Raw genomic sequence first — 72,089 nt, forward strand, 5'->3', positions numbered from 1 at the left:
ATAAATATATATTTTTTAAAACATGAATAACTAAACAATCATTCAACAACCAAATTCCCTATATGTAAAATAATGTAAATCCTAATTAATTTCATAATTATTGATTTCAAAATATTAAAACAAAACAAGGTGATAATTTTTTGTGGCAAAACCCTACACATGAGACTGGAATGTGAGCTTACATTTTTGTGATAAATAAACAGAATAGGGAGGACTAAAATTTAACCTCCAATAGATGAGAAAATGACTTAAAATAGAGCATCATCCTCTTATATTGAAGACTCCAATAGTAGGAAAGTTAGTATTATTTAACTTAAAAATATTTCTAAGTCTTATAAGATAACATATTTATTTTGAACATTCAATGATATAACACTATAAGCTTCATGATTAATATGTTGAATCGAAACTTGTTAACACCCAATCAAGCCTAGAACACGATCAACAATATTGCAAAGAGGTCATTTAACAATTTCCAACCTAGTCATCGTTTGAACATGAGCATAAAAATCAAACTCCATTTAAACATTAGAAAACCTAATAGAAAGGCAACCTCCAGTAGTTGGATGTCAGAAAATCTATGAGCAAGGTGTAAAGATAAAGCAAATAAAAGGTCTCATCTTTTAACTAATTAGAGTCACAAAATTTCTTTTTAAACCCACTCTTTAGTTTAATCTGTTGCTTTCTTTCATATTTTTTAGTTTAATCTTTTAGAGTTTTATTTTTTATCTTGTGTGTATGTTGAATTTCTTTTTTTTTCCCTCTTTTCATTTGAACTTTTCTTTCTACTATTTTCAATATGTTGCTAAATTTAAAGTTTCTTTCTTGATTTGCAATTTTTTTTGTTTGTTTGATTTTCTCTCTCTTTTTTTGTGGCATGAAAAAATCGTCTATCAAATATGAAACTTCACTTTTTTTTAAATTTTTCATGCGACCAAGAAATTTTTTAGGGGATTTAAAAGTTTTTCTTTGATTTTCAAGAAGAGATTACTTTTAAATTTAATGTGAACAAAAATATTTTTAAATTATTTGTTTAGGTGATGATGATGCAATTAGAGGAGTACTTGGGATCTAGTAATGTTTCTATGTGCAGGGGATCGTCACTAACCATAGAAGAATGGAGATTGTGATTCTTCAGCACTTTTAAAATTTGAAAATAAATAAAAATATAGTGAATTGATGAACCATCCGGTTGAACCGAAAAAACTAAGAATCGGTGGCTCAGCCGGGTCAGTCACTGCTCCAACTTTAAAAACACTGATTACTTTATATTCAATCCTTAGAGAATGCCAAAATAAGGTGATATTTAAATGAGACAAAAAAAGTGTTATAAAAGTTCTATGAATATATCACTAACTATTTGAATAAATAAAGCTTCAATTTTGCGACTAAACTAAAACTCAGCATTGAAGTGTCTAGATTCTAATCCATCATAATGGAAGAAGTTTGAAAAACATAGCTAATACCATGGTAACTTGAAAATAATTATTTTGATTAATATCGTAACTCGATAGTTTTAGTGAATCATTTGTTACTAGTACTACTAAATATTACACTTCTAATTGAAAAAATAACTATAAAAATAATATTTGAATAAAGCCAACATACTATAGAAAGAGAGAATCCATAAAATGTATAAATGTAAATAACATTTAGTTTAAATTAAGTTAGCCATCAATATGCAACTATAAAAGAAACGTGTTTAGTGGTTAACTTTTAATCAATGGATTTTGATACATACATTCTACATGATGTATTATTTTATAAATAAATGATTCATTACTTGATGTGTTACATTTCAAAGGTATGAAAAAACATAACAATTGTAGAAAGATTACTAATACTTGAAAAAATGTCAAATTAACAAAAAAAAATTGTCAAAAATGGCTTTGGAAATCAACTAATATCAAATAAATCCAATTGTTATATTCTATAGTTCTAAGAAACAATAATTAAAATAAGGGTTCTCAAATTAGCTCCTCCTCGATATTTATCCAAAAAAGATTTTTTATGTAAGAATAAATATTTCTCATTGATACCCTGAAGGATTCTAGACTTCTAGTCAAGTTAATCTAAAGAATAAGGTTTGGCAGCTAAATTTAACAATCAGCAAAAAAAGGTAAAAGAATAAAAAGGAAACCTATTTCAGCCAAGTGCTAGTTGCATGCGGTCTAAAAATAAATATTAACTAGGAGTAATTCTTTTTTGGAGAATATAGTGGCAAGTAAGTACTTTTACAATTAAGATATAATTACATAGTACAGTATTCCTCTATCTATAAATCGTGTCAGAGAATTTAATTACTTATTGTGTAAATTTAAATATATCTAACTTACTAGATATCCATTGACTAGTCAATTTGTTGCAAAAAAGAAAAATATCTTTTTATGATGTGGCTATTACAACTTAGAGTAGTATGGGAGTTGAATTGCAGCTGAATCATATAAATGATTTATTTTCTTATGCATGAATTTAAATACAAATAAACTGTTGAATATCTATTAGGTGGTCAATCTGTTGCAAAAAATCTTTTACGATTTAATTACTTACACCCTAGTATAAGTGTCGGAGTTAAATTATAGTTGAAACGTATAAATGATTCATTTTTATGTTCTATGTCTATTCCTTACGAAGGAGATATCAGGAAAAAAAAAATGGGGAAAGGTGGGAGAAGGGCTCTTATGTATATAAAAAGGATTCTCTGTTGTAAATAAATGATGGCAATTTGTGTCGGAAAAGTCGATAACCTATTATATGAATTTAAATGTATTTAAACTGTTGTATATCCATTGGCCAGTAAATCTATTGCAAAAAAATCTTTTATGATATAACTATTATACCCTACTGTAAGTACAAAAGTTGAATTACAGATGAAGTGTATAAATGATTCATTTGTTTATGCTTGAATTTAAGTATATTTAAACTATTGGATGTTCATTGGTTGGTCAATATATTGCAAAAGATTTTTTATGATATGGCTACTTATACCCCAATGTAAGTGTGAGAGTTGAATTGCAGCTAATGCGTACAAATGATTCATTTTCTTATACTCTATATATGTTTCTTGGAAAATGAGACATCAAAAAAAAAAATGGGAAGGGGGGAGGGGTTGTTAATGTGTTCTTGGTTTCATTTTATTGTACTCTACATCTGTTTCTTGGAAAGGGAGATGTCCTAGAGAAGAGGGGCAAGGGGACATCAGGAAAAAAAAAGGTGGGGGTGTTCCCGATTTCATATTTTTTTAATGATCTATTTATGTTTCTTAGGAAATGAGACATCATGCGTCATGTGGGTTGGATTTGCTATTGGTTATTTGATGGTGGCCGCTTTCCCTTTTCTTTTGATCATGCTACAAATATTAGTCTAGCTTTATATATATTTATTTTTTTTAACTTAAACAGGAGATACTACCAAGTGCAAGATAGATTTTATTGGCATTTTAACAAAAACACCTCAGTGTAAGTATTTTCAACCCCAATTCATTCCCTTTCTCTTGATTAAAGGAAGTTCAAGAAGTAACTTTAAACATGCTTCAACTCACAACTCATAATGAATATCCAAAACATAATCATGAACACTAGATTGCATTTGAAAAATGAAAAATATGCCTAAAGTCAATACATGATCTAAATTTGAGGTGAGAACGGGTCCAACACGTCAAAGTTTGCATTTTTGCATAACAAGAGAAAAGCCAAATTCTTTTTAAAGATTTACTCAATTGACAGACAAAACATTAAACCTTGAAGCAATAAAGGAGAAAAGAAATAGAAAAGTTAATAAATGTGGCCTCCCTTACAATTTGAAATACATTTTCCTTAACCGCACATATCTAATATGGGTCTTTTCTCACAGTACGTAATTTAACCCCCATCATATCATAAATTGAAACCATACCCCAATCCTATAACATTATTCATAGTCAAAATTTATTTTTAACATTTTTTCGTGCTCAAGAAACACGACTCAAATAATATAGTAAACAATTACTAACGCCGATTAATCACCTCTAAAATGAGTTTCAAAATTTCCCTTCTATTCAGATATGGTTTCAAAATTTCCATCCCTTTGATCAAACAATAAGATAGTACTAATCATCAAACCCATCTCAAAGGAGAAAGAACCATGGCTTGCAAGGTTAAAATCTCAATATTATGTCATGGTTTGGTAAAAAATTTTAACAAGGGTTGAAATGCGATAACTAGAGGTTAAATGTAGGGAGAGATGATTTGACTAGGCAAAAGGAGTTTACATTAGATATATGTTAACGTAGGCAATGCCAATAGTCCTTGAAACTAGCGGAGGAAAATTTCCTTGTCATAAAACCTAATTGATAAGCCATGTGCTTGATGGTGACAGAATAACAAATTAACGTAGGCAAAAAAATTATGTGTCTCAAGCATCTTTCGGTTTAAATTGTCCCTACTATATTCTCATACTTACTTTGTTCATAGGGTTCAATCAGGAAGAAAAGTATGTTCCCTTTGTTTATAATTATTATATGGAATGATTCTAGCATGGCATGTATGTTATTCTCCAATTTGATACTTATTAGAACTTTGTTAGGGTGACAACTTAAAAGAAATGAATAAAAAAAAACTTAAAAAAATATGAGGGGAGAGAAACTTTAATAAGCAGGTAGCTTCACAATCATCTTCTCCTCTTAAATGATGGGAAGCTTTTGTAACATTTTTTTATCAACTCTATAGCTAATTAACGGGGAAAGATGTGTGTTTTATGGCTCCACTACTAAATCATAAACCTTCTTGGAAGCTCAAAACTAACCATTTTAAATGATAGTATATTCAAAGAGGTTTTGTCTCTTTCTTTTGAACAAAAGACCCTAGCAGCCATTAAACTATTGTTTGCATCACCTTTTGACCATTAAACAATTTTTTGTCTTAAATTAGTTACTCAATTAGCTAATCAGCACATTTCTAGTCATTAAGTTGATTGTTGCTTTTAATCTATGAAATAAGCAGAACTCGCGCAATATAAGTGTCAAATGTGAGGGTAGATTTGTCCACCACTTTCTCGACCTGAATCCATTTATTTTTTTCCTCCAAATGTGAAAGCTTTTGTCAAACGAAAAATTGGGTCTCAATTTGGAGCTCTTATTGTCGCAGACAAAGAGCGAAGAAGATGAAGGAGAAATAAGCGATAAAAATTCTTTTGGATAAGCTTATTTATGATCAATATTCCAAATAACTTGCATTTATCAACAAGTTTTACAATTGAACCAATACTTTAGTTGAGGGAGGTCAAGTTTAGTCAATTAAGAAAGTTTTGAAGACGGACTCCTATTTCAATTGTAGTCAAGCATTTCTCTTAAGGCATAATATTCAGCTTGAATGAAAACTTGAACCTTTTGTTGATTTTTTTGGTGGATATTTGTTAGTATTTTTTTCTCATCTTTTATGTTAAATTTCAAGACAATGATTTTAAAGTCATACCACATCCATCGAGTAGTCACATATGGATTATTGAAATTTTAGAAGGAAGTAGGAGAAAAAGAGCAAATAAAAAAGAGAAAGGGAAAGGGAAACAAGGAGAGAAAAAAAAGTAAGTCTCGATTTTTTGTCCGAAAAAAAACTTTCACATTGGGATGATCCTTAAGGAAAGAAATAAGCGGGTACAGGTCAAGAAAGTGGTGGACAAATTTACCTTACGTCGTTCTGACACATGTATTGTGCAAGTTTACTTATTTCATAGATTAAAAGCAAAAATTGACTTAATGGCCATGGGTGTACTAATTAGTTAGTTGAATAACTGATTTGAGATAAAAAAAAAATTATTTAATGGTAAAAAAAGCATGCATGCAATAATTTAATCGCTATTAATATTTTTTTTCTATGTAAGATTGTTAATTTGTCAATGTGTCGTATTCGTATGAAATGATTCCAAAACCAAATACACATGTGTCTCATATTCAAGTGAAATTTATTTATTAAAGAGTTGTATCATACTTAAATATGTTTGACTAATATAACTTTTTATAAAAAAAATTGTAGGTGAAAGATTGTAAAGTTTTACGAGAGTAAAATATGTGCGTTTTGCAATGAAATATGTGACACTCTAAATCACTTTTTAGTGTTGATCTTTCATTGAATATTACCTATAAGTCTATAATGCATTATCTTCTCATTAACAATACGAAAAATAGTCCAATTCTTTTTTCTTTTATAGCAAAGAAAAAATTTAGAAAAAAATAAATGGGCAAAACCGTGCAAGAGAAGAAAAATACAATTGAGAATATATTCAAAATAAAAAAATAATAAATTTATAGAAAAAAAACATTAATAGTTACCTAGAAAAGAGTATCAGTAGGAGGAAAAGCAAATGAGTAATAACCAATTTATCAATTTGAGGAAGGAATAATGAAGACAAGAAATAGAAAGGTTTAAAAAAATCATATAAATTATAAATGTGAATCTATAGAAGTTAAACTCTAATATGGAAGATAATTTTCTATGTTATTTTGTTTGATATAAAGTTAATATATACCTATAATATAGTGCTATGCTGCCCAATAATCCAACTTTTTTATATGGTCAACTCTATTGATCCCTAAACAAGATTTTATTACTTTTTTATTTGGGTTTCAAAATATTGTTAAAAGGTAAGCATTGTACTCGTGCTTACTAAAATTATACACACAGAAGGGCATTTATCGTGCTAAATATATTTTGATCACCATGATTTAGTTTAAGTCATCTAATGGATAAATTTTATACCCTTACATGAAGCCTATTGTAAGCAAATGTTGCTTCTCAACTTGTAATTAGAGCTATTTGAAGAATGCTATTATTCTATTTCTAGGTCTATTAGAGCTTCTCAACGCACTATTATATTAGTTATTACTTTAATTTTTAGGCAGTGTCATCTATCCAAAATAATGCATAATGCGTTGATAAATTGGGACTGGTATAGCCTGACTAGGTTACAACTTAATCATTGGTGAAAAATAACGATAAATGTATAGGAAGTAATAAAGAGATATATCTAATAAAACATAATATAGGCTACCAAACACTTTTCACATATTGCACTGCATGCTGTTTTTTTTTAAAAAGTAACGATTATTAGTTTAGATTTTACATGGAATCAAATCAAGAGTACAAAAGTGATTTCCAAGCTTGATTTCTCGTTGAATTGTAGGCTAAGAATTGAAAAAAAAAAAAAAAAAGAAGTTGATTAGCAACATATTAATATTTATATGGCACAAGCACCTATCAGTTAAATAAAAAAAAGCATCAACTAGTCTATCGTCCATACTAACAAATAAAGGAACTTGCAAGCTTCCTTCATTAAAACCATCAGTAATGTATCAGTGTTTATGTGGCATAAATGAAAATTTTTGAAATATTTTAAAATTGGATGTGATACCATATTTTGTGTGACAGCTTTACAATCAGATTAGAAATCAATTGTTTCCAAATAGTATTTCCCCAATAGGTTTTACCTAGGCATTATAGCCAAACAAAAAAAAAATTGAAGAACTGAGTAGCTAAATCTTTAATATCGAAAAAAGAATCGAACCACAATCCATCCTCCTATCTAATACGAGGAATAAAATTTTTATTTCTTTATTGCTCAACAAACCACAACTCAAGCTCGATGGCTAGCAAACATGTATGAGCAACCCTCACTTTTCCCAACCAAGTTTTGCCTTTTTTATCCTCATGTCGGTTGTATAGGTTTTCTTGTCTGACCTTTTGTGTGATAGATACACATGAAACTAGAGCAATAAACAATGATTCGAACAGTGAATCTATCTTAGTTTTCCCTGAAATTTAGTCATATTTGGGGGCTCTCTTCTAACATAAGCGAAATTAGTTCTCAATAGTTAAGTTGTGATTGCATTTTGTATGTTACTTTTCCATATTTAAACTTTTTCTTTGTCAAAATTGATTTTGTCATACATATGAGTATTTTTCATATGGAAAGAAAGTAATTGTTTATATATTTTGAAATACATTTACAAGCAAAGTGTTAAATCTTTTTCAACTTAACCTTATAGATGAATGTAGTGCACTAATTAGTTGTTGATTATTAATAGCTTTATTTCTTACAACATTTCTTTTTCAAAATATATAATTATGGCAAAATGTCTCAATGGCTCTCAAACCATTATAAAATTTAACTTTTGATCTTCTAACTATTAATTGATAAGTTTTAGCTCTCCAATTAATTAAAATATATAATTATATTCCTTCCATCAACTGTCAACATGAGCCATTATGTTTTATAAAAATAGCATGACATGAGCCGCAGTAGCCCTTAAACTATTATAAAGTTCAACTTTTGACCCTCCAACTAATTAAAACACATAATTCTAACCCTTCCATCAATTTGAATCCTTATGTCAAATAGAAACATCCCCACGTGCGTGGTGAGGGCATAACCGAGGGGTGTTTTTGTTGTCCCGGGACATGTACCAGTGTAAAATTATTATATTCCATTGGACTCATAAACTAATTTACCAAATCTCCAATTGCTAAACTTGTCCAAAATTAGTTGAAAACCTAAAAATCAAAACCCTGAATAGAGAAATTCCAGCAAGGATAGGCAACTTGAATTAATTGAGTTGTTTTCAATTGGAATTTAACTCATTTTTCAATGTTGTTCCATATTTATTATGTTCATGTACTTCTCTTAATGACATAAATCTCGCATACAATTCATTTTCTGGGATATTCCAATAAGCCTTGGTTCATTTCAAAGTTTGAACTTTCTAAACCTCTCAAATAATCAATTCTCTGGTGAGATTTCTCCAAACTTTACATCACCATATCTAAACCTTCTTAATTTGTCAAACACTTGGTTAGGCATATCCCAAATTCTTTATCAATAGATGTTTCTATTCGATATAACAACTCAAGTTGACAAAAATGGGTAGAATTATAAGTTTTAATTAGTTGGAAGATTAGAACTTATCAGTTAATAATTTGTGGGTCAAAAGTTGAACTTTGTAATAGTTTAAGGGCCACTAGCATCTCATGAATCCTTTATCTTTATTAAACATAATGACTCAAGTGGACAAAAGGGTTAGGATTATATGTTTTAATTAGTTGGAGGGTTAAAACTTATCAGTTAATAGTTCAAGAGCCAAAAGTTGAATTTCGTAATAGTTGGAGGGTCACTGAGGCATTTTGCCCATATAATTATAGGCATCAATTAAACTTCAATTAATGCAATTTATTATACAAAGTAAGTAGTAATAATTATTGGTTATGTTTTTTTACTAATATCTTACTATAAAATAAGCAAAAGGCCAATGTTACTGTAGCAGCTCCTTTTGCTGACACATGGCACATTGGATGAATTTTGAGCCTTTTCTTTTGCTTTGTCTATGGACTTTACATTGTCTACTTTTCCCAAACTACCACGTTGCTGCTAGAAGGACAGGTTCTTAACACTTCTTCTACCATACTGAGCCATGTGGTTGACTCTGGGGAGGGAGTCTACCGGGGAGAAATTTTTTTCCGTTTATGGCCTCAGAATGTTGACTACTTCTGCGAACAGTATACCACTATTGAGGCCATTTGTGTCTTTTTATGTAAAATTACTACTTTATCTAGTGAGAAAAAATGGCTCTCAAACCAGTAGCTAACTATTTAGGGTTGTTTGTGACTTTTTGCCTACCATTCTTCTCCTATCTTTGGCTGTGTTTTTCATTCCTTTCCTTTGTACGCCAGACACAATCAAGAATAGCAGCTGAACTGCTTCTATGCATGGTCAGAAAAAGCAAAGAAGCAGGTAAGCTTCTTCCTTTCTCCGTATCTTTTTTTCACCAAATCCTTCTCATTCTCCACTGTAGAATACACATGGCTAACCTATCCTATCAGTGTTAATTATTGCCATGGAAACCACCAATTGTTTCATAGATTGAGTCTACTTTTTGGAACTTTTTCTCCTTGTTTACATTTTGGTTGCTTAACATCATAGGAAATAAATAAACTCTTAAATTTTTGTCAATTTCCAGTTCACTGTGTTTTGTTGGAGTAACAAAACAGAAAGGTTTATGTATTGTTGATAACAAGAGCCTAAGAGGCAAAATTGCTAAAATGATAACTAGAACCACTGTTGTCCAATTAATTTGTTTAATAATCTTATTTCATTATTTCAAGGATAGTCTTTATGAACTCATTATGATTCAAATTGAAATTCATATTCTTATGGTGAAGGCTTGAACTTAATAGTATCCTATAATAACACCCATTGCTTTAAAGACGTAGAACTTGCATGTTTAACCATGGCTTTGGTACATGTTGACTTAAGACTTTCGAGTTTCAATTTAGTTTTGCTAAAAATGTCAAATTTTGGTTGATTTTTTCTTAGAAACTTTTGGCTTAAGACCCAAAAATCTATCCATATTGAGATAGAATGTACCATTAGATGCCCATCATGCAAGGAAGAAATTGGAGTTGAAGCGAGGTAAATGTTATTATTTACTTTTCTAGTGCTAGAATTGGTAAATCATTTACAACAATTATAACTTCTAATTTGCTTTAGGTAATGGCAAAATATGATAGGTGTCGCTTGGGATTTGTGGTAAATGATGTAACAGGATCTTTACATGCTGCAATTTTCAGTCCATATGCTTAGAAATTGTTATCATATACCACTCTTCATCTAGCCAGCTGATGACCAAGTAAGTTCAACTCCATGAGCTATAACTTGATGAGTTGTTGCATAATGATGAGTGCAACTTGATAAATGCGCTTAAATGCTCTTAGAAGAACAATTGTAGGAAAGTATTGAAATATTATACTAAAAAGTCGTATTTTTCCTTAAAGAATTAATGAGGCTTTGTTCAACTTATTTGATCCATTTTATAGCTTTAAGTTTTGGTTATTGGATTAATTCTTTTGTATGACATTTTATCATAAGTTTACCCTTACAAATTCACGTATAGCTTTTGATCTTGACTCTTGAGATATCCTAAAGCCTTATAAGAGCATTCTTTTGGTCAGTTGGAAATAATTGAAAAAGATAAGCTGTCTCAGTTATGGCGTAGGCATAAGTGACTTATAAATTTCTATTATTTAGTTTTTGAATGAGGCTGCCATAAAAAAAAATGACTCTATATGCTTTAATAAGTTATTTGTATCTAACGTATCTGCTTATCTGTTAAAATTTTAGAATGCTGCCTTAGTTTTGGATTGTAAAAAGCTATATTGCTTCGCAGTTGGAAATTGCATAGTCAACATGTAATTGTTGATTAAATATTTCAAACAAATATTTCGAACAAAGTTCACTAATGAAATTAAGGATGCTACACATTTTGCTAAACTAGCCTCTCATGTTGAGGGGGTTACAATGGTTTTTTCATCCATGCTTTTAATCTGGAAAATCCAAGGACAAAAGGACAGCGAAGAACAACACTATCAAAGCATACGCTACTGAGGTTGGAGGTCAAATTTCGATAGCAATCCCAAATGAAGATCACAAAAGATGTTCCCAAATTTCATATCAATGCTCAAGATCCTTTATGATGGCGTTCTCATACAGAACTTGATGGAGTAAATGCATGTTAGCAATCTAATTAGTGGGCAGTCAGTATTTCAATTTATAGTTGTCTAGGATATAGCACTACTAAAAAGTTTATGACAGCCTGCTGAATTACTTGGCAGTGGGAAAGTAGAAAAGATGTTAATATTGAACCAGTGCTCAGTTTCTAAACTCTGTTATTTTACTCAAATGATGAATTTGTATGCTTAATTCTTCTTTCTCCCTTTTATTAATCTTCTAATTTCCTTTAAACAATTTTCTTCTTACAGATTCGGATGATTGCAGCTCTCAGCTCCATTAGTTTTTAGCATATATAATGGAACCAATCATTATAGCATTTTTTTTTTCCTTTTTGGCTTTGAATTCTTGAAAAAATTACTGTTGAGATTTTAAGTAGGATATAAATTATGTCAATATCTTTGAAACTACAAAATTGAAATACAATTCTAGAATTTTACCTAAATGAAAAATGTATTTATGAACTATATTATGATCTATTAATTTTTAATCCAAAATTCAAGAGATCATGATACACAGAAAATGGTACATTAAAAGTTATACAATTGAACTAACATTGCCACTTAATATATTCCAAGGAAAGAGACTCTTGTGCTTTCTTAAGAAAGCAACTCCAAGAGAAAAAACAATTAAAGGAACAGCTTTTACCATTATCACAAGCTATGAAGTTGAACAAGTCCCAGCTGGCCAGCAGACTTAAATGAACCTTCACAATGATTATGCATAAAATTAGTTTCCAACAATGTAATGCTTATGTGCTTCAGAACTGAACTACTTGTGTTTTAATTTAATTATCTTGTATCCATTTATCATTTGTGTTAATTCGACTTAGCTATTTTGATTTGCTACCTACATATGTTTTAATTCTATTATCTTGTATTTGTCTATCCTTTATGTTAATGTACTTCAATTTAATCTCTTTTACCTTGAAAAGCAAATCTATTGGTAAGTTATAAATCCAATTCATATATAGATGTCCCTCTATCAAACACGAAAAACTTCTGCAAAAATGCTAACCATTATTAATCCTACTATTTTTCAATTTCTCTGAGTATATTTGCTGAACAAATTATACATATAATTTTAAAACAAAAAAGTATATAAGTATATTATTAATTTGTACCTGAATTAAATTTGTTAAATGAAAAATGTAGACAATAATAAATCCAGTGCTAATGACAAAAAAATGTATATTTGAAAGCTATCATTCAAAGAGGAAAAAAAAAGCATCTTAATGAAAGGTAATAAAGACATATATATTTTTCTCATCAAATTTGCATGCTATACTTGGTGGTAATTTCAATTAGCATTAATGACTCATATTTTAACTAAATATTAATGTATTAATGACTCAAAAGAAAATTGACAAAAAAAATGACAAAGTTCATTTGTTCAAATTTAAATACTGATAATCCAATTTCTCTCCATTTCAGTAATATACATACTTTACGTATACTTTCACACATGACACTCTACTGACAAACATTCTATCAAATTTTGCTAACCTTTAACGTTTCAAGGTCAACACTTACTAGTGTTACTCTAAAATGAACTATAAACTAGCAAATCCAATTCCATGTTACTAAATCTTTTGATAGCTTGTTGAGTAGTATATCCACACTATGGTATGAATTTTCTTTAATGAAAATGATTATGTAGACTTCTTGTCCAAATTGTGGAAAACTTACTCTTATGAAATATATGCATTATGATTACACCCTATTTGACATAGATTATATATATCAGCATTTGACATGGAAGAAGCAATTTTTTCAAGGTGTCTATACTTATCTGTGGAACATAGAGTAAGATGTGGCACAATTGAAAAAATTCAGGGAACACTTTGTTCTTACTTCATACTACTTATGGGAAGCAAATCATTCTGCAAATGTTTTATCAAATATTGGCCTTTCCAATGGTGTTAACGCATTATATTCAAAGTTTCCATTGATTACCAATAGAAGTCTGCGAAAAAATTCGAGTTGATAGAATTGGTCTTCTTCTTTTATATGTAATATAGTTAGATTTTAATTCGGCCTAGGAGAGTAGTATCCCTTTTTTAATTACTTCCACCTGTAAAAGGTAAGGGTATGTCCTTATCTATTTCAGCTTATTTTTTATAAATTTTGGGGTGGCATTCTTCCCTTGTGTGTCGAGTTTATTGTTTAAAAAAAATACATGAAAGGTGCATTTAGATTTGTTGTAACTATTTTTTATGCATTGCAAATGTAGTCCATATAGGTAGTACTACTATTGCATCTTTGAGTAGCAAGATAAAAATAAAAAAATTTAAAACTTTGCCAAAAGGGCAAATAGGAATTAAATATTTGTAGGTAAGATTTAACTTTATACAACAATATAAAAATGGTGTTGTGGGTATTGTTCAATGCATTAGAAAATTGAAATTTCCTCCTAAAATTACACAAATGTTTCTAATTAATTAACACCGGGAATAAAAATTACTTCAAAACTACAAGAACACTGCTCTATAGTTAAAAAAAAATACAACTATATGTAAGACAAGAAAAATTTGTATGATTAGTTTATGCTAATATTCACAATTAGAATTGGTTTCCAATTTTTTGCACAATTGGTGTATATGTCTATAATACTATTACTGCATCTTTGAGTGTGAAGATAGGCATAAAAAAATTCCTCTTGATTTGCTTCCAATTTTGCCTTGCTTTGCTACTGTTATCTCCACTTCCATGCCTGTATCAAAATATATAAATATTTCCCAAATATACAACTTAAGTTTAATAACAAAAATAAGATTAGCTTATAATATTAGTTTACTTTCTTACACAAATTGAATGAATGTAATAGTTAGTCTTATCCTATTAAATTTTTAATAGTTTCTCTAGGATGATGTTTATTCATTTGGTAGTAATACTTGTATCAACACCATCAATTTCATTATATTTTTCTTCACTTTCTACTTTATTAAATCCCCACTATTTGTTAACTGAATGTCACTTCTTTTTCATTTATCCATGGTCCTTATCATAATGTGAGAATGCTTAACATTTTGGTACGTTAATAGTTCAAAAAAAAATATTTACTCATGATGCAACCCTAGAGCCATACAACATGATTAGGTTGATCACTTTTCTCTATCTCTCTAAATTACTTTGTTTATTTACTCTCCAAAATCGTAATGAATATCAAATGACTTATGTTATCAATTAGTATTAATGCTTGAAAACCTTGAACACATTTAAAATTTCATGATAAGGGTTTGTTGTTTTTCCTCAATTTATTGCTTTATCTTTAGTATTGTACACATTCGACCAATGTGTGCACATTTCTATTACTAATGTACATACACTAAGACGGATATGCATACATTTCAGTGTATGCTCCAGGACATTGAGACCTCTTATTATACATATCATTAATAACTGTTAGCGAAAAATCACAAAGAAGCACATTAATATCAATACACTTGAGAAATTTTCAAACTCAACTAGCTAAACCATTTATAAAATAGACTAGGGGTGAGCGCGGGAGTTGTAACCTATGTGGGGGATGTATTTTGTGAGTGAAAAATGTGATCAATAGCTTCTCATCTATAAAGCATATCGTACCAAATTTACAGGCAAATTAACAATTGCTATCGCCTACTTTAGTTCACACTCAATTAAGTCAATCTTCTAGAAAAAAAACAAACAATTTATAGATTACAAGTTTACAACCATATAGCTGATTATGCAATGAAAATTGTGGACCTATTCTTCCATAGTAAATCGATCATCATATTTATAGATTAAAAAAGCAAGCATATAGATGAAAAGAAAGAAAGAAAGAAAGAAAGAAATCAAATAGGAAAAAAAAATCAACCCTGTAGCTGAATTGACCAATAATTCTGCTGCAGAAGTTCATGAAAAATTTACATCCAACAGATGATGCATCACTGCAACCAACTTTAAAAAAAAAAATAAAACAACTAAAACATAAATTGTAACAATCATATTAGATACATATTTGAACTTTTTCTGCAGACCAAGAAGAGGTTGAAGAACTGAACAGAACTGACTTTTTACTTAAAAATCTGATGAAACTAAGACTCGAAAGATGGTACTGAAATAACATAAAGACTATATCAAGGATAGAGGTGCTGCTATAAAGTACCTCGATGAGAAAGCTTCTACAGGACAGTTCCCTTGCTTCTCAATCTACGAAACGTGGAAATTGCACAATCGAGTTTCAATTATAATTGGCCCGTCTAAATTGAACAATGAATTCCCTAGTTCATTTAGAACTTTGATATTCACACAAAAAGTATGTACCTGAAAAAACATAGAGACGAAAACCTTACTAGTTCAACCACCACCTTAGTAATATGAAGATTAAGCACCTCATGCAACCAGACTTTGTGTTAACGACCCCATTATTGTAGGTTCCAAAAAAAAAAACTGCTCAGCAAATGCTTCAAAAACTCAAGAGGATTTCCGTTTCAGTTTAGACATGATTTCCAATGGGTCCCTCATCTTCCATGCATTACTATTACATTAGAGAACCCATAATTGCTCACTCTAATCATCCAACTCTTTACAGCAACGCAATTCATTTTGTAAAATTTCAGAAGCAGAAAACCTTGCTGTTACACTTCCACTATCAAGCGGAGAATTAATCTTGTTATAAATGCATTCGTATTAGGCTAATCATGTCTTAGTTACTCAACATAACCCCTTGAACTCTTTGCACAAGCTCAGTGACTTGCATGACCATTAATGGCTGTTTGAACTGCACCACTAATGGCTACTTTGAAAAGTAAAGCTAAAACACCAACCCACTAAGGCTAAGATGGGTAAAGTATGCACCAATCCACATACCATGGTGGTATTGGACCCTTATTCAGTTGTAGACTCTTGATGCATTGACTAAATTGTCCCTTAAAATGTCAGATGAAAATCATCCAACAGTCAAACACTAACTCCTTTATATATATATATAGGATATATAGGATATTAGATGTCTACATCTATCTTATTCTTGTTTTTTTTTATTATGCTCTAATATGCATATCAGTATCAATACACTTAGGCATTTATCCTATAGATACAAACTACAATTCGAGCTAGTCATTTCAGCTGTAACTTGTTCTACCATAGGTTTAAGCTACAGTAGTATTATGAATTTATGAAAACTTACACCCTCCTTTGGAATTTCCATTTTCATTTTTTCTCTATTCCAAATTTTCCCAACCAAAAGTCTTTAAGGCGCTTTGCAAATTGAGTGAAAGTTCAGGGTGGCATACTGCAAACTGATATCAATTCAAGCATACCCTTACAGTTTGATGCACCTCATCGTGCCACGTATACCAGTCTGTTGTTCAGTTTTATAACCGTTCCTTACCAACTAGAGCTCCCCACTTCCTCGTGGCAACTCTGTAGACAAGAATAAAACAATGGCGTATAGCTTCAGATGTGCAGCAGTTTCTATTGCAAAACGCACAAATGCTTTTATAGTCTCAAGGAATATCCATAATGGGTTTCCTTCAAAAACTATTCTTAGATCAAGTTCAAGTCCATTTTCCCATAGACATACTGGTAGTAGTTCTAATCAAAATTTTGTCATCTGGGATAATTGAGTTTGAAATTCTAACATCCGGGTACTTGCTAAATTCAATTATAATGTGTTTTTTCAGGCTATAGACATTCAATTCGCGCAACACAGGGTAGTGGGGCTGCAAGAGTTTTGGACCATGTAGCTCCAAAGAAAGAAGATGTGGAGCAGTCATCAGAGAATTGGAAAATTAAAATGTTGTATGATGGGGAATGCCCACTTTGTATGAAAGAGGTATGCTTAGCTATGATTTTTTTTTTTTCGTTTATTCGAGCTTTTTGTTTGCTGTAATTGCTGTAATTTGAAATTTCAAAGAAACGGGTTTTTCTGGGATTGACGCTCGGTTGATGATATTGGACTGTTTCAAGGTTTGATAGGGATTTACATATATGGTTGTATTGAAATTGTCTAATTTTGATGAGTATGTTATCAGGTGAATATGCTGAGAGAGAGGAATAAGAGCTTTGGGACGATCAAGTTTGTGGATATAAGTTCTGATGATTATTCTCCAGAGAAGAATCAAGGCCTTGACTACAAAACAGTATGCCTATTAACAATTATCTATCACCATACTCCAGAACATTAGTATATCTTTTTCCTATGTAGCTAACGAATAGTATGATCATCAATTTATTTTTTGTCGTTTGTACTAATCAAATAAACAGTTCTCGGATGTGGGATAAAAACAGCTTTTCTTGACTTGATGGTTTTAATCGTCAAATTTCTTAGGTAATGGGAAGGATTCATGCGATACTATCTGATGGGACTGTTGTGACTGATGTTGAGGTACAGATTAAACTAGTCAATAATATATTTGATTGGTATATTGTAGTCTGCACAGGAAAATCTACATGGTAACAAGTCAGGCGCACAAAGATTTGATGCTGTTTCTTACCATTTTTTGAGTCTCTGTGATAAGAGTATCAAAGGCTTTTAAACTAGTTTATGATCCATTAGAATCCTTATTCGTGTTTATGGCTTCTTTCAGTAATGGGAAAACTGCGAACTTTGCCTGCAATCTTGTAACATGGATTATTGAACATTAAGAGAAATCTGATATCTAGTTGAAAGTACTTGTAGTGGAACCTTATTTAACTTTTGGATTTGTTAATTATTCTAAATAGCAGCCTTTGCTAATGTCTTTTGGATCTTGAATTGGTGCAGGCATTTAGAAAACTGTATGAAGCAGTTGGGCTTGGGTGGGTTTATGCCATTACGAAATATGAACCTGTGAGCCATTGTATCTCATGTTAATTTAAGGCTCTTAGGATAACATGTGGGAAAAGTTAACTTATTCTTTTTGGCCTATCTTGTAACTTTACTCATTTAAAAAGCAATATTTGAACAGATAGCTACAATTGCTGACGCTGTCTATGGTATTTGGGCCAAGTATCGTCTCCAAATTACAGGTTGTTCATGTGCTTTATTTCTTTACATTTCTATTGTCTTCTATACAAGAGCTTTGCTGAAATGTTTGTACAAAATCAAAAGTTTCACATTCAGGCTTTCTGTTTCAGTAGCTTCATTGCATGATGAAACTGCCACATTAGCTCTTTTAAGAAGTAAACTAGTAAGAGATGATTAAGAGGTCTTATACAGTTAAGCAGCCATATCATTTGTCGGGAATTCCATTGGGAGGACTAAGTTCATGGATCATATGATACTCACCTTAGTACCATTTCAGGAGCCAACGGATGTTACAAGGAAGCCCCTTATGTGCAAAAATCCCAATTCTCCCATGCCTTTCTTCAACTGGCAGCAGTTCCTCTCATATTGTCTGCAATTTTTTGAAAAGGCTCCACAGAGCAGCATACCTTTGTTAGACAACTCTAGATTTTGAGCCATCCCCAAGTAATATACAGTAGAATCTAGAGACGATAAGTAGCAAAAGACTGCTGCATAAAATGATCAACCAGCCTAGGAGATTCAGCTGAGATTAGACCAAGTTTGAGAAATTTTACAAGCTAAACATGTGGATAAAACTTATGTCCTTGTTAAAAATAATCATGTAAAAAGACTGTGATCAAGGGTTTAGAGAATATGTTGACCGAAAGGACACAATGGATGAACCTGCAAGCTATAAGTCATAACTGTCCTTGGTAGACCACCTTTTTCTTCTGCAACTAGACAAAAGATGAAAGCTTATCTGGATACGATGATTTAGCTAAGGCCAAACAATTTGATGAGTTCTTGGGGATTAGGATGGAAAGAAGATAGAGTAGATGAAATGTAATCTCTTAATTCTGGGACAAACCTTGTCCAAGATTGCCAAAACTAGATTCATCTTTGGTGACAGAAGAGAACTTAGCAAAGGTAGTCCCACCAAGTTTGAAGATATTCTCTCATGAAAAGTATTGTAGTATATGTTCAAGGGAGTGCAAGTTATCAAACAGAGGATAGAATCAACCCCAATCAAATTTCTCATAATTGATTGTGCATGTATACTTCGTACCAATTGGAGTATATGAGCCAGAGGCTTAGAATTTCTTTGATAACACAATTGGATACTATAAAGCACCATCAAGTGCAGCTGTACGTTAATTAAGCTTGATGTAAGAGGGACCAGTTGACCAGCGTAGGATAGTTTTGTTGTTGACCCCTCTCTTTGCTCTAGCAGATAATTTGTTGTGAGTTGGTTTATAGCTAACTGCTGAGAAACCAAAAAGTGAACAAAGTAATGTGAAGGATTCTCCTACCAGAAGAGTTGCTTACTACAAGTTGACATGGTAAAATTGCTCTGTCTTCACTGCAACAAAAGAGTTCACATTTCTGTATGCTTAGCTGAAGACCACATAACATTTTATCTATGACTTCTATAAATACATGGAGAGAATTATTGCCAGCTGCAGTTAAGATCTCAACTCATCAGGAAAAACATCATGATGAATTTGCAGACTAACTTGTTTTGGGCACAAATCAAGCCTTTTTTTTTCATTAATCTGGTAAAAAACAAATAAAAGACCCTTAAGCTGGTATAATCCAATAAGAAGACCTTCATAGACATATAAAGAAAATAAGAAATATAGTGTTGCCTTACCGTGAGCCCTTTGCATTTTTGGAGATTGTTCTGCATTTGAGAAAAGCATTTTGCTTACTACCAAAAAGGGAACAAATTCATGTGAAAGATTTTCCTAGAAGAGTTGCTTACCCCGTGTTTAAAAGTTTACTTGGTAATACTGCTCTATCTTCACTGCAACAACAGAGAACTTCACATTTCCATAAGCTTAGCTGAAGACTGGATAGCATTTCAAAATCAGGGATGGCTTCCTTGTATGGAAAGGATTATTAGCAGTTGCAAATTTCAAATCATTAGGAAGCATATCATGACAAATATTTAGACTCATCCGATTAGGGCAAAAATCAAGCCTTTTTCTTCTTTTAAGTTGGTAAACAAAACAAATAGTAGAACTATAAGCTGGAAAAGACCAATAAGAAGAACTTAATAGACAAATAGACAGGCTAAGGAGATACAATGTTGCCTAAGCACAAGCCCTTATGATCCCAGAGACTGTTCTTCCCTTTAAGAAAAGCATTTATTTGTTACCAATAAAAGCTGGAGATACCAACTTGGTTTCGCATGAGGATCTTAGAATAGTATCTATAGATTGTATTAAAGCCAGTAATACGCTGATAGTCCTTCAGTCCTGCAGTCTGTTCAACTATAAGCATAATAGTTAGGAATATACCGGACAGAGAGTCAAAGAGGACATAAGTTTCTCCTGATAGCAAAACTGAACTGCATCTATGAATTCTCTGTCAAGAAGTCCCAAGTTTGGTCAAATAATACTGAAGAAAACTATCAGATACTGATGCCTAAACGTATTTGAGAAGGGTTTTTTGGATGTCTTTAGCTGTAACCATCCTGCACCACTGGTGAAGCTTGATGAGTCAACCTGCTACTCAAAATATGCTGAAATTTTTCTGAGGCTGCCTATATACAGCTAATATTTACTGCAAAAGCTGGTTGTATTAATCAACGGCCATAACCAAGCAATTCAATTACCTGCATCGTTTACCAGTTATCAAATCCTTTGTGTGCCTGGTGTTGCTTTACCTTTCAATGAGAAACACTAGATCAGTTCCCAGGTTTCAACTAGAACTTTTGCCTTTAAAGAACATTTATCATCAAAAGATGTGTCAGACAGTTGTAATATCGGGTTCTTTTCAAGAGATTGAAGAGAAGCATGACAAGTCTTACATTGTAGCTGTTGTTCCACTCAATACCAAGACTCTGCACTCTAGAACTAATACTGCTATCATACTTTAATTTGGTATTTTGTCATATTAGCCAGTATTGCACTTTTCTCATTTCTGTTTCCTAAGTTTTGGCTTTCTGCAAAGGATATCTTAGCATTTTTGTCAAACCAGAATGAGGTCTCTTCCTTATAAGAAAATTATAAGAAACTTTAAATGCGTAATTTTTGTTCACAAGCCATAAGTTGTCAATCCATATATTAGAGAAATAGCATTGTGCAACCTCTGAAATTCAGTTTACTAAAAAGTAATCCTTTCTGTTAACAGGCCGACCTCCATTGGAAGAAGTTCTGGAAGCACGGAAGAATAAGGTTCTTTATAACTGCTTGAACTTTTTTCCCCCCATAAATTAATGTTTCCATTAAGTTATCAGATACCTTAGAATCAACCTTGGTACTTTATTCTGCCTAGTATGACACATCGCTTTTTTCCTTCGTATAATTCATTGCTTCAGATCACATTTCATGTTCTTACCACACTCAAAATATGGTTTGTAAAGGCATTGGTACTACATATTTTCCTCAAAGGATGAAATGACTTAAAAAGAATCTATCTGATAATTTGTCCTATCATTTTGCAGCTAGAGATGTACCTAGAAAATATTGCAAATTTCACCGGTTAGGATGCATACCTAAAGGAAGTGCATATTTGCTGAAATGTTTGATTGTGCCTTATTACATTATTCAAACTGGAGGAATCTAGAATTTCAGACTCATGCAGTGAACATTTGGTCAAAATACTCAAACAAACTTTGGAACCATGAGCGTTAGGCTTCACATATGCAAGTCAAAGAGTTGATCTTCATTATGCACAAATTTAGATGACAGTCTGCAGTCTGCATTCAGGGAGTCCGCGAGGATATTGCCCTTGTGAAACTGGTGGATTAAATGCTTTACACTTAAAAAGAAGTGACGTCATGGAAATAGGAAAAACTAGGCAGAAATACTTCAAAAGAATTGGTAATGAAGAATCAGTTCTGATCAATTATGCAAAAGACTCAAACCATTTTTCGAAGAAATATCAGAAAAATTCATGAGGCACAAGTGGAAGTGCTTCTTCCAATCTACTGTAAGAAACAACTTAGCATGGTAGAAAATGTCTTCCAGCAGAATTGCCCATTCCTGAGTTATAGATCAACCAACACATGATCAATAACTCCTTTAACGCCTTTGTCAACTCTCTTTGTTTCTGCCTTCAAGAGCCCTACAGCTGAGTAGCTGTTATTAGCTTTGTTGGCAACATTCAGTATCCTCATGTTAGCCAGGAGCGTAGCCTTTCCTGCTTTGGTATTCCCTTTGGTACATCACTATATTTTACTGAAAACCTGGAATAATTAAGAGGTACTATAGGGCTTCTAAATTAGCTATATAATCAGTATATCAGTGGAAAGACCCATCAGTCATTGAGGATTACTTAGGATTAGAGGGTGGTCCCCTTGTGTAAAAGAGGTGAGAATTGAAATCAACCCACGTTTTACTGGGAAGGACGAAACAATGGGAGAGAATCTACAGGGACATCACATTCTTTGGTCAGATCTTTTAATGCTTTCAAAATTGCACTTCACTTCTGTTTTTTTTTTTTTTAAATCTATATTAGAAAAGGCTTGAAAGCTTGCCCTGTAAATAGAGAAAGCATTGGAACCTAGTTTAGGAGTTCTTGCCCCAACCTACCAGGGGATCATCAATCAGATTGATCATTAATGCTTGAGCCTTTACGATGGCCTGAGCTTCTGTTGACTAAGGAATTGCAGTTTTGATGATTTGCACAATCTTCTCCACTGTTCGCAATTGCTACTTCATACATCTACTCCATTCCCCAAATGCCACTCTTTCTTATTTCTGGAAGCATTTGTATCAAATTTGGTCCATCGTTCTAGTGGACGCTGCCATATTTGTTTATTAGCTCCTCAATTTAAACACTTTGAAAATGTTTAATTCTATTCTTAACTGGAAATTGCGTAATAGTGAACCAAGTGATCTTTCTCACTGAATGACATATTGCATTCATCCAAGTATTGATTCTTCTTTTTACCCTATTGAATCCCATTCCTGGCTACAAAATTTTCTGATTTGACATTCCATCTGCCATACTGTGCAAAACCCATACGAGCTTATGTTTAGACCCAAGATTACAATAGGCTGTGGTATAATCACCTCATCATATACTTCAGGAATAGACTTTTGGCCGAATTCTCATTCTACTCTCTCAGTATTGGGTATGAAAAATCATATCCTGCACCTTGAATGACTGATAATCTCAGGTTTTATTGTCTTCTGCAGTTTGTGAGCAATATCCTCATCCATCTAATTATAAGATTGTAATTGAAATTTTTATCTACCATCTAATTGTCAAATATCTCTAGCAAAGAAAAGTTTCAGAAACCTGAACATTAAAACTAAGGAGAGATCAATGACAAATGGAGTAAAGCTGCGAACCAATTGCTATAACTGGACTAAAGAAATTATAAAAAATTGGACCAATTCTAGATTTGAGATCCTAGATTTAAGCTCGGGAATAAAGCAAACATAGAGAAAAGGAGTTTCCTGTGGAAGATACCCTCTTGCTTGCACTTGAGAGAAAATTCTCTCAGGCAGAAAAAAACTATGCGTTCAATCTTGGCTGTGCTGTAACAGAAAGAAATCCTGAAAATGAAAAGTACTTTGTTTTAACAGAAGAGTGTGTAATCAATAGTGAAACTGGTTGGGAAGAAGACTATGATCATTTTTTGTATGCATGTGTTCTTTTTTCAAGTTCATGTTAATATTTTTGCGTTTATTATTTCATCAAATCTTGGTGATATTTCAGTGAAACACACACCATGAGTTGGAATGAGGCTCCTGTTTAAATGTGAAATATACCATTTGCTATATAGTGCATCTGCTTACTATAGTTTTTGGATTTATATTGAAATGCCTGTTAAAATGCACAATCAGCTTGAGGCTGTGAGTTAAACCACCACATTTTTAACGGATTTTTTGCTAGAAAGGACAAAGTAGCAAAAGTACTCAATAGTATAAGTATAGGTTAAATGCTGTGATTTATAATTATGATATGTAATTGCTTGGTTGCTCAGTTTTAATATTTCTTTCTTCCAGAGGGACTTATGCAATGACAGCAAGACTTGTAAGACTTGAGTTTCCAGATTTAGGTGAGCTAATGCAGAAGACTGCATATTATGGATCATTCTGCACATAAGGATGAACCAAAATGTCCAAATTCTTATATCAACTACCACATTAGAAGGCATGGCTTGAGTTCCCGACATTGATTGTAACTAAACAACAGTATATTCGACATGTGTAGCTTAGATATTCATAGATTACAGGTACAAGTTTTGAATGTTTCCTGAGCCCTGAGAGAATTAAGAGGAGTGGCAGATCATGCACATTGATTGAAGTTTGTAAACAGAAAATTATGCGTTTAAGCATTCCAAGTTCTGATTGTAACTAAACAGCAGTATACTCAGCATGTGTAGCTTAGATATTCATATATTACAGGTACAATTTCTGAATGTCTCCTAAGCCCTGACAGAGTTAAGATGAACGGTGGATCATGTACATTGATTGAAGTTTGTAGGCAGAAAATTATGTGTTCTAGCATTTCAAGGTTAGCTAAGAGCAAGTAACTAAGGATGTCTGCTTTTTCCTTATAAATAGGTCACAGTGTATGCTTTAAAATATGATGCATTACAATATGGTATTGAAAGCTGTACACAGGGAATCGGGGGTTAGGCACTACTCAAGAAGATTAGCTTTTGGAAGTGGTGGAAGCAAAATTATTCAGTGAGCATATTGTTATTGGAAGACAAAAACGGTTAAGTTTGCTGTTTATTTAATAGAACTATTTGGACATCGAAGAAAGTTTTGTCGTTTAATGGTCAAAGGCGGAGTGCATATGTAAGTTGTCAGAAATGATGATGAAAAATGGTTGTAATATAAGGGGTCTGGCTATGATGACTCACCAGCAACCAAACAGCAAGAAGTTCAAAAACAACTCCCAGCGGAGCACTAGAAACTTCTGAAAGCTGGACAAGTGAAGATCAAGTGTTGAAGCCTGCAGCTGAAAATGGCAATGCCATGGCTGGGTTGATATTGTACTAAGAGACAACAAATGCATTGTGCAACTGCAGTTGTAGGTATATATATCATGAGATGCAATAAGTTTCGAACATTTGGAGAATTATTCCCCACGATTTACTCAATCAGATGCTTGATCTGGTTTCTGAATATCGGAACAAGGAATTTAAGAGAGATTCTGAGTGCTGGGCTTGTCAAACTAACACTATGCTCCATGTTTGCTTAATTCCTTCTTTTCCTTGTGTCCTTTTGTAGTTCTCCAACTTCTATTTTCTGCTAGCAGTAACACTAACATTTCTATTCTGAATGAGCTCTCTATGATCATCCAAAGTTTCAACTTTTGTTTTATCTGAATGAGCATATGCAATAGGATCATGAAAATTAATTTGCCTTCTAAAAATTGATCATCCATACCACTCCTGTATATTAAACATCAATGTCAGTCTTCTGCACATTGGATGAAACAGGACACTTCAATCCCCAAGAAACATATCAATACCTTGCTACCTACCTGTTGGTTGTGTACTTAATGATTCTTCACTATCAGGCTATATAACTTATCCACAAGAGAGTATTACCAGTTCATTATTTGGCATAATTAACTTCTCAACCAGCAGAGCTTGAGAACTGGAACTGAATCTGTCACCAGACATTGTTGTTCCATGTTGCTTAAGTGAATTTAACCAGTAAAAATCACAGTCGAGGAACGTTATTCCTTGTGAGAACTCTGGTCATCTGTATTTACAACACGTATGCATTTATACTGTTAGCCACCCTCTCTTCTCCTGACATCTCCAACAGAAATTGTGCAGAAATACACCAAAAAAAAAAAATTACAATTTTAGAAGAAAATGGCTCATTGGAACAAGGAAAACAATGTTTCATAAGAAATGTTACGTGATACCTTGACTCAGGATTCAATGAATCCACTGGATTCATGTTCCTACTACAAATATATTTTCTGACAATCTAAAAACATTTACAGAAATTTCTCTATGGCAATTTAATCAGATACTACTTTGACACTATCTGCAAAAGATCTTCATCTGCCAGCACCTACTACAATTTACTGTATAACTGTGAGAGATTTTCCTATGTAAAATTCCATTAACTATGCCTCTGCTTTTTCTGAGAATGGGTATCTTCTGGAGCCATATTCCTCTTCCTTACAGACACGATTGCCATTCTCCATCTCAACTGAGCACGGCTGGGGGAAAGAACTTGAGCATCAATCCTATGGCAGCCAATATCAGCAGTGCTTTGATCAGCCCGTGACTCAACATTGGGGTTCCCAAATTCAAGGGAATCATCGTGGTTCCAAATTAGAAACTGCTGATATTCATTGTCACTGTCCGCACATGCACTGTCCATGTTGTCCATTTGGAAAAGGCCTGCAACGCCATCAAAGAAACTTGTACCACCAATAGAATAGACAGGAGACATATGCCGTGATGAGGTACGTGATAATGCACGACAATTTCCACTGATCGTGTTACAAATGCCAAAATTGGAGCCAGTAGGACTTTCAATCCGGGAAGAAATAGAGGTGTTAACACCGCCAGAAAACTGAGAAGGGATATCAGCAAGAGATGCTTCATTATCTATTGACTGAACATCCTCCCAATGTTCAAATGCAGATACCACCATCTTGTGGGCTTCAACCTGTTAGTAGATGCAGAGCAGTTGCTTTAGATGCCACAAAAGGATGAAAAAGAAGGAAAATAAGGAAATATCAGAAGAACCTTTTCATCTTCAGCAAGGTCATGCACAGGAACAAATAATTGCTCACGGACTAGCCCCCGAAGGTGTCCCACAACATCAAAAACCACAGGAAATTTTCTCTCATGGCCAGAAGTATGGTACACGTACAGTTTTCCTCCAATCTCACATCTCCGAGCATGGTCCACTATGACTTTAAACTTCTCAGCACCAACATTGAGCCTCTGCAATCCAAACACATTTGATCTTCTTTAAAGGAGAATATGATGCTTTGAAATAAATTAGGGGTTGACTTGATATGAAAGAAAGGTTGTGTAGATGCAACTTTTTCCTTTTTATTAGGAAAGGTGGTTTCAATCTTGTGAATCCTTTGTTTAAGTTGATGAGAAGTAAGATAATTTGTAGAGATATTATCTTTCCCTGATAAAGCAAACATAATTTCTGAGAAAATGATATATAGATTGACTATTTGATGCCTCTAATACCTAGAGCATTTAGGGTAGCATATTTTTCAAGTCTGAATAAAGCAGCCTCCAAAAAATGTGAAGAAAACACATCTGACACTACGTACCAGCTATAAGAAACATGCATATGATTTTAGTTCAGCAACAACAAGCAAAACTCAATATGTTTCAAAAAGAGTAAGGACTCATCCTAATTAACCAAAGCTCTGGACGAAAAAATGAATCTAATCATTACTTGTTGGAGACTTCGAGGGTCCAAGTTGAGTGATATCAAAAATTCCTTCACTGAATAAATTTTTGCTTCCTGTAGACGCTTATGTAGCCGGCCTTCTTTGCCAATCTTTTGTAGTCGCCATACCTCGTCAGATAACATTGGCGGGTCATGCTTCTTATACACTGAACCAGAAATCAGTAAAGTTGCTTCAGTCTTAACCCTCAAACTTTCTGCAATTCCAAATGAAACTTTTCTATCTAAATCTCTTCCTTATAATCGAAAACTTCAAGTGAGCAAGAAAAGAAGCATGCATAAATTAGATGAAATATAATCTATTACTCTATACATTCTTTTCCCAAAAAAAAAAAAAACACTGCTGAAATGCATTTCCCACATTTCACACAGATGAAGGGAATACCAGAAAGCATGACAAGGTCATCCAAAGTTTCAGCTGAAGATTTGGATAAATAACTGATAGATGACTTAACTAGTTTCTTTTCTCCCTAAAAGAAGTACTGAAACACTTTTCTGTGTTTCAAAGAGAAAAGGGTCACCAGAAAGCATGACAAAGTCATCTCAAGTTTTACGCCCAACTTTGATCCATGGTATTAAATTGGACAGAATTCAATCTCAAGAATAAAATTTTGAGTTCTTGCATCAGCAATCAAATAAAAGTGTTAATGCCGGCCAATGTTTTTAGTGGCAAAGCAAACTTCTGAAACTTCCTATTTCTGCAAGTTGTATGAAAGGAGCAAGTTTAGCTTGAAAAGCATTCAAGAGCTTTAATCTCACATCAAGGGGCCATCCTCCATTGATAAAAGAAGTTAAGAAAGCATGGGTAAGAACTACATCCCTAGATGAAATCTGTGTCAATGTAAAGAAAGCTCAGGAAAGTTGGAGTGAGAAGATGACAGCTTATCTGAAATAACTTTTATACTGGTAGTTGTGATTTGAATCCATTAAAGAATAAGCATGACCCTTATCCCAAATAAAAGACAAGTTATCAAACCAATCGAATGTGACTTCTGTTTCAAGCAAATGATAAAATGAAATGTCTTAAAGTAATGTCATGCTATTTATCACTTACTCTTATCTGTTGCAAGTTGATATCAAGAATAAGATTGGATTTATATGTGCAGGATTAGTGAAATAAACATATTCTGATTTGAAGTTATTTCAGATAAGCTGTCATCTTCTCACTCCAACTTTCCTGAGCTTTCTTTACATTGACAGTTAAGTCATCCTATTCATGCTTCAACTTCAAATAACCTCTAGCACTGTATGACAGTTATGGAGACTCATAAGCATTGAAAGTTGAGAATTAGCACAAAGTACAAGACAGGAATCACTCACAAGTGCTGCGACAATCCATGACACGGAAAGATTCTGTTTTTGCATCTTTGACTTTAGTCCCATTCAGGTTTTCCACAACTCTTGCAACTAGATTGACCTCACAGCTTTTCGTCCATTTTGCTTTATTTTTGAACTTGACATCTTCTAAATCGACAATGCCTTCCTTCATTTTGAAGTAATTTCTAAAGAGAAGAGGCTTTCTTCCTTTCTTTTCACTAATCACACCCTCAGAATCTCCACAGTTATAGCTGTTGTCACCATGACAAGCACCTTCCTGAACAACCAATATCTCCACCCTTGCTGAGGCTTCTGGGCCAGAGTTAACAAGATTCCCATCAGAATCAACAAGAGCCAATTTAATGCTATCACCCCTTTCACCTTTGATTTGCTTTCCAGTGTAAACTGGACTGGAGATTCTGTCCAGGAACTGTAGCTCTAGACATCTTACTTGAGAGGTATGTGGGTCATCATGAGGCTTCCTGGAAATAGAGGTACAAGTGATGCAGCAGGACCAATTGAAGTTATATCATAACCGCTTTGACATTGATTGAAAAAAAAAATTTAAGCCAGTCTAGCATGCAGTTTCTCACCACTTCTCTCTTGTAAAAAATCTTTCTTGAGCCAGTTCTATTTCCTGTTTTACCTGGAAATGAATACCACTGAGTAAAAGGCCAACTTATAACATTAATTTACTGTTCTTATAAAAATCACAAATGACAACAAGAAGATGCAAGAGTAGCTTTCCTAGTGGAGTGTTCATCGACTCGGTTCATCTTTAGTATCTCTAAGTCAAAATATCTTGAGAAAGACATATCATATATTCAAACTTATCACACACCAGAAAAATGCATAATTCCGTGACTTCTTGAAGTTCGCTATTGAGGAAATATCTTACATGGAAAAATACCCAATCACATGAATTAACTGAAGCAAAACTGATACCAGATGCTTTGAACAGATTTTGGTTTTATTTAGTGCCAACATTTGCCTAGTTCTGGTGGACTACCCATCCATGTGAACTGTCAGAAGGAATTGCTAAATACCATAGCAGTAATTTTGCAAGATTTTCTGGGAACAATTGCAAGATAGAGTGAGCAAGATGTAATTCAATAAGTTTGTGCTGCTTGTGTTTGGACGTCTAAGTAATTAAAATTTGGAGCCAATACCTTTCAGGAGACATGAAAAACCCCCAACTGCTAAATCCCAAAACATTATATTTGGATGAATAGGCAGAAGAACAGACCCAGAAGATAAAAATTTAAGGGAAGGAAACTTTGAATTTTGAAATTAAAGACTATGAGTTTCACAAAATAACCGGTGGAAACATATTATGATTATCCCGGCCACAACTGAAGGACAAACCTAGCAAATTAGAGATAGTCGAGTTTATCAAATAAGGTCATGCTTTTATGTAAGGAATCACAAATATGTAATAAAAGGATAGAACTTATTCATGAGTCTGGTTATTAGTGGAAATGACACTAGGAATACTCATAACAAATGGTCAAGCAAAATTGCAAAGACCTTATAGCTGAAATCAAGAGATCCAGGAAAAACAGATCTCACCACCATTTTTAACTGTTTAAACAAATGCAGAGACACTTGCATAGAGTTGTATACTCTATTAGATTGAAACAATGGCGCTACATTCAGCAAATTAGAACATCCTCGAACTGCCAAAGTAATACGATTTAGAACGATAGACTGAAAAAGTTAACTGTCTTCTCGTGTGTTTCAAAATCCAGGAGTTTATGAATTTAGCAACATTCCAAGTTAGAACTACCTGGATCCAGGTTCATGCCCAACATCAAATCCTACAACAAACTCGACAGTTGCATGTCAGTCAATAGTTACTTTGCATTCGAAGACTTGAATGCAACATTTCAAGACATAAATCAATTCAATCAAATTACTATTCTCCTCAGCTGATATTTACTAGCAATATGTCCCTGTACGGAGTTATAGATTTCAACACCTCATTGCAGGTAACATTCCTCAATCAGAACCTATTCTATCATATTAACTGTTGTTCTCTTTCCAGGGTAGAGTACTTGTATCGGTGAAACAGCGAACTATATTCTACATAATCTGAAGTTGGCAGTCACCTTCGCATCAAGTAATTATGCTTAAACCACAAAAATTAAAGGAAGGATTTGACATAGTCGCCTCAACTAAACTTTCAAAATAAAAGGGCAGGAAAATATTCATCGGTGCCTTCGTCCAGGTACTGGCATCCAAGAAACACTTACAACTTCCATGATCTGACATACTAAAAGTTATGTCCATCAACCATAAAAAGATTGGGGAATTAATCGAAAACTGATATATGACTCTATTAGAGTTTATGATAATGAATTGTCATCTTCTGCTGCCAAAACAACACAATAAGACTAGTACATTACACCTAACAAATGTCAAATTTTCAATAATTAGTGTTTTATGTATGGTGAATTGTCACACTTCTAATGCTACATATAATTATCAACACTCTTTGCTTTGCAATGTATTCACAAGTACATTTGAACAATTGGAGGGAGGGGTGGGTTGTGTGGTATGGGGTGAGGGAATGTAAGTGAAAGATCCTAGGTTCGATACCTCCCACTTACACTAAAAAAAAAAAAAAAAATTACATTTGAACAGTAGAATTTTGAGTTACTCTGTACTCCAAATATAAGACAGCTAAATCCTGTGTCAATTGAGCTGGGCTAACCCATCTGGCTAACTAAAAATGGGTCTTAGTTTTGTCTTGAGGGGGATCATGTCCAATCTGAAGATGTCCCATGTTCCAATTTCACGTAATTGGTCCGAACTGACATAAAATTGCATACGAATCCTACTTCTATGATGGTTCGAGCTGATCAGGTTTAGGAAAGCCCAACCTAGAGAAACGAATCGACTGCACATTTTATTCAACTAACTGGAATTCAATATATTGTATGTTAATAAATCGATAAGACACAAAACTGAAAACTGATTAAAACAGAAAATTGAAAATTGATTAAAAAAATCTATACAGGGAACTGAGGAATTGCTGATTTACTTACTGTTTTCCGCACCAAATTCTCCATCATTGGCTCTAAAGAGCCCAAGAAAGACTCCACAATACGCTTGACAGTTGGAAACAACATAACAGCCAATTGTACCTCCACCCTGAAAAAAGATCCCACGAGTACAAAAGCAGAAAAGAAAACCAAAAACTAAGCAACAAATTCCATGAAGAATAAAACCCATGGGAGTTCTTGGTATATTTATTAATTTCTTTAAGTAGCTAGCTCCATGTTGAGAAAGAACCACACAATATAAGAAAGTAGCATAGCACCATGTTGAGAAAGAAAGAACCACACAATATATAAGAAAGAAAAAGAGTTGACTTCGCTTAATAAATCAACTTACATCTTCTTTATGGCAGATGCAAGGTTTGGGTCATCAAGTAAAGCGTTGGTCTGTTGTTGTGATCCTGCAAAGCAGAGATTGGTATATTCTTGCACCTCAGGAATGTCAGACATTTTTCTTGCTTGATTTGAGCTCTGGATATGCACAATTTTGAAGTACCTGGCAACGTAAAGAAGTCAGCCTTTTATAGTAGCAGTGCAGAGATCAGTTAAGTTGGGTAGGTGTATGCTAGGATTTTGTGATAATTCCAATGTATTCCATCAAGTTTCCAAAATTAAATTAGTGTCCCTTGTCTTAAATCTCTACACAAGCCAAGTTAATTGAGTGTATTGAAAATGATTAAACTTGAACTCTTTCTGAAAAATAGAATTGAACTTTATTTAACACTCAACTCAACTTGAATAAGCAATTTTGAGCTTATGCCCAAACAAGAGAATAATGCTGTTAATAAATTGAGAGTAATTGAAATTTAATAAATGTAATTAGTGTTGTTAGTGTTTATGGTGTCCAAAAATTTTGATTATTTATTAGTTATATTTGTCCCCAAGAAAGCCATAATTGTTTTTAATAGAATTCAACTTGTATTTCAACCCAAATTATCTTTATTAAACAAAAAAAAAAGAAACTTTCTATATTTTGAATATTTTATCACTAAATTCATTCTATCGACATTCATATAGCAATCATACAGTTATTTGCAACTTTTTAAATTTTTAAATGAGCATTTGAAAAAACCTTATGTAACAAAAAGTGAACATGGGCTAATCCAAAAATCTTTGTAATAAAATCTCCTCCTCCATTATTCAAAAAAAAAAAACTATCAACATGCAAATATAAATAAACTCCAGAGTCAAGAGCCTTTTGTTTTCACTAAATCTTAGCATGCCATTTCAATTCCACCATCCATATTTTTTTGTTTAATTACGCAAAATTGGGTGTTAGCATAATTTACCATTTTGTTTGCGTTTTCATCTGATGATTATTCTGGTAGGAGGAATTGGCCTGTTGGGCAGATGTCGAATGAGTTTTATTTATTCATTCTTGTTTGAGCCGATACAAAGCGTGTAAGTGGGGTCCTTTTTAAACCGCGTGTGGAATTTTAGGAGTCTGAAAGTAATAACCAATATCTGCAACACATTATCTTTGTTGAGTTTGTTGCAACTACCACAGCCGTAGGATTGCGTTGGTGAAAATCAATCTGACGGTGGTGCAGCACTTGGAAGATCCGACACAGATTCTGTGTTGGATTGTGTTGTGTTGTGTTGTAACGATTCAATTCATATCCAATACAAGGGAAAATCATTTGCAAAAGTGCGCTAAATGGAAAAATTCTCAAATTTGGTCCTTAAACTTCTACGCTAAAATCGATTTCGTCCTTCATGACTTTTTTAAAATTACTTTAATTCTCAAAATATTTTACTTTTTCTTATGTAAGACTTTTATAATAGCGCCACCACATTTTACACGTTCTATGCGATCAATTAAAGATAAATTTATCATATCAGGTCACATTCTCCATATTAAAGGTTTAGAACCGGCAAAAAACTTGTTCACTATGAGGACATTAAATAGGCCGTGTTCCTTCCATATAATTTTAATTTTTAATGCCAAAAAGCCTCACAAATTCTTCTTGCCGTCGAGTGTTTTGGAGAAAGAAACAAAGCCAGAAACTTCTTAAAATAGGGAAGCAAATCTACAGGTGCAGATGGTGATTAGCATGCCCAGTTGGAGTGAAGCCACCACCGGATCTAGAATCTTGATCCTAGATCCAAAAGTTATGAATAAAATCAGGATGTTATGATGTTTGCAAAGAGAAACCAATTGGAGCCAATCTTGTGACGGCGGAAAGAATTTTGTGACCGTGAAGAACCCTCCGATCTAGTGGCGGAGCCAGAAAAAATTTTTAGTGGGAGCAAAAGCAACTCTAAAATTTTTTACCTACTCTTTTTTTAAGTTTTTAAGGAAAAAAATATTCATCAATAAGTACAAATGATGCATATATTTCATGAAAAACATCAAAAGACAAACTCAAAATTATTAATGTAAAAAGACAAACTCAAAATTATTAATGTAATAATAGTTTTATTTCAAAAGCAAGCTAAACCATTTATAATTGCTTATGACGAGTTTTCATATTTTGATAACGATTTACAACCTTTTCATTTTGAACTTCACGAAGTATATTTTTCTCAATATAAGTAACTAAACAATTATTCATCCAAGTGTCTTCCATTCTATTTTGTAACCGATTCTTCACTATATTCACCATTGAAAAAACCCTTTCTACGATAGTTGTAACAACAGGTAAAATCAAAGACAACTTTAAAATCATATAAACCAATAGATACAAAAAACTCCATGGAGCACACTTGAAATTACATTAAATTTTTATAGGTATCATAGAAATTTAAGGGGGCAGTGAAGGCCTATAAACCAATCGATACACAAAACTCCAGGAGCACAGTTGAAATTACATCAAGTTTTTGTAGGTATCATAGAAATTGGCCCCCACTACCCCCAGTGTAAATCCGCCACTGCTCCGATCATAAAGTCTACATATCCCATACTTATTATTCTTTTTTCTATAGCATGAATTCACATTTTCTGAATGGGTTTTGCTAAATGATTATCTTATTTCATAGTTTGGTTATGGACAAATAGCAGAATTAATAAATCAAATATAAGAATTGAAGAATTCCGCATGGCAATTCTCCTAAAAAAGTAAAAAGAAAAAGAAAAAAAGAAAAAAAGGGAAAGGAATTGAAAAGTTTGGTTTGGTGACTTGTGATCACCAGAAAAAGCAAACTTAAGAAAAATATGACAGTCAAGTTGGCGGTTGAAGCTGACAAAATTTTCCTGCCCTATGGAACTGCACCATGAGTGAGAAAACCCCCAAATTTTGAAATTTTCAATTTTTTTTATTAAATTACAAAAAGAAGCTGTGTGGCAAGTTTTGGATCATTCGATCTATAGATAAGGCTGTAAACCAAGTTTACTCAAACATTTATCAAAACTTCTCAAATTTAATCCGAAAATGTGATCCAACTTAACAAATTTAACCCCTAGCTAGTCACGCAAAATAGGTAAAATATGGTGGTACTACCACAAAAGTCCTAGACTGGAAAGAGAAAAATAGTTTGAGCACTAAATTGGTTAAAGAAATCATGAAGAACGAAGTTGGTTTTAGTGTAAAAGTTTAGGAATCAAATTGACGAATTTTCTATGCTATTTATCTTAGAAAGAAAAGTGACCACAAGGTCCTTCATAATTCAAAAATATTCGTTTCTAGTCTTTCACATTTAAAATGGTGTAAAGTGGTTTCTCACGTATATCAAGTGTACCGATTTAGTTTAAAAAATCATTTTTGGCCAATTTTTAGACTAAAAAATGCTCTCTATTTACATGTCCATACTTTCAGAGGCAAAACGGAAAAAAGTAGCTTCTCCCTCCAAAAAGGAAATGGTCCTAGTACATGACAATCATCCACCAATTGATGGAGGGGGGTTTGCATTTTGGTGCTGTCATTACTAGTGTTTTTGGGCCTTAAAGGATGATGAAATAGGTTTGAGTTTGAGCTAGAATATTGATTTGAGTGATAGGGCGATTCAATTAAAACTTCAAATTGATGAAACTTGTCATGTGCTAGGCATGTGTTATAATTTTGGAGGGGGATATTACTTCCTCCCCCCCCCCCCCCCCCGCGGTCCTTGAATGTATGGGCACCTGAATAAGGAGCATTTTTGAAGTAAAAAACTTGGGTGTGAATGAGTTTAGGAACCAAATTAGCACACTTAATACATGTGAGGGACTATTTTACACTGGTTGTAATATGAGGGACTGAAATGAATTTCTCTTGAAGTGTGAGGGACCATTTTCATTTTGGTCATTTTTCCTTCCTAAAAAATACAATATCAAGATTAGCTAAAAAGGGGCAATTTCTTATTTAATCCTTTAACTTTTTCTAGTGAAACAACTTTAGCCCCTAAATTTTTATTTTTCAGCCAATCTAAGTGTGCGAGTTCGAAAATTTATTCATATATTTCACATTTTATTTAAAAAATCGAAAGTATTGCATATATCACATCATTCATTGATTTATGTGTTTAATTGTCTCCTTTAAATTTTAAGTGCATAGGGATACTTTAGATTATTGTCTGCAAATCTTTATAAAAATTATACTATTTAAAACAAATTAATGGAGCAATAGTGTGACTACTAGAATTATTTTGGCCATAGTAGAATAATGTTTGGAGACAAAAACATACAATTGACAAATGTCCAACTTTTGCCAAATGTTAAAATTTTTATTAAATGACCAAATGGCCATGGGAACCAGCCTAAACTACTATGCAACCAGCTTGTCTTTGTGTTGTCTTGAAATCGGGAGACCAAGCTTCATTTTCTTCTTCAATCCAAGACAAAGAAAAAGAGAGAGAGCCGACAGAGCAAGACAAAAGAGAGAAAACTAGGAGAGGTGAATGGATTCCTTTTCTTCCCATTCTAAACCCGAGAGAGAGAGAGAGGAGAAAATTCTAAAACTATTATGAAAAAAAAAAATTTCTATTTGAGGGGTTGTTTGTGTTGGAAATTCTAAGAATAGGTAGTTCGCATTTGCCAAATGTGATTTATTATTGAATTTCTGATTTTGCAAAAATCTAAAAAAAAAAAAAATTTGCTCCAGACCTCGCATTTGACAAATGCGAGGTCAGGCAAACATATGCGAGAATGAGTGACTATTGGATCTCTCAGGCAGATCTTTCTATTGGATTTACTATATGGATTTACTTATCAAAACGCGACTATTGGATCTCTCAGGCACTCAATGAATGTCTAAACAATTATTTTTTAAAAAATAAAATTTTACCAAAGATTGCTTTTAGTAAATGAGAGATCTGCAAAACAAATATTATGCGAAATTTAATTCTCTACGAGCTCGTGTTTACTACTCTAGGAAAACAAATTTTTTTTTAAATTTAATTTTGTAGAAGCTCGCTAGAAGAAAATAAATATTATTTTACTTTAACTTTTTTAGGAGCTCGCATTTAGTAAATGATAATATGCGAAGTGGTCAAAAGAGCAAAATGATCGCAATTACAATAAATATTTAAAAAATATTTATTTTCTCTGACGGAACAAATATTTTTCATATCAGGATAGCTGTAACATAAAAAAAAAAAATTTTTACAGCTCACGTTTAGCCAAATGACTTCCACAAAAGTTCCTTTCAAAGTTCCACTCTTTTGAGCAAATAGCAAATTTGCGAGGTCTCCTGACCTCGCATTTGTGAAATGCGAAGTCACTAACCTAGCATTTTTTTTTTTTGTTGGATTTTGTGGGTCTAAATATTCAGAGTGACTTCGCAAAGCTCGCATTTGCTGAATGCGAAGACCCTTTGAACAGAATTTCATACTAAAAATGTCCCCTTTGTAGAAATTTTTTGAAATTCATACTAAAAATGCCCCCTTTGTAGAAATTTTTTGAAATTCATCATAAATTTAGAATTTTCTCGTGAAACTTTGGTGTCTTGCTTCATTGTCCAACCGAGTGAATTAGAGAGTGAAAGAGGAGAGGAAAGCTGTCCATTCATCCAGCTTGAACCGAGGGGAAACAAGAAAGGTGGGTCAACTTTCCAGCTTGTTTTGTAGCAAAAAAAATCAGGTAATATGACTAAGAAACTTCAATCTTTCCATAAACCTTAGAGAAATTTGGATGCACGTTTGGTTTGAGGTCTGATGGAGGTAAAAATTTGTGATAGGAACCTGTTTAATGCTGGAAATTTTTCCAGCTCGCACCGAGCTAAGGAAGCTTGTTTCTTTCCAGCTTTTGGTTTATATTATGTTGCAAGTTGCTAGAAAATATTTTACTCTTTTGGTGAATGAATCTTGGTGAAAATATGGAATGCATGTAAACTTCATGATTGCTGAAATTTCTAGGATTGAGGCTGAGAGTTGAGCTATCCATTTTCGGTTTCTAGTTGCAATTTTTGGTTGAGTTTTCTGGAAAATGCATGATTATTACTTCACTCTATGTTATAAGCATGTTGGTAGGTGATTTAAGGATTGAAAGTAAGTGAGAAAGGTGCTGCTTTGGATGAGAAAATGGAAGAAAGTTTGCTGAAATTTCCTCTTTGAACCGTGGGAGGAGAGCTGTGTTTTCCAGCTTGTAACTTCCATTTTTATTGAAATTTTTCTAGGAGATTCACGGCTCTATGGTCACATTATGATATATTGTGTGATTTATGCCTGAATCAAGAAAGAAAGTTGAGATTTTGGTTAGAAATCAACATGCATGCAACCTATTTTGGGATGAAGCTTCCAACTTTGAACCATAGCTAAATTTCAGCCTTTATTTCAAAATTTGTTGCTATTTTACTGCAAATTCTTGTAATATACCTTGGTTAGATTTATATCAAGTTTGGTGTGATAAATCTACAAACTATAATGAACAAATGACGAATGGTATTGCTGGATTTTCCTGCTTGAAATCCGAGAGTACGTAGCTGCCATTTTCTTTAACTTTAACTCTAAAATGTTGGTTGCAAACTTGTACCTTTTAGCTCATTAAACTTCTAATGCTTTAATCATGACATGCATGAATAAATTCACTGGTTTTGGGAGAAAAATTTGAAGTAAATTTGGTAAGAAAATTCTGTCAAGAGGAGCCGAGAGTGAGGGGAAGGTTTCCAACCTTATTTCCAAGAATATGGTTACAATGCTTTATACATATTAACCTACATGTTTGATAACCTTTTGAACTAGAGTTTTATGTGGTATTCCACTTGATTTGACTAAGATAATTTAGTAGCTTTGGAAAGAAAGTTATTAGTGTCTAAAGCTGGAAAAATTCTGCTCAACTTGCTGCATGCGGTCCGAAGGAGTCAAACTGCAATGCTTTGGTTGTTTCCTCTCAAAACCTGTTTAGTTATGTCTATATGCATCACACACACACCCTAGTTCTCTTATCTTGTCATGCATGCAGTAGTTGACCTGAATCAGAGGAGGATAAGTGTAAAATATGAAGAAAAACCCTGCTGAATTCCTGTTTTGTTGTTGCATGAGGGCAGATGGGATGAAGCTGAGAATTATCAGCTTTATCTCCAAAAATTTTGTTAGTTTTTGGTTAAAACTTACTTCATAGATTATCCATTTCCTAAATCTAGTCATGCATGTGATATTTGAGGAGTTGAAAGCAAGAAGAGGTCGACTTTTAAAGCAATCTCAATGCTGGAATTTCGGGACAGCAAATCAAGAGGAAAAGCTGCAATTTTTCAGTTCTTGTTCTTCAGAAATTTTGTTAAATCCTGACTAAAAGCACTTTACATATCTCTTATCTCTTTTATCTTGACTCCATATACCTTCTAACACTTTAATCTTAGCATGCATGTGGTATTCTACTTAATTTAAACAAGAAAATTTGGTGATTTTATAAGAAAAGTAAGGATTAAATTTCTGGAATTTTTCCACAGCTTATGACCAAACCTTGAAGTTAATCATTTTGCAGCTTGTAGCCTTGAATCTTGATAGATTTTGGTATATTCTTGCTATACACATGTTTTACTATATATGTCTTGGTTTGCATGTTGAATTCTTGGATTAAAAGTGAGATAAATGCGTGACAATCATAGGAGTAGTAAGCTGATTTGTTTTACCAAAACTTAAGTGTAGTTTAAACATTCTTGACAAAAATCGGTGCCTGGAAATCAGCATGCATGTAGGAACTTTCCTAAGATTTATACTAAATGAATAGTTAAATAATTACGATAATTATAATTGTCTCATGAGGCAACAGGCTGCAAGAAGGGAACGTCGAAGCTAAGGTGCAAATTGTTCTCTTAGGGTGAGTGTTTCTTGTGTGTATTCATGATTAATGTTAAAGTATGGTTGTGGCTTGCTTTGGTGAACTGATGGATTGCTAAGTGTAATTATTTGAGTTTTCAATTTAAATTGCTATTATTATTCACCAATAAAAAGCAAGTGTGTATTTTATCACACTCGACCAACTTACTTTTGGAACTATCAATTGTTTAACTGCTATTGTTAACTGTGCATGAATGTTTTGTGCCCAAACTCCAACTATGGTCAGCCTATTTGAGCCACCAACAGGCCGATAGTTCTTGGATATTGTTTATTGGTATACTCGAGTATAACCTACTGAGCTAATCATTGAACACTGAAAGGAAAATGTTGGGTACTCTTTACTTGGGAAATGACACTAATTCACTAAACAGGAGTAAGTGCTATGTCTGCAAATAGACAGGAGCCACCTCTACAGCCTATATCAATACCATATCCTTTTACATTGAACGTGTTACTTGTTTTAGAATGTTAATTGTTATATATATCATGCTTTATGATTGAGTTGCTATTGCTATGATCCTTTTGGATAGTTGGGTTTACTTGGAACCTCAATGGGATTTGCTCAACCCTTTAGTTTGTTTTCTCTGCAGGAAGAAAAGACGGGAGTGGGAAACAGCCAAGAGTTAAGCCGAGACCTGAATTTATTCTTGGAAGATCCTTTTGTACTCGAATGTTGTGGTTATCCTGACATGTATCTTCAAGGGAACTTATATATGTTAAATGGTTTGGACTGAGGCATCTTTGCTTTTTTTTTTTTGGGGCTGTACTTAAGTATGATGGATTGTTAATGGCTTTAGTTAATGTGATATTATTTTTCAAGTTAAGGAGTGAGTGAGTCTTAACGAAAACCAGACAGATGGTCTGCTAAATCATAAGGTTCACCCTAGGGTGAGATGAGGCTGTCACACTAAGCCCTTTAAACAAAGTCTAGCTGAATATACAATTTTTCCTAGCATCAGCACAATGCCAATTGAAAAGCAGCCATGTCCCCAGCTCATGCTAATCATCTTTGCCACTTGATAGTCATTCAACAATTGGATTAGTTTTGATAAATAACTGACATAAACGAAATGGAAGCACGGCAATAGTTGGCCTACTAAATCACGAGCTTGGATCAATTGTACGATATATCAATAATGTCAAAAACGATATGCGCACAACAAAGATAAAAATGCGTAACATATTTTCGTTAGCCTCGAACTGCATGTTTACTAAGGCTATACACATACCGAGATGTAATATGCAATAAATCAATAGTAGAAACTGAACGTGCACACCAATATGGACGTATATATGCTTAGATGAATTGTATGATATATCAATAATGCAAACCACATGTGTGCTCACGAGAAAAGGAAAAGTATATATGTTTTTAATTAGTATTCTGTCCATTTCATCCTTAGTAACCTATATATCAACATAGATTATCAGAACAAAATGTATATTTATTTATTGAGGAGGGTAAAGTACATCTTTTTTTTTTTACTTTAGTTTAAGAGGGCCAAGTGTGATAATAGATGAGGGCAAAATTGGAAGAAACTTTTTTCACTATTGTAAGACCATTAGTAACTTAACCACCATTTGGTTAGGGGACCAAAGTGTACATTTGTTCAAAGGGGGCAAAGCATGCTTATCCCCTAGTACAGGGGGCAAAGTGTTATTAACCAAAAAAATAAAGAATGTCACTTAGTGCATTGCCAATTATAATCCATAGTGCATGGAAGTAAGGTACTTTTGCATGATCACATCTAATTCTTATACACGAATCTATGATTCCTGTTGAAGCATATACTCGAGGGTGGGTTCAGGGCAGAGCAGACTCCCCATTCATTAGATAGAGAAGATCACCAAGATTTCGTGATCTGCTGCCGAACTTATTCCAATTCCAAGAGCTCGGATCGAATCGGTAAAACTTATTGAATTGTTCATTCAACGAGCATTCTCAATATTATGCCCTGAAGAGGACTCGAACCTCCACGCTCTCCTATCATGTCTAATTCTGATACACTTCTCCCTTAAATATACTTAATCCCTCATGACATTTCCATTGCACATGTAAATGTAGCATGTCTTTTCATCAAACCAACAGTTTTCTCCATTTTCTGTTTCCATACCACCTCATACATTGTTAGAGAAAGGGGTTATATATAACTTTAGGGATCAAAGAGGATCAATTTAAAGGCACGTAGCAACTTCTAATTTCCACAGGATTCACTTGAGAAATCCAAATCTCCAGAGGTGCTTCGCAACTTTGTTTAGAAGTAGATATTTATATTTTCTTGATAAATCTTTTCTTAGAAAACTTCCTTATTTGCATTTAAGTTCCTCAATTTTATTTGTATCATGAATTAAGCTATAAATACTTATCTTAAATTCTAACTTCAATTCCTTTTAATCCATGGATAAATTTCTTAATCTATGTAATCCATTAGATTTCCTTGCATTGATAGATCTATGTTGCTCCAAGTGGTGACAATTAACCCTACTAAATTTTTCAAAATTTTATGTAGATATATAGTTGTTTGGATCTTTGCCCTATTTAAAAAAATTATAGTGGGGTCAATGTCAAATAATCAAAATGTTGAGGTAGGACTCAATAATTCAATAAATAATTAAAAGTCAACTTAGATAAATGATTTTCTACCAAGTCAAAATGCCTCTTAACTTTCTCCATTTTTCTTAAGTTTCATTAAGTAAAACATAATTTTTAGGGGGAGTAAAATTGAAATAAAGACAAAAAAAAGTCAAGCGTAGTTAAAAGAAAATACTACTTATACAAAACATCAAAAACTCTCAAAGAATAAAAAGGGTCAAAAACTTTAGAAACAACAAGCCTAAAAAGAGAAAGCAACAAGTTGGAAATTATCAAGATTTAATAAAGGATTTAAGATAAAACTAAGATAGCCTAAAACAACTTACTAGGAGAAAGAAGAAAACAATCTAAACTCTCGTATGGGTTCAAAATTTGTTTCAAAAATTTAAACTTTGAGGTTAGTAGAAGTTAAAACTCAAAGCTTATATATGTTTTTAACTTTTTAACAATAAACTTAGAGGGTTTTAGTAATACTTGTTGCTTTATTGCTTACTTGAATATCATATTATTTTAATTAATTTTATGTGATGATTAATTATGTATTTTATAATTAGGGTTTAAGAATTTTACAAGTGATTGATAGTCAATGTGATTTCTTTGTTCTTTTTTATTTAACTGAAACTCTTCAGTGATAATCTAAGGGGATGCTTGTTTCACATATTAGAATCGAAAATGGAAATGGAATCATAGACTCTGGTTTTGGAATTAAACTTTTCATTCCAATATCTAGCTTGGTTCACACATTGGAATTAGTATCATTCCAATTCCTGATGCTTGGTTTGATGAGTGTTTTGGAATTAAATGCAATTAAATTCCAAATTTACCCCTGATATAACAATTCTTATAAAACAAAGGGATAATTGCAGAAACCTCCCTTGAGGTTTCTAACACTTGCACTGACACTCCGTTGAGGTTTCAAAACAAACAAATTCATTCTAAATTTTGGTTTGGGGTAATTTCATAAACCAAATCGCGGTCACTTTCTGTAAAGTATCATTTTCCCATAAAAGACCAGCTCTTTATGGCTTTCCTCCATTATAAGAATAGAGTACCCATTTTCCTATAAACAAATTTATTTATCGAATAAAATAAAAATAAACCCGTTTTCCAATAAAACACCAGCTCTTTATGACTTTCCTCCATTATACGAACAGAGTATCCTTTCAAAATACAAATGGGAAACTGCAAAAAACATAAACAAGGAGAGCCTCCAAGGAGTCAGGGGGTCTGCACAGTTGAGTCCTTGGATTTGTTCTCTTCTGAAGATGGCCGATTCTCCGAGTCAGATTGCCGGACCTCTTCAATCATCCTAACTACTTCATCCATGTTTGGTCGTATGTCTGGCACCTTGGCAACACATGCCATGGCTATTTGCAGCATCTGCACCATTTCTTCTTCAATATTTTGAAACCTCATCAACTCGACATCAAAAACTTCAGCTGTCCATTCCTTCCTGACAACTGATTGGACCCACATTGGGAGATCAACCATGTCATCCCGTCCTGGAGACTGAATTGGTTGTTTTCCAGTTAGCATCTCCGCCATTTTTTCAAATCGCAAATTCTACCTTAGTATTAATTATAGGAGAAATTTGGCTGGAGGGTTTTCTTCAATTTTTCTTAGAGATCTTTCTCGTGGAGATCTTGTTGACCAATTTGCCCACTGAAGATATTTGCTCACTATTAATCTATTTAGATCCACTTTAAATCTTTTTTTTTTCAAGAGATTTTGGATTACAGATGAAGACTATATGATGAAGAAGAAGAGATAGGAAAATTGATGAAGAAGAAGAACAGAAAGAGTGGCGTGTGATGGAGAGAAAGAGAGGGTAAAAGAGTTTTGTATGTGATGGGTAGGTCCGTCATAAATGTTGTCCGAGAGAATAAGTTGAGGGTTTTGTCCAAAATCTCCCAATTTGTTCGAGAATGGGATAAGTCCCATTTTTAGAAATAACTCCAAAAATTGCATTCTAATAGGCTTAACCCAAGCAACAAATAAGGGATTTATTCCATTCTGTGATTCCCAAACCCTTTAACCAAGCAGCCCCTAAGTGTTATGAATGAATGTCTTTGCAATATGTGTCAGTGGAGTTATAAAGCTAATATTTGATATTATAATATGCACAAAGAAATATAAATATGTTTGATTTGGATGGCCATTCATTAAGAATGGCTTTTTAAGTTGATTTGAGGTCAACCCAAGGAAGACAAGGTTGTCTGTTTAGAGTCTCAGACTACAAAAGACAGCAAACTATTTTTTAATTATAATTTTAGTATAGATTAGAGGACCATAGAAGAGAGCAATTAATGTATACATTAGCAGGTGCATTTTGGATAAGTATTTTTTATACTTGTAAATTTTGCCTTTCTATTAATAAATTTGTATTTTATAATATGCTATGTATAAATTTCTTAAAAGAAAACCCATAGAAGATCAAGTTACTGGTGGTTCGCAAAATATTCCAAAAAATCAAGAGCTCCAATTGATTTGGATGATCTTATATCATATCTTGGATTATGTATTCAAGTTTTTTAGTATGACCCAAATAATTGAGATAAAGTATAAAAAGCATATTTATTGAAATGGCCTTATCAACCTTGTTATAATAACTTTCCATACAAAAAATTGAAATTTAGCACTTCAGTTTTGTCCTACTTTGTTTAATAAATATGAGAATTGGTTGGAAATTTGTTGGCATATAGCATAAATAAGGATGTTGTGTTTTGCTTATGTTGTTATTATTTTCACATGACATTAGGAAAAAAAAAGGGGAGGAGATTCGTTTACTGTAGGAGGCTTTAGTATTTGGAATAAAAAAGATAGATTGGCTATACATATTGGACTTCCAAATAGTGGCCATGGTAATGTTTGGCAAAAATGTGTATCATTGTTGAAACAAGATTAACACATTGAGATTGTTTTTTGTAACAATCTGATCAAGTTTGAAGTGTTTTAGGACAAGATTGATTGTTTTAATGGATTGCATCCTATTTCTTTTGTCTCAGAATTAGCATTTCATAGTCATGATAAACCAAGAGTTCATCTCTTCAACATAATTCTCTCGAACTATTGAATTTTCTTGCTTATCAAAATGAAGAGATAAAAAAATATGGTTTTATGAAATGTTCCAGAAAATAATCAATTGACCTCTTCAGATATTCAGGAAGACAGTGTGAATGCCATTGCTACTGAGATTACTAATGCTATTATAAACGAGTTTGGAAATGAATTATTTACAATTATTGTTGATGAGTCATGTGAAATTTCCCAAAAAGAACAACTTGATATTGCATTGCATTATGTGACTAAGACTGAGATAGTTGTTGAGCGTTTTCTTGGAATTATTCATGTTACGAATATTGTTACTTCGACACTTAAGGACATCAATAGAATCATTGTTTTCTAAATTTGGTTTGAGTGTGGAGGACAAAATTATCATGGTGCGAGTAGAATGTGGGTGAGTTTAACTGCTTCAAAAGTTTGTTTTTAAAAGAGAATCCTTTTACTTTCTATGTCTATTGTTTTGCTTCTTCTTTTTTCCGGAAACGATAGAAATATTTATTTCTACTAAGAGAGAAAATTACAATATATGAGCAAGGGCTCAAACTTGTCCTTTAAAAAGTGTACTAAGACACTGAGGATCAAAGAACTCCTCATCAAAATAGATGTGCATTGCTTGCTTAATCAGTTTATAACTGAGTGTATTAGTACTACCATTACCAGGCTGGCTATCAAAGGAGCATGTCCTAAACATTGAGCTTAGATCATTTATGTACTCTAGGTGGGCTGCTATACGCATGTTGCTTGCGACTTGGCAGATTATCATATTTAAAATCTGCTTACATGATGTCTGAATCTGGATGTTCTGCCAGCCTCGTTCCTTTAGGTTACAAAGCGCCAATTGTATAGCCACCAAATTGTCCAAGACAGCTGATCCGGTGCTTCTTTCCTTCAGCATCCACGCTGCACCAATTTGGTTCAGTGCATTTGTTGCTGTGATGCCAATTCCCATATTCTGTCCTTCAATGTGTTGCCCCACATTTATACGAATGATCAGCATGTTTCCCTCTGGTTCCCCCCTGTCCTCTTGTTCGTTTGCTGTTTCTGTTTTTGAGATGCTCATACGTTGCTCTGCCTGTTGGCATTTATGATACTCCTCCTAGTCGTCTACTGCCTTTCTAACTACTTCCATTGGATGTCTATCTTTTCCTTCAAATTCTGCTTCATTTTTGGCTTTCTAGATGTGCCAAAGGATGTCCACTATTAATGCTATGTGTTCCATTCCATCCTTTCTAGCCTTTACTTCCATTAGCATACTCCACCACTTTCTGAAGTCGCTTGTGTATTCATTAAGTCCATCCCACTGTAATGGAGCCATATTCCATATCATCTTTGCTTTGCTGCATTGGAAGAAAATGTGCTCAACTGTCTCATTGGTTTCTCCACATTGCTTACAGATTATGTCTCCCTTTCCTGTTCTCCTAACTATAGCTTCTCTTCCCAGTAAAACTTGATGCAAGCTCTTCCATAAAAACAGCTTGTGCTTGTGTTTTATTCTCATTTTCCATAGCTGTTTCCAGATTGTGTCGCTTCCCCCTGTCCAACTTGTTTCTCCCAATCTGCTCACTTGTGCTTTAGACTACTTATCCTCCTTTGTCAATGCTTCATAAGCAGACCTGACCGCGTATTGTCCATTTTTGCTATGACTCCAAAAGTAGCAATCAGGTCTACTTGTCAAACTTATAGGCGTTTTGAGTATATTTCCAGCTTCATGTGAGCTAAAGGTCCTAAAAATGAGTGGTGATTTCCATCTAAAGCCAGATATTAGCTCACTAACTTTTGTGACCTTACAATCCGGGGGTTTTGGGGATTCTACCTTGCCTTCCTTGCCTTCCAGTAGCCAAGCATCTTCCCAAATTTTGGTGCTCTTTCCATTTCCAATTTTTTTCCTAGCTCCACGCTGCACCACATCTCTTGCTCCCATCAAACTCTTCCATATCCATGATGCATTACCTTTTACTTCACAGCTCAGTGGTGATGTCTTGGGGTAGTACTTAGCTCTCAACACTTTACTAAGCAAAAGATTCAGGCATGTGAGAATCCTCCAAATCTGCTTGCCTAGCAAAGCTTTATTAAAGCCTTGGAGATCTTTAAAACCCAGTCCACCGGTGTTCTTTTCAGTTGACATCATTTTCCATGAACACCAATGTATTTTCCTCCTCCCATTATCCTCCCCCCACCAGAATCTTGCCATCAGAGCGTTGATTTCTTTGCATAACTTTACTGGAAGCTTAAAACATGACATTGCATAAGTTGGCATTGCCATGGTTACTGCTTTCAGCAACACCTCCTTTCCTGCTTGACTTAGCTGTTTGTTGCACCAGTTCAAGATTATTTTTTTACATTTTTCTCTGATGAAACCAAAGATTACAATCAAGTTCAACTTACAATTATTGCTGTTGTAGACAATAACATTCCAATCACTTCTCCTTTCAACTTGATTTCTTTGTTATCGAAAGTTGTCAGAGGATCATGCAAAAGACATGATGTGTTGCAAGAAAAAAGAAGAGATAAGATGAAACAAGCACTTGAAAATGGGGAAATCATTAGTGGATGTGATTTGAATAAAAAAATTAGTTTTAAAAGGTTAGGTGATACTCTTTCGAGTTCATATTATGGTGTGCTAATGTAGTCAATTGTCAATTCACACTATATTGGATATCTTAGAATATATTGTGGATGATGTTTTCAACTTTTAGAACAAAAAGTTGAACATGATAGTGTTTTAGATAGTGTGCAAATATTTAATTTTGCATTTACTTTGCATTTATAAAAACTTCGTTAGAGATAATAAATGAGCAATCACTAGCATTGCAGAGAAAAAGATCAAAATGTTTTGAATGCAATGATTCTGATTAAATTCCTAAATAGTGATTATAGTTGATGAGAGATTATGGATGGAATGTGTTGTTAGATGAGATAATTTCATTTTGCAGCAAATATGGTACTGAAGTTTTCAATAGAGGTGAGACATATGCTATCAAATAAAGGTCAATGCATGAAAGTTCAAATATTACACACTTACACTACTAGAAAGTAGATATGTTTTGTTGTATAATATATTTACAACTTTAGGAGTTGAATGAGTATTTTATTGAGTTAAATGTTGAATTATTTATTTGTATGGAATGTCTTGCTCCAAATAATGGTTTCTCATTTTTAATAAGGGAAAGTTGATTCACTTTGCAGAACTTTATCCACACTCCAAGAAAAAAATACCTTTATTAGAATCTAGTGGTACTTTTCTTAAAGTGCAGGAAAAGTGTAGTTTTAATGGCACTTCATCTCTATCATCTATTTTAGTACACAAAATTAAGTAGTTTTAGAAGAAAATTAGTATTAGCTAATAATTGACTTGTATTAGGGTATTTATAACAGCACTTATCTATAGCCACAATCTCTCCTTAAAAAAAAACACTCCCTGAATTGCAGAAAAATTCGGTGTTAAGTTTTAAGTTAGGTTAAAAAAATTAAAAATTTGTCAAAATTTGAAAATTTGACTTGGTTCACTCTCTTACTCTCTCCTATATCTTTCCTCCAAAACCAGACCTTTTCAGCATCCTCTTGCGACCGGATTTTCCTTCATACTTTTTTTCCCAAATCACCCATGTCTATTTTTAATCAACTTCTCATACTTCTTGCAAATCAATCAAGTAATAACTTCTAGTGTTTTTCTTTAATTACACATCATGTGAAGAAGTTTGAGTTTTTTTTTTTGTAGATATTTGAGTGGATTATGTCCATTTATGAAAAGTTTAAATCTTGTCATCAAAATCTCTATATCTTTTTACTATTACCTTTATTTTATTCTACATTGTATAAATATTCTCATTAGCTCCTAATTTATTTTTATTTCTAAGAATTATCAGCCCTAACTCAATTATTACTCAAAAACTTTGATTATTCATGATTAAGCATATCAATTTGAAATTAAGTCAAGATAATAACTCAGTATAATCATCTTAGTAGTAGAAAATCGTATGGGATAGATATATGCTTTAGGTAGCCTAAAAACTACTAAGTAAGAAATTGGTGTTTACTGGAATCATTTGAAGAATTTTTTTCACATTTTATTTGCATCTAATTAGCATTATTTATTCTAACTAGTTTTTATTTGTTTTGCATATGTGTTTTTGAAAGTTTTATTTAGCTATTCTAATTTTCTATATCTCATTGCTACTTTGTTCCTACGCTCCATCTGGGTTTCTATTGTTTTGGTGTTGTGCATTATGTATTACCTTTGATTTGTAGGAAAAATATTTTATGGCACCATATTTTCATGTTTATCAATGACATTTGTTTGTTATGTATTCTAACACAATGATAAATTTAAGTAGTTTTTTCTAAACTCTTCTTGGATAGTTATTCACTTAATTATACATAAAATTTTGACAAGATTAAATACCCTATGTATAGTTATTAATATTAGTTTAGGAGTTGGGTTGAATCAATTGATACTTGTTAATTTGACAACCTAGTAAAAATTATACTTTACCTATATGCATTAAAAGAAGATGCCTCAACATATAATCTCTATTATTCAATTTTTGAACTTGTTAAGTAATTCATCCATTACAATAAAATATCTAGGTTTATGTCTGGTAGGCGTTTCTTCTTTATGGTTTGAGATTAATTTGTGATGTTAACGTTATACTTATTTTTACAATTTTAAACTTATCAACTCAAAAAGCAATTTAGTTTTGGTAGAAGTGGAGAAATAAGATGTGGCCTGTGGAAATTTTGTACTATAATGATGTACTTTTTTTTTTTTCCTAAAGCGGGGAGGGACGCCACCCCTTTTTATTAATAGAGACCAAAAACAAAATTACAAAGATATTAATTGCGGGCAACTCTACTACGAATAATGGGCGTCTGCAACCTATCTAAGCTCAAGGCCCCCGTTGCCACCTTTGGAAAATCTGACTGTGATGCATAGAAGACAATACCCTCTGCCCGTGCCCCTACCTTGGCTAAAGTATCTGCCACCTGATTCGCCTCACGATAGCAATGCCCCACTGTCCACTCTAAGCCTTGGATAGCAACTAGCGCATCAACCTCTGACCGAATTAGCCACGGACACCTCATCTTATGTAGTAGTATGTTGACTAACACGAGAGAGTCCACCTCCACCTGAATCCTCGAGAATCCCCTAAGGAGACATTGTTGCATACCAAATATCAAAGCCTTGATCTCCGCTTGTGTACCTGTCAGCTCACCAAGCAGGATAGAAAAACCAAACAGCATCGCACCGGTCGAATCCCTGAGCACACCACCCCCACCACTAGGGCCCGGATTGCCTAACGAACAACCATCCGTATTTAATTTGAACTCCCCCTGGGCCAGAAACTCCCAGCGGACAAGTCTATGGGAATATCGAGGCCTCCAGTCAGAGATACTGGAGTAGAATGCCACCCAGGAGCCAAGCCCAACAGTCTCCCCCACATACCTCCCGCCAAAAAGCCCCACCACATCTGCCAGGATACGATCCCCGACGGTCTGATTACGCAGGCGCTGTCCTTCAAAGGTTGCAAGATTTCGTGCTAGCCAGATATGCCAGCAGATTATACTAGACAGCACTGTGTGTAAAGAATCCAGACGAGAGCTCCGTTTTGGATGACCCCACCAGCCAGCCAGTCGTGATCGCACCCCTACACCTCTATATATCACACCCACGCCCCTCCCAAAGAATGTCCATAGGAACTGAGCTAATTCTCCTTCCGCGAAGATATGCTCCAGTGACTCAGACTGCGAGGCCGAACAACAAAAGCACTTAGACGGGCCATGCACATGCAACCTCTCCATCGAAGATGCCAACGGCAACCGATCCCGTAGCACTCGCACCATGAAGAAAGATATCTGCGTTGGCGTCAAAGGATGCCATACCCTGTCAAACATGAATGAAGAAGGTGTCTGCCGGCTGAACAGCACGTAGGAGGAAGCTATCGAGAACTCTCCGGACTCCGTCAGCGCCCACACTGCACAGTCGTCCCGGACCCCGTGGGGGCCAACTTGGCTACGATCTCTGAAACTATGTCATCCGGGACCCAACGTCGCAGCAAGGGCAAATTCCACCATCCATTCAATACAAAGTCGGCTACTAAATGATCTGAAACACTCTGTAGATGCTGGCACATAGTGTACCCCAGCCAATTGTCAAACCAGAAATTACACTGACCAGATCGGACCAGCCACCAAAGATTTTGCTCTGCAAAGCTCACGTATTTGAAGCATGCGACGCCACACATATGAACTGCCCTGCCACACTGCCACCATGCATGGATGACTCCGACGACAGTACTTTGCCCGCAAAAATGTCGACCATAAACAATCACTTGTACGGAACTGCCACCATAATTTGAGTGAGAACGCTAATTGGACCCCCCAACAACGAACGAACACCTATCCCTCCCTGAGTCGAGTCAGCACACAACTCTTCCCACCTGATCCAGTGATACCGGAGGCCACCCTCCCACTCCCCCCAAAGGAAATTTGCCATGGCACGTTCAACCATAACAAGGACTCCTTTCGGGGGACATGAAGCCGCAAGCATATGAATCGGGATCGCTGAGAGAACATGCTTAATAAGTATAAACCGGCCCCCATTGGACAGAAATCTATTTCTCCACGACAAAATTTTACTAGTGACTGATTGCACCAGCTCCATGAAAAATACATTCTTCCGTCGCCCCACAAAAAGCAGACAACCCAGGTAGCGCACTGGAAATGACTTAAGACCAAACCCCGTTACCCGTCGAATCCTCGCCACACACTGATTAGGCAATTTGCCATGAACCAAAAAACCACACTTGTGAGTATTAATCTCCTAACCCGACACAGCTTCATAACCCCTAATCGTCTGCATGACTATGATGATGTACTTTTCTTTTCATACAGATATTCTTGTCTTGTGAAGCAAGTGCCTTCTAAAAATGGATAAATTTATTGATTTTTTTTTTTTGCATTCATTGTAAAATATATTAGGTTGCTTGTTTTATGAAGTAGAAAATGGTATGATCATCATCATATTTACATTTAACTTAACTGGTCTATAGATGTAAACATGTATCTTGTATATCTTTTTATTCTATGATTTTATTTTGCAATTATATCCTAAATTTTATTAAAGTAATTAAACCGTCTATGTGAGGCCCACAAAATATAAAATTGGTGTCAAGGTTTATTAAAACTCCTCATCATTTAAAAGGAGAAGATAATTGTGAAATTATATCCTATCCTTCTCTTCACATTCGTTAAGTTTTTCTTTTTTTAATTCATTTAAAAATTACAAATTTTGATGTTCTGGATCCATGCTCGTCTCAGATTTATATGATGACATGGCTTTAAGCACATTGTTCATTTCTTAAATATTATCTAGGGTTCATGATTATGTTTTGGACATTCATTGTGAATTGTGACGTTAAACATGTTTAATATTGCTTCTCACCCTTCACTTGGTCTCAGAGAGAAAATGAATAAATTAGAATTGAAAATACTTAGACTAGGTTTTTTTTTCATATGTCATAGAACTCTTTCTTGCATTTATTAATATCTTATGTTTAAGTTGAAAAATAAATATTTCATTTTTAAAGTTGGATAATGAAAAAAAAAACTAAACTAATATTCACAGCATAACTAAAAGAAAAGGAAAAAGATCACCCTCAAATAATAAACTAGCAATAACACCCAACTCTTCCAATGAGGTGTCCATTCCCAAAAGAAAAGTTGAAACCAAAAGAAAAGGGTCACGAATAAAATATTATTGACCACAGTGAAATAATAAATTTCATTGTCGAAACCTTTCGTTTATTTATCCCAAGAAATCTACGAAGCATTAATTGAAAACTAGAAGGCATAAACAACATCTTGCACAGTGGAAAAATAGAATATATGCCCAATTATGTATAATCTACATAGATATCATTTTAGTAATTATGAAATAAGTATTAATATGATGTTTTTAACATATTGCTGGATTCCATTATGACATAAAGTTATAATGCTTAAGTCTAAAAATGAATAAAACCAAAGAATTTCAAATGAACTAAAGAAATAAAGTAAAATTAAATTATGTTCAATCTTTTAGACTGTGTTTGGATCGATTGATTTGAATTTGAGAGGGACGGGTTTCATAGCCAAGGATGTCAAATCCTTCAAAATTGAATGACATTGTTTCAACAAGAAAAATGTTGACAAAAGGATTTCAAATTCATTCATAAAATCCATTGTTTGGATTAATGTTAACTAAGAATTTGAAATCTTTATTTTATTAAACAAAAAAAAAATCATATTTTGAATTTATTTTTTGCATCAATGATTGGTTATATGGACCATTTCTGAAGTTATTCATTTGGTTAGAGCCTTCGTTATCATTAGTTAGATCAAATTAATTTTTACATATTTTTATTAAAATTAACTAGTTAGTTTAATATTAGAGGAAAAATCCCCTCATTTAACTTTTTCTCTAAAAAGAGTAAATCATCCCAGTCCTCGTAGAGATGATCCTATTTTTCATTGTACTCTAACTTTAATTTATTATGGAATAGGAAATTTAATTTGATTGACTGATGATTTGCCAATCAGTTAGCTTGGCAAGGCATTGCTGCTTCTCTACTTGAGATTCAAGGTGAAAAAGAAAAAAATAAGAAGAAGAAGACGACGACGGCGGCGGCGACGACGATGATGATGAGAATGATGAAACTAATGGCAGATCTCATTTTCACTTTTTGTGTTAATGTTCACTTGGCAACTAAGGAGCAGATTGGCAATTAAGATGAGAGTATGAGTGCATTGTACCATAACGTACAACTTTTTCTGGTATAAAATTTTTTGAAATTATATTTTGAACTTTAAATTTACTATCTATGTAGATTAAAAACGGTATCTAACAATTGAGAAGACAACCATAATAAACAAATTTTTCATAATGATTGTTTTGCCCCTTTTATTATGTTATTTTAAAGTTGCATTTTGTTATTGTTAACTTCTGTAAAATTTGTTTTGCCAGGTCAAGGCTTTAAGCAATTCTTTTTATCTTCTTGGACTTTCCTTCATTTTGCAACTCTAATTGCGATTCTTTCTTGTTTCTTACTTCATAAGTACTAAGCTTTTTAAATATATATTCCACATAAATTAAACTCTTTTCTAAAATGTATCAGATCACGACTTCTACAAAATGAGTCTTGTGAGTGAACTATAATCTCTTTGTAGTGTAATTTGCTCGATAAAATTATTTAGTTTACCCTAAAAATATTAATTTGTAATATGTATATAAAAATAAAAAATATATCTCATGTTCCTAATCCATCTCGCATATAAGTGGGTTCTAACCCGTTTTTGATCCAATCATATAACACAGTTCAAGTTTCCTATTTTTTAAATTGAATCGAATCAGATATCGCGAATTTTTGAAGGAATAAGTAGTTGAGACTGGAGGGATTGTAGATTGTACTGTAGGCATGTGTTTTTAGCGGTAAATTTTTTTCTAGAAGCAAAATTTTTCTGTATAAGTACAGCAAAGATAGAATGGCGGTTGAAGGGGTGCTAATGTTGTAGTCAACAAGCAAATGGTGAATAAAGAGATGAAACACATCTTTAAAATGGTCAATTATTAGTAGTGAGGCCCACAAAGTATAAATTGGTATCAAGGTTTATTAAAACTCCTCACCATTTAAGAGGAGAAAATAATTGTGAAATTACATCCTTCTTTGCCTAGATTGTCCTCTTATCACTTTGGGATGTTGGAAATACATTGTTCGTCTCCTTTACCTTCCTTATCATCTCTGGTATAGCCTAGACTATGAAATAATCTGCATAGCCAATGGTGTTTCTTTAATTCAAATTGTCTAGACATTTACGATGAATACATATCTTTGTGATAGTTTCAATAGCAAATCTCAGTCACTTGATTGATTTTAGTGACGATAAATCTAGGTTTATGTTTCTATTCTGCACGTGTTTGCCTTTTATCATAATAAGCACAGCACAAGATACAAGGTGGAGTTAAACTCTATGGTACAACATTAAATACCATTGAAAAGATATTTATATGTATCATCATTAACCATTAGCATAACAATAAAAAGAAACAAATATTACCAAGAAAAAACAAAGTAAAAATACAATACTTGAAAACTTCATATTCGAGTTCTTCCAAAAAATCATCCAACTCTAAACAAAAGGTAGTTAAGCCTATTTTCTATAAGAATGATATTCTCAGGTTTGGGTTGTACATGATCAGGCCCAATTTTGTGGTGCTCCATAGTAAGAAAACCAGCAGCAAATCTCTAAAATTAAGGCAATTTCCAATAACATTACTGAATCTCTAACAAACAAAAAATAAAACTAAAGTAACACCACCCTTAACTAATTATAACTTGGTAGTCATATGCAAGAAACAACCCATCTTTATTCCAAAATTTGCCCTGATTATCACAAAAATGACAAAAGTACCAGTTATAGTACTAGACCACTAAAAAATGGTCGAATGAAGAATCATCTTTGGGCTGAGAAACTACATTAACTATTGGACAAATTTGCCCATGTTTGACTAAAAACTTATAGTAGCTTTCATAAATCTTTGCAGCAATCTTTGGATTTGAAACTGGTATGTAATCACTATGTACACTCTTATCAAGTATAATAGTGGAACCAAATCTCACCCCCACCAAACATGGATTAGAGTTTAAGGGGCTGATTACACTATGCTGCTGGTTTTGTTATGACACTTTTTCATAAGGGCTCCTAACCACTGTGGCAGCTCTATTTCATTGAATCACTTTTTTTAAATTCATTTAAAAATACAAACTTTGACATGCTGGATCCACACTCATTTAAGTTGGATAATGAATTAGACTTTTTTTCTCATATTGCGACAGCATTGCGGCCCTTCCTTTGGTCTCAAAGATAAAATGAATGAATTAAAATTGAAAAATATTTAGACTGTGTTTTATTCATATGTCATAGAACTATCTTAAATTTATTAGTATCTCATGTTTAATTTAAAAAAATAAAAATATCTCATTTCGTTAAGTTGGATAATGAAAAACATAAATTAGACTAATATTCACAACATAACTAAAAGAAAAGGAAAAAGATCACCTTCAAATAGTAAGCAATCAACAGGCAATGCATTTACATTTTGATGAGGAATTCTTCGATCCTCAGTGTCTCAGTACACTTTTGTAAAGAAAAACTTGAGCCTTTGCTCAAATAGTGTAATTTCTCTATTAGTAGAAATAAAAACTTCTATCGTTTCCGGAAAAAAAAAATAGTAAACAATCAACAACACCCAACTAATCCACCGATGTGTCCCTTCCCAAGAAACGGATACATAAGAAAGCGTCCCTTCCCAAGAAAGTTGAAACAAAGAGAAAAGGATCACGAATAATACATTATTGTATTGACCACAGTAAAATAATCAATTTTATTGCCGAAAGCCTTTCATTTATTTATCCTAAGAAATAAATAGTATAGTACGAAATCTACAAAGGGTTAATTGAAAACTAGGAGGGATAAATAGTACCTTGTACAGTGAAAACATAGACTGTATGCCCAATTATGTGTAATCTACATAGATATCATTTCAGTAATTATGATCTAAGTATTAATCTAATGTTTTTAACATATTGTTGGATTCCATTAAGACATAAAATTATAATGCTTAAGTCTAGAAATGAATAAAATCAAAGGATTTCAATTGAATTAAAGAAATAAAGTAAAATTGAATTATACTCATTCTTTTAGGTTGTGTTGGACCGATTGATTTGAATTTGGGACAGAATTCGAGAGGGATGGATTTTGACGTGCGCGGGGTATACATATAATATTAAGCTCATCCCAATCAAGTTTTACATTTATAAATTCCTAAATACCCCACACGCGATTTATCGCAAGTATACGAATCGTGAGCGAGTATAGGGTATTAAGGGTCGATCCCACAGGGAAGAATGCAATTACCGATGTTTTCAAACTCCTTTATTATTTAGACTACCACAAATATAAAATTTAAGAAAATAACACTAGAAAACTCCTAGAGATATGGAATTCCTTACTACTCTTGCAAATGAGATTATCGGTTAAGTGAATGCTATTATCTTGATTAGTTATGGCGTAATTTCCTAATGTATGTGAAACCTACTTTCGTAGTGAATCAACTATACTTGTAATTAAGTCATACCTACTCTCGTGGTTATGAAATTAACTACAAGTTCATTTCTTCTATGAAATTACATGAAACAAGTCACTTAAGCCGCATAGGTGTACCTCTACTTTCGTGAGTGTACTCCCTAGGCTTATCACTTCTTTGAACTAGTGTTAAATTCCAATTTTCATTGCAAACTTAACACCTTATGATTATCATAATTAATGGCCAGTTAATCATGATTAGATAACCAAAAGTGATAAATAATGTACTCAAAATAATATCACCAAATAGCCAAGTAAACCTCACAAACAAAATATAGCAAGTTCAACCATAACTCTAGGCATAAACTTTAACTAAACATAATAAAAACACAAAGCCAACTTGTATTATAATTAAACATGAAATCCAATACAAGAGAGAAAGTAATAGAAGAGATATCACCCTTGTCACATGAGATCGACCTCTTCATCTTTGCTCCTCCAATCTTCATCCAAATCTAACTACAAATACAAGATAGATAAACTATTCTACCTATACTATACTAATGAACCAAGGAAACTCTAGTGAAAACTACATTTCTGGTGAGTTTCTCTAGCCTTCTCCCAAGTTATTTTGAATCCTGTAAGTCCATGGCTATATATAGATGAATGCAATCAGGAAATGAGGCTTGAAACATCCCTTTTACAGCTGCTAATTGGTTGTCATACGTTCATCCATAGCTGTAAATTGTTGAAGGAGAAAACAGGTTGTACCAGCAGCTATTTCTGACCAGAATCTGGCTACTTCAACTGCTATTTTCTCTATGATGACGGCTGAATTAGCTCTTGTACAAAACATAGAAGTTGTAGTCCATTGAAATAGCTGTCCAATGCCTCAAGAATCATCCAATTTGGAGCTGTCTAGACCGAGATATGATAAAAATACCACTGACTGGTCAATTCCGCGTTTTCAGCTCTCAGCAGCAGACTTTTACTTCTGTATTTTGACATTTTGACCAGGAAAACAGCCGAATTGGACTTTGATGTCTTCATACCAAATGTAGATCTGTCTCTTAGCTTCGAAAATGGTTCAAGAAGCATCTCAATCCAATGTATGTAACCCAAGATATAGCCAAAATACCAATAGATGCCAAAGCTGACTTTTCTTGATTCAAATTGCATTTTTCCTTTTACACTTCATATTTTATTTTCACCACTTTAATCCATCTTCAATCATCCAAATATCTTCTCAATGCACTTCATTTGATGATTGAATCATTAAACCTACAAAATATGAAGTTTTTACCATAAAAATCAATAGAAATGCAATTTTCACACTTTAACCATAAAATGCATATTTTTACTAGAATCTTAGTTAATTATTTATAAAACTAAATAAAACACACCAAAACTAATTAATAAAGCACACTAAAAATACGTAAAATATACTCTTATCAGATTTCATAACCAAGAATGTCAAATTCTTTGAAATTGAATTTCATTGTTTCAACAAGAAAAATATTTGATAGAAGGATTTCAAACTCATTCGTAAAATCCATTGTTTGGATTAATGTTAACTAAGAATTTGAAATCCTTATTTCATTAAACAAAAAAAGTGATGTTTTGAGTTTATTTTTTGCATCAATGACTGATTGTTTGAAGCATTTCTGAAGTTATTCCTTTGGTTAGAAACTTTGTTATCACTATTTAGATTATATTAATTTTTTATATTTTATTAAAATTATTTAGTTAGTTTAATTTTTGAGAAAAAATCCCCTCATTTAATTGTTTCTCTAAAAAAATAAATCATCCCAATCTCCATGAAGACGATCCTATTTTTCACTGTATTCTAATTTTTATTTATTGTGAAATAGGAAGTTTAATTTGATTGACTGACGACTTGCCAATCAATTAGCTCGACAAGGCATTGCTACATCGCTACTTGAGATTTAAGGTGAAGAAGAAAAAAAAAATAAGAAGATGGTGATGACGAAGATGATGATGATGATGATGATGATAATAATAATGGAAAAAATAGCGAGCCTCATTTTACTTTTTTTTTTTTCTTAAAATAGCTGCATTTTATTTATTCTGTGTTAAACAAATATAAATAAGGAGTACTACTCCCTTACATTAGATCATTCCAACCGGCGAAGAGCCGCAACTCCTAACCTATCTAAATGAAATGCTCCTCTCGCAATTTGGGGTAAGGCTGAAGCTGCCAAGTAGATCTCCTCCCGGCCATGCCGACACCCTTCACTGGCCAATATATCTGCCACCTGGTTAGTCTGGCGATAACAGTGGCGAACTCGTGGAAAATGATGCAACAAACCAAACAACTGATAAACCTCCTTATAAATACTCCAAGGGCAACGAGATGTCCGATTTAAAACCTGCACTAACACCAAGGAATCCAGCTCAACATCAAATGAATCAAAACCCCGCTGGAGGCATAACCTGACCCCAAATAGTAGAGCCCTGGCCTCAGCTTGCATACTCGAAGCTATCCCAAAATTACACGAAAACGCCAGGACCAGCCTACCACTAGCCTCTCGAAGCACCCCCCCACCCCCACTCTCCCCAGGGTTACCCTTGGAACACCCGTCTGTGTTGAGCTTGAGGCCCCCATGAGAGGGCCGTACCCATTTAACCAGCATGTAAGACCTGGCTGCATTCCAACTAGAAACCTCCAGATAAAATTCTACCCAAGATATTGACGAGACCCTGCACTCCGGAAACTGTACCCTAAACAACTGTAAAAGATCGACAACAATACCATGACATAGCTGGACCCCCTCGATCTTCTGACCATCATATTTCATGCCATTCCTAGCCTTCCATATGTGCCAGCAAATCAACAAGGGCGTAACAAGATGAATAAACTTCAGAAACTTATTTCCTCGCTTCCCCTGCCACCAGGCCGCCATACATACGCGAAAAGCAAGCCCAGTCCAGGCAACTCCAACCGAATCCCCAAAGAAGTGCCACACTTGTCGCGCCATATCCCCAGTAGCAAACACATGCTCCGCAGTTTCGACCTCAGGTGAAGAACAACACACACATCGCGACGGTCCATGAATCCCCAACTTCCATAAGGTCCCGTCTAAGGGGAGACGATCCCGCAGCAGGCGTAACAGGAAGAATGAAATTCTCAATGGCACACCTCGATGCCAAATACGTTTGAATAGCAGCGAGGGGGAGGACTGACATCGGACCAAGTTGAAAGCTGACTTTATTGTGAAACATCCCGAATGCTCTGGTCTCCAAACCATGAGGTCAGGCAACTGCCCGGCAGGTGGGTCAACTCGAACAATCTCAGAGACTATCTCCGAAGGCACCCATTGTGCAATACTTCTGACATCCCAGGTAGCCTGTTGCACAAAATCCACAACCTTATGGTCGGAGACGCTCTCCAGCCGGTCTGACAAACCTCCTGAACCAAGCCAATTGTCGAACCAAAAATTAGAACTCCCGGAACGAACAATCCATCCGATATGCCTCTCAGCAATATTCCGCACCTTCACCATCCGTGTCCACACCTCTGAACCTTTGCCATCAAACACCAGATTCGGGTGCACCGCCCAACAGAACTTAGCTTGCATGAACTCAGCCCACAAGGATGTTTTTGCTCGAAAATTCCACCACAACTTGATAGAGAAAGCTTTGTAGACATCCTCCAATTGGCGCAGGCCAACCCCCCCTGCTTCTTGTGACACACACAGGTCCTGCCAGCGAATCCAATGATACTTGGGACCCCCCTCTGAAGTTCCCCAAAGGAAATTAGCAAACATGCCCTCAAGCTCTTGGAAAATAGCTTTGGGAGGAGAAGCCGCCATTAACAGATGAATCGGCATAGATGATAGGACATGTTTCAACAACACTATCTTCCCTCCTTGAGACAACATCTTGTTCTGCCAGGACTGAATACGAAGAAGGACTGCTTGACACAAACCCCCAAAATACTCTTTCTTCCGGCGCCCGCAATAAAGGGGGAACCCTAGATATTTAATCGGGAAAGGCTTATACATGAAACCAGTTAACCTCTGAAAGGCCATCTTCCTGGATAGGCCTACCTTTGGGTGCACCAAGAAACAACTTTTCCCCGCATTGATCCGTTGCCCAGAAACAGCCTCATAGATTGTCAAAATCCGCTTCACTAACTTTAAGGATCTCGCAGTCGCACTGGAGAAAACAAGCACATCATCCGCATATCCTAAGTGAGTCACTCGAGAGCAACCCCTTGGAACGGAAAACCCCTGAAACCCTCGGAAACACGGCAAACTATTCAGCGACCTCGACAACACCTCGGCTCCAATGATAAACAAAGCAGGGGAGAGCGGATCCCCTTGACGTAACCCCCGGGCTGACTTAAAGAAGCCAAACAAAGCCCCATTGACAACCACTGAAAACCAGACATTTGAAATGAGCCGCCAAACCATATCAATCCACTGCTCTCCAAACCCAAAAGCCCTAAGCACATTGATCAAAAAAGGCCATACTACCCGGTCATAAGCTTTCATCATGTCCAACTTCAATGCCACATTCCCTCCCCTTACCTTGCTACCCATATTAGACATTAATTCCTGAGCTAGCAGATAATTATCCGAAATTAACCGCCCCCGAACGAAACCACTTTGATTCGTAGAAATTATCTTGGGAAGGATAGGTGCAAGTCGAGCCGCTAGAATCTTAGACAAAATCTTGTTCACAAAGTTACCCAAACTGATCGGGCGAAACTCAGAAAAACACTTTGGACGTGCTACCTTGGCCAATAGAGTTATGGAGGTAGCAGTAACCCGTCGTGGAAGCTCCTCACCACAGAAAAAGCTTTGCACCGCCCTATACACATCTCTGCCAATTATATCCCAGGAAGAGGTAAAGAATTTCCCAGTGAACCCATCCGGCCCGGCGGCACTATCCCCGTCCATCGCAAAGACCACGTCCCGCACTTCCTCAAAGGATGGAATATTCTGCAACTGCTCATTTTCATCCTCCGCCAATAACTTTGAGATGACCCCAAGTACCTCTGAGTTTGCTGGAGCCTCCTCCATCGAAAAAAGAGAGGAGAAATACTTAATTGCTTCAGCCCCAATACGCGCATCCTCAGTCACCCACAAATAGCCTCATTTTACTTATTGTGTCAATGGTCACTTGGTAATTAAGAAACATTTTGGTAATTAAGATGAGAGTATAAGTGTATTGTAGCATAATGTACAACTTTTCTTGTATAATTTTTTTTTAAAATTATATTTTGAACTTTCAAATTACTATATATGTTTAAAACGGTATCTAACAATAGAGAAGACAGTCATAATAAACAAATTTTTCATAATGATTGTTTTGCCCCATTTAGTATGTTATTTTAGAGTTGCATTTTATTATTATTATCTTCTATAAAATTCATTTGGCTTAGTTAAGGCCATAAACCATTCTTTTATCTTCTTGGACTTTTCTTCATTTTGTTACTCTAATTGCAATTCCTTCTTGTTTCTTACTTCATAAGCAATACGCTTTTTAAATATATATTCTACATAAGTTAAACTCTTTTCTAAAGTGCAGAAAATCATGATCTCTACAAATGAATCTTGTGAGTAAACTACAGTCTCTCATATTTGTAGTGTAATTTGCTTGCTAAAAATATTTAGTTTACACTAAAAATATTAATTTGTAATATGTATATAAAAATAAAAAATATAACTCATGTTCTTAATCTGCCTCGCATATAAGCGGATTCTAACTCTCTTTTGATCCAATCATATAGCACGATTCAAGTTTCCTATATTTTTTAATTAAATCGAATTAGATATCTCGAATTTTTAAAGAATAAGTAGTCGAGATTGGGGGGGATTGCAAATTGTACTATATGCATATTTTTTTAGCAATAAAATTTTTCTAGAAGCAAAACTTTTCCGTACAAGTAAAGCAAAGATAGAGTGATGGTTGAGAGGGTGCTACTTTTGCAATCAACAAGCAAATGGTGAAGAAAGAGAAGAAACCTATCATTTAAAATTGTCAGTTATTAGTAGTAAGGCACACAAAATATAAAATTGGTGTCAAAATTTATTAAAACTCCTCATCATTTAGGAGGAGAAGATAATTGTGAAACTACATCCGATCCTTTCTTCTCACATTCTTTAAGTATTCCTTCTTTTTTTTTTGAATTCATTTGAAAATACAAACTTTGATGTGTTGATCCATGCTCATCTCAGATGCATATGACGACTTGACTTTAGGCATATTTTTTATTTTGTAAATATTATTTAGGGTTCATGATTATGTTTTGGATGTTCATTGTTAATTGTGACTTGAAGCATGCTTAATATTGCTTTTCGCCCTCCTTTTGGTCTCAAAGAGAAAATGAATGAATTAGAACTGGAAAATACTTAGATCAGGTTTTTTTTCATATGTCATAGAATTCTGTCTTGCATTTATTATTATCTCATTTTTAAGTTAAAAAATAAAGGTATCATTTTTAAAGTTGGATAATGAAAAAAATAAGCTAGACTAATATTCACCGCATAACTAAACGAAAAGAAAAAGATCACCCTCAAATAAGAAATTAGCAATAACACCCAACTCTTCTACCGATGTGTTTATTCCCAAAAAACGGTTACACAAGAAAGCATCCCTTCCCAAGAAAGTTCAAACCAAAAGAAAAGTATCACGAATAAAATATTATTGACCATAGTGAAATAATAAATTTCATTGTCAAAACCTTTTGATAAGTATATATTTTACGTATTTTAAGTGTATTTTATTAGTGAGTTTTGGTGTGTTTTATCTAGTTTTATAACTAATTAACTAAGGTTTTGGTAAAAATCTATTTTTTGTGGTTTAAGTGACAAAAATTGCATTTCTATAGATTTTAATGGTGAAAACTGTATGCATGTTTTTGTAGGTTTAATGATTTAATCATCAAATGACATGAATTGAGAAGAGAATTGGATGATTATTGATTATTTGAAGTGGTTTTAAGAAGACATGAAGTGCAAAACATTCAAATGAAGAAATGCAAGTGAAGACAGTTTTGACACATCTTTGTATTTCGACTATAAATTGAGCTACAAGCATTGTATTGAGGTGATTCTTGAACCATTTTGAAGTAAGAGATAGATCTATATTTGGTATGAAGATATCAAAATCCAGTTCAGTCGTCTTCCTTATCCAAAAGTCGAAATACAAAAGTACATGTGCATGGTCGAGTGCTGGAACTGAGCTCTGACCAGGTGACGGTATTTTGATCATCTCAATTCAAAGAGCTCCAAATTGGATGATTCTTGAAGCTTTGGAAAGATAACTCAAAGGGATACAACATTTGTGTTTTGCTCAAGAGCTAGTTCGGCCTCCATCAATGAGAAAATAGCAGTTGAAGTGATGCCAAATGCACAGAAGTGAATATGCGACTTGGCAATACGTGGGTTGTAGTCGCGTATTCTCTAGTCGCATATTGTAGCTTGATTTCTGCAAATTGCTCAACCACTTGCTCTGCTTTCACACTACTTTCCAACTCAACTCCAGACAAGAATTTCAGCTGCACATGATCTAGGAATCTTTCGGAAGAAAAAAGGGACTTTATGTCTTGTTCAAAAAACACCTTTTGACTCTCCTAACATGAGAACATGTAAGAATCATTGAAAAAGAGAGGGGAGGTACTAGAGATAGTTATCATCAGATTTTAGCATAGGAGCTTAGTGTTTAGTCTTGTTTTGTTCTCTCTAACTAGAACTTTTGTGAGAACAATTGGAGACTTCATTGTACAACTAACTTGTTCAAGAACTAGAAGATCATTGGGAGCTTCTTCATTAATCTTGGCTAAGCTTTCTTCATCTATCTTTTACTTGTGATTCAATATGTGTTCTTGCAATGAAGCCATGTTCTTTCTTGTTATATCTTATATGAGTAGCTAAATTACTAGATCTAGGGAGTAGATGAACCTTATGGTTACATGATATGAAGTGAATATGATTTACACTTGTTACACCTTGTATTAATTTGTCTATTTATGCATGTTTATCACTTGTTGTTACTTGATCACCAATAGCAAGTTTTTAGTTGTTATTATTCAATGAAAGTTGGTAATAATGATGCAACAACATGAATAGAGCTCGAGTAGTAGACTCATGAGAATAGAGATACACTTGACTGGATTAAACTGGCATTTCATGAAGGAAACAAGAGTAGATCTAGTTCTTCACCATGAGAATAGGGAAAACTAGTCTATTCTAGGCATTTTATCAAGAGAATGAGATTTGGTAATATTGGAAATGAATCCCTAGTTAAACAAGAGTTGTAACAAGAGGTAAATCTATTTATTTGTATCTTTTATACCATAAGTGGAATCTATATCCCTAGACTCAAGTATTTAGTGAATTTTCTCCATTGTTGCCTTGCAAATATCTAGTTAAAATTAGTTAGGTAGTATTAATTACATATTCTCTTACTTAAAGCTATCATTAGTCTAAATAATAGAGTAAGTAAGGACCTAGTGCTTGCAAAGTTGCTCCCTATGGGATTGACCCGATATAAACCCTAAGTACTAGCTTGACATGTATGCTTGCAGTAAAACGAGTGTAATTCGGAATTAAACTTGCACTTATATCAAAAACCCATCACCTTTCGTTTGTTATCCTAAGAAATAGATAGTATAGTGTGAAATCTACAAAGCGTTAATTGAAAACTCAGAGGCATAAACAGTAACTTGCGCAGTGAAAAAAATAGAATGTGTACCCAGTTACGTATAATTTGCATAGATATCATTTCAGTAATTATGAATTAAATATTAATATGATGTTTTTAACATATTGCTGGATTCTATTATGACATAAAATTATAGTGGTTAAATCCAGAAACGAATAAACCAAAGGATTTTGAACTAAAGAAATAAAGTAAAATTAAACTATGGTCATTCTTTTAGGTTGTGTTTGGATCGATTGATTTTAATTTGGGAAAGAATTTGAAAGGGATGGATTTCATAGCCAAGGAAGTCAAATCCTTTGAAATTGAATCATATTGTTTCAATAAAAAAAAAATTTGATAGAAGGAGTTTAAATTCATTCGTAAAATCAGTTGTTTAGCTTAATGTTAACTAAGAATTTGAAATCCTTATTTTATTAAACAAAAAATCATGTTTTGAATATATTTTTTGCATTAATGATTGGTTGTATGAACCATTTTTGAAGTTATTCCTTTGGTTAGAGCCTTCATTATCATTATTTAGATTAAATTAATTTTTTATATTTTTATTAAAATTAATTATTTAGTTTAATTTTTGAGGAAAAATCCCTTCATTTAACTATTTCTCTAAAAAGAATAAATAATCCCAATCCCCATGGAGATAATCCTATTTTTCAGTATACTTTAATTTTTATTTATTGCAGAATAGGAAATTTAATTTGATTGACTGACTACTTGCTAATCAATTAGCTCGGCAAGGCATTGTTATTTCTCTACTTGAAATTCAAGATGAAGAAAAAAAAAAGAAGATGATGATGATGACGACAATAATGATGATGGACCTCCAACTTCAGCCTTGCCTAGATATCCATCTCATCTTCAACTATCCCTACAGGATATGAAAACTGCTATACCTACATCTTTATTGTTGTCCAATAAAATTGCAAATTGGGTAAGTGCAAAGGCTGTTATATCTATTATTCCATATTTTTATTATTGCGATCTTTATTGTCTTGCAATAAAATAGCAATCCCTACCCTTAATCGACTATGTCTATCTATATTTATTTATTTAATCTTTTATTGACTAGTTGGGTATTTTTATGATTGTTAAGACCCACCATCACTTAACTATATTTATATATTATTTTCATACTATCTCTATCCATATCGCACCACTTTTTTTAACAGCAGATAAAATTCTCAGTCATTCCTCTCCTTTTTCACAGCCAATTAAAATTGTTAACTTTTTTCTTTGCTATTTCAAATGCTGTTGAACCCCTCCATCCTACTTTTGGAATAAATTATATAAAATTAAAATTTAAAGACTAAAGTGAGAATACGTCTACCGATAAAGAATTTAGCCTTATTACCTACTAAGTCCCAACTTCAATGTCCGCCAATATATACAATTGAGCAAGACTAAAAGAAGTAGAAATAAAAGTACATTGGAAATACTCCTTGCATATGTATATGTTCTATACAATTGAAAAATCTGAAAAACTAGAATCAAATCCAATATAATTTTAGAAAAATAAAATCTCTAGCACCAAAAGAATATGATTTAAATCCGTTTACACAGATGATGCATTACAACTAGAGGTGGCAAATCAACCCACTTAATTAAATTTACACATACCCGCCCATGAATAGATGGGTATGGGTATCTTAAATTTTTGTATATGGGTATAAATGGGTTACCCAATAATACCCATTTAATAAATTGGTATTATTGGGTAACCCATCAAACCCAATTAACCCATTTAGAATTCTCTTCCTCCCAAGTCTCTTCTTTTCCCCCACCCATTTTTTTCAATTTTTTCATTTTGTCATGATGTTAACTACTTTTGTTTTATTATTATTATTATTATTTGTTGGTTTTATCTTATTATTTGATTTTCTCTTAGTTTGTTAACTTGCTCATTTTTCACCATTACTAATTTATGATAAATTTTAGCCTATTTTCTTATCTTTCTAAAATGAAATTTTAAATTTATATATGAAAAAAATGTTAGGGGTTCAAAATTTTTGGATTAAGTTTTTATATTAATTTTTATAGTACTTAGTTCAAAATTTTATATTCTTATTATTCAATTATTAAATAATAGGTAATTTTGTGACATAGAGTATAAATGAAAAAAAATTTGTAATTAAGTTTATTGAACATTATAAATAAATATTTAAAACTAATGATGGGTACAAAGAGTGGTATAAATTGATAACTTAGTTTGCAAAAATGAATTTAAATGAATTTACAAAAAGTTAAAATAAATGAGTTATAAATGGGTAATTGGATTACCCAATTCATTTTTTGACTTACCCATTTATACCCATCTAATTAAATGGGTATAAATGAGTTGACTCACTTATACCCATTACCCATTTTACCCAACCCAAACCTGCCCAAGTCACCCATTTTGACACCTCTAATTACAACTATAAACAAGCAATAATTGTTAAATTAAAAAGGCAACGCTTTTCAATATCCATCTTGTTTGGAGAATAGCTCCAATAATAAAAAACTAATAGTGAGTCTCATTTTTACTTATTACATCAATACTTATTTGGTAATTAAGGAGCATTTTGGTAATTACGATGAGAGTATGAGTGCATTGTAGCACAATGTATAGCTTGTTCTTGTATAAAATTTTTTGAAATTATATTTTGAACTTTAAATTTATACTTGTTTTTTTGAGCCTCGCGCATCGCGCGAGTTTGGCCCCAGTTTGTGTTAATCAAAATAAAATGATGGCGAGTAGTTTAGTATAAAACACTTGCATACTTAATAATTATGATGTGAGAGAATCATTTTCCTGGTTTATTCAGTCACCCTCAATACACCAAGGTGGCTTATATATGAATTGATATCACTTGTTGTCCTCATCATGCCCGACTCACATATGTTAAATGCACTTATAGCCATAGTACATACACCTTGATATCTACCACAGTCATGGTTAGCACCAGCACTAGCACATTGCTCACGTCTCTTTCTACTCCTTTCTCCATACGCTTCTTCTAAGCTTGCATATTTTCGTCGACAACCCATTTAGAAAAGCCCAACTATACATATGTAAAAAGGTTTCAATAAGAATGCATAACCAACTAAATTATTAGCACAAACACAATTAATAAATAAATAAAAGATAACGTTTGTACCTCCAATATGCTATCAAGAATTAATAACATATTCGTTAACATCCTTCAGTGCACCATTGCAATGATTTGAACATTCCGACTCATTAGGTCTTTCTTTACGAGGACAAAACGACGAAAAGGCAAAACTAAAGCAAAGAGCTTTGGAAGCTTTCAATTGGAAGAAGAAGTTGCCTCTGAGACAATGGTCCAATGGAGGTGAAAGTTCATGTAAAGAACACAAATCAGAGCATGTACCACATAAATAGAGAATCATCTGAAACTGAAATCATTTAAATAAAACAGGAGATCTTATTACCCTTTGCTAACTTGAAAATCCGAAATCAAAACATCAAATCACCGAACAAAGGTGTGTAAGAAAACATAAATTAAAAAATAAAAAACAGAATGAAATATGAACACAGAGCAGAAATTAGCTGCTACGGAATATTTATAACCAAGAAGCGACAATCCCTATTCAGTATTATCATCATCCTAATTCCCAAGTCATACATTGGCATGAGGAGTTGCATTTTCTAACTATGATTGTATTGCTTTTGACTCTAAAGACAGTAAATGTTCCTACTTGTCCAAGGCTACAAAAATATGTTAATGATGGTAAACTTGGCTTAAAACAAATAAGTTCTCTCTAATTTGAGTTATCTCTATCTTGGTTCTAAATGAGGTCAACTTGGTTTAAAACAAATAAGCTCTCTCTATCTGCAATCCTTAGAACACCTAATATAAATATGCAACATTTTATCTTAACTAAATTTAGAAAGCTGAATCTGGCTTTAAGGCATTTTACAAATAGGTTTTGGGCACTAATTAGGATGGAGAAAAATACTACAGAGAGCAAACAGAGCAGAAATTAGCTGTTATAGAACATTTATAACCAAGAGGTGAAATCGCAACTGTATTTGATTGAATTCAACTTTTCATCCATTCACAATATCCATCATTTTCCATGGTTAATGATTCTAGGGAAGAAATCTCTGAAACAAGAATGAGTTCTTCAATCATTTAAGTTGCTCCTAAGATGAGAGTGTGTTATGTGTTTGTTTCAGGGATACCCAATTAATTGGAGAACAAGAATAAGTTGGTCAGATAACCCAGAAAATGAAGAAACTTCATCGTGCTTTTTGAAGAAAGAAATTTAGCCACCACAATAGTGGTGGCGAACTCTGCTCGACAAACAATAGCTCATCCCTATTCCTCGAACAAGACCTTGCCTCTCATTTTTTTCTCATTTTTTTGTTAATTTGGTTTGAAGAGACAAAATATGCAAGGGAAAAAAATCACGCAGAAGTGGGGAAATCTAATTATTTTAAATTCAAGAGTTAGCTACTTGTGTGAAATTATTAGTTTAAATTCAAGAGTTAGCTACTTGGATGAAATTTCATAAGTGACTTGGGACAAAAACTGGCTTCCTTTCCTGGAAAAAAAAAAGAGAACCAAAAATTATACATTTAACCCATGAATCATGCTGAATGCTTTCCTGAAGTGGCCTGAATTTAACATCAAAGAATCTTTGGAACCAACTTCACTACCATGGCATATTTCGACAGTCTAAGCTTGCTCAGACTTGAAAAAAAAGTATAGTTAACTGTCTAAAAAAAAAACACACATCATCCTTTCTTAGCTTTATATTGCATAAATTCAGGGCTAACAAGTTCATATTGTTAGACCACCATTCATTTATTGAAGTTAGGAATAACACCTAGACCAGCTGCAATAACCTCTCATTGTGTTTAGAAAACCACATATATTTTTCTTGTTACTTGGTTTTGGATAGACAAGTTAGTTGTAATCCTCTCGAATACAAATACCTTAATGTAATTAGTTTATAATAGTTTGTCTCTCGACAACAAAATTAAACTCATTAAAAAAAAATTGAACTTGCAAATTTGGTGCTCAACACCTTTTAATTTGATTAGTCTAGCTCCTGCTTAATTTCTAATGTTTTAAATCTCAAATATAGAAAATGAATTGGATATATTTATAGGCTAGATTACAAACTACATTAGCTAAACCTAAACCCACAAAGTAAAACGGGAAAAAGAAAAAACACACACACATACAC

The 72,089-nt window shown here is 33.6% G+C and overlaps 3 protein-coding genes and 1 long non-coding RNA gene across 6 annotated transcripts; 2 read left to right on the forward strand and 2 right to left on the reverse strand.

The window, feature by feature from the left end:
• The first annotated feature begins 9,936 nt into the window (after window positions 1-9,936).
• Window positions 9,937-11,721, forward strand: LOC140006076 (uncharacterized). Of its 2 annotated transcripts, none has more exons than XR_011813670.1 (2): window positions 9,937-10,434; window positions 10,513-11,721. It is a non-coding gene; the product is annotated as an uncharacterized lncRNA (long non-coding RNA). The 2 variants fall into 2 exon arrangements; XR_011813671.1 differs by having other exon boundaries at window positions 10,533-11,721.
• A 5,171-nt stretch (window positions 11,722-16,892) lies between these two features.
• LOC113742768 (uncharacterized protein At5g50100, chloroplastic) lies at window positions 16,893-24,862 on the forward strand. Of its 2 annotated transcripts, XM_027270718.2 has the most exons (8): window positions 16,894-17,081; window positions 17,180-17,331; window positions 17,531-17,638; window positions 17,827-17,883; window positions 18,262-18,327; window positions 18,446-18,506; window positions 21,619-21,662; window positions 24,447-24,862. In XM_027270718.2, the coding sequence occupies exons 1-8, from the start codon at window positions 16,940-16,942 to the stop codon at window positions 24,483-24,485; spliced, it is 669 nt and encodes a 222-aa protein (XP_027126519.1). In that variant the 5' UTR covers window positions 16,894-16,939; the 3' UTR covers window positions 24,486-24,862. The 2 variants fall into 2 exon arrangements, with proteins under 2 accessions (XP_027126520.1, XP_027126519.1); XM_027270719.2 differs by lacking the exon at window positions 18,262-18,327 and having other exon boundaries at window positions 16,893-17,081.
• Window positions 24,863-26,286: 1,424 nt separating this feature from the next.
• Window positions 26,287-32,740, reverse strand: LOC113742767 (calmodulin-binding protein 60 A). Its single transcript, XM_027270717.2, has 7 exons — window positions 32,571-32,740; window positions 32,222-32,327; window positions 29,768-29,820; window positions 29,178-29,656; window positions 27,846-28,006; window positions 27,170-27,370; window positions 26,287-27,089 (listed from the first exon to the last, which is right to left on the reverse strand). The coding sequence occupies exons 1-7, from the start codon at window positions 32,681-32,683 to the stop codon at window positions 26,535-26,537; spliced, it is 1,668 nt and encodes a 555-aa protein (XP_027126518.1). The 5' UTR covers window positions 32,684-32,740; the 3' UTR covers window positions 26,287-26,534.
• Window positions 32,741-47,658: 14,918 nt separating this feature from the next.
• LOC113740843 (uncharacterized mitochondrial protein AtMg00310-like) lies at window positions 47,659-48,345 on the reverse strand. The gene has a single exon (XM_027268360.1). It carries the CDS (start codon window positions 48,343-48,345, stop codon window positions 47,659-47,661), a length of 687 nt encoding a protein of 228 aa, XP_027124161.1.
• Between the last annotated feature and the right edge of the window lie 23,744 nt (window positions 48,346-72,089).

Source organism: Coffea arabica, chromosome 4e (genome assembly GCF_036785885.1).
Source record: "Coffea arabica cultivar ET-39 chromosome 4e, Coffea Arabica ET-39 HiFi, whole genome shotgun sequence".
Classification (NCBI taxonomy): domain Eukaryota; kingdom Viridiplantae; phylum Streptophyta; class Magnoliopsida; order Gentianales; family Rubiaceae; genus Coffea; species Coffea arabica.

What these genes read in the sequence shown, in the direction of transcription:
- LOC113742768 (XM_027270718.2), top strand. Translation starts at nt 16,940, where the DNA reads ATGGCGTATAGCTTCAGATGTGCAGCAGTTTCTATTGCAAAACGCACA. An exon ending in GCCCACTTTGTATGAAAGAG is followed by an intron (nt 17,332 to 17,530) that starts GTATGCTTAGCT and finishes GTATGTTATCAG; the next exon opens with GTGAATATGCTGAGAGAGAG. An exon ending in TGGAAGCACGGAAGAATAAG is followed by an intron (nt 21,663 to 24,446) that starts GTTCTTTATAAC and finishes TCTTTCTTCCAG; the next exon opens with AGGGACTTATGCAATGACAG.
- LOC113742767 (XM_027270717.2), bottom strand. Translation starts at nt 32,683, where the DNA reads ATGTCTGACATTCCTGAGGTGCAAGAATATACCAATCTCTGCTTTGCA. An exon ending in GCATCTGCCATAAAGAAGAT is followed by an intron (nt 32,328 to 32,570) that starts GTAAGTTGATTT and finishes ATCTTTTTTCAG; the next exon opens with GGTGGAGGTACAATTGGCTG. An exon ending in CATGGATTGTCGCAGCACTT is followed by an intron (nt 28,007 to 29,177) that starts GTGAGTGATTCC and finishes TTTCTGGTTCAG; the next exon opens with TGTATAAGAAGCATGACCCG.
- LOC113740843 (XM_027268360.1), bottom strand. Translation starts at nt 48,345, where the DNA reads ATGGCAATGCCAACTTATGCAATGTCATGTTTTAAGCTTCCAGTAAAG.